The sequence below is a fragment of the Mastacembelus armatus genome, chromosome 16, assembly GCF_900324485.2.
Source record: "Mastacembelus armatus chromosome 16, fMasArm1.2, whole genome shotgun sequence".
In the NCBI taxonomy this organism is placed as follows: Eukaryota; Metazoa; Chordata; class Actinopteri; order Synbranchiformes; family Mastacembelidae; genus Mastacembelus; species Mastacembelus armatus.
The window spans coordinates 6,473,826-6,545,914 of NC_046648.1; the positions used below are offsets into that span (position 1 = coordinate 6,473,826).

At 38.1% G+C, this 72,089-nt stretch overlaps 3 protein-coding genes across 5 annotated transcripts in view; 1 reads left to right on the forward strand and 2 right to left on the reverse strand.

The window, feature by feature from the left end:
• The window catches only part of LOC113122185 (myelin basic protein), a 51,380-nt gene extending 47,101 nt beyond the window's left edge, over window positions 1-4,279 (reverse strand). For both annotated transcript variants that reach the window (XR_003294836.1, XM_026293304.1), the window contains exon 1: window positions 4,041-4,279. The gene's annotated coding sequence lies outside the window, so the exon portion shown is untranslated. The remainder of the gene's footprint in view (window positions 1-4,040) is intronic.
• A 10,079-nt stretch (window positions 4,280-14,358) lies between these two features.
• On the forward strand, window positions 14,359-25,624 carry LOC113122184 (galanin receptor type 1). 2 transcript variants are annotated; one of them, XR_003294835.2, is made up of 4 exons: window positions 14,359-15,343; window positions 15,431-15,496; window positions 23,397-23,835; window positions 25,039-25,624. XR_003294835.2 is itself a non-coding variant. In XM_026293302.2 (3 exons), exons 1-3 carry the CDS (start codon window positions 14,678-14,680, stop codon window positions 23,715-23,717), a joined length of 1,053 nt encoding a protein of 350 aa, XP_026149087.1. In that variant the 5' UTR covers window positions 14,359-14,677; the 3' UTR covers window positions 23,718-25,624. The 2 variants fall into 2 exon arrangements, 1 of the variants encoding a protein (XP_026149087.1); XM_026293302.2 differs by having other exon boundaries at window positions 23,397-25,624.
• Window positions 25,625-35,391: 9,767 nt separating this feature from the next.
• LOC113122183 (DEP domain-containing protein 1B) lies at window positions 35,392-46,751 on the reverse strand. Its single transcript, XM_026293301.1, has 11 exons — window positions 46,566-46,751; window positions 42,607-42,872; window positions 42,376-42,520; window positions 42,014-42,141; window positions 41,786-41,916; window positions 41,642-41,689; window positions 40,350-40,490; window positions 40,050-40,216; window positions 38,968-39,144; window positions 37,396-37,578; window positions 35,392-36,965 (listed from the first exon to the last, which is right to left on the reverse strand). The coding sequence occupies exons 1-11, from the start codon at window positions 46,611-46,613 to the stop codon at window positions 36,801-36,803; spliced, it is 1,599 nt and encodes a 532-aa protein (XP_026149086.1). The 5' UTR covers window positions 46,614-46,751; the 3' UTR covers window positions 35,392-36,800.
• Between the last annotated feature and the right edge of the window lie 25,338 nt (window positions 46,752-72,089).

The window sequence follows — 72,089 nt, forward strand, 5'->3', positions numbered from 1 at the left end:
ACTCTCTTCCAGCCACAGGATTGTCACTATTTTCATTACCATTGGCTGTTCATGCTTTCTGTCAAAACAATGGCAGAATGAATTGTTAGAGCAAATTTATATCACATTAAATTAGACTGGAATCTGTCCCAGTATGCACCACTGGCTACTGCAACTCAAACCTGAGCCCCCAAAAACAGCACTGTGCTGGAAAGCAATTTCTATGTAGCATCCAAACTGTATTACTATAACTTCCAAGTTTTGTGGTTGATAATAATTACAGCTGTAACAGTGTGAACACATTTTTCTGAGGTCTAATAATCCAGTAAAATGACTTTTATTATTATCATAAATTAATCCAGTCTAGTATTATGTGCAAAGTCTACAAGAACTATTTTATTTCATCCTTCTCTTGTTTGCTGTGCACCAACAGGAAGTCAGCCAGCTCACAGCTTACTGCACATGTTCAGTGGGGTCTTACTGCACATGTTCAATGGGGTCTAAAATGTGTAAGCACATGCCAGACATGCAGGTAATTATGTCCAGAATCTGGAAGCATTAAGATTTTTTTCATGTATGGCTCTGAGCAACATCACAGCAGTAACAGTGATATTTGGAGTTTTTAAGATGATTTGATGTTTTGCTTCCGTTTCCAAACTTAAAACTGAAACAACAAATTGTGAACATATCTGTTCTAATATAACTTGCAAGTATTAGCTCATCTAGCCAACTGTAGTGCATTAGTCCCTACAGGTGTAACCAAGCATTAGTTCCAAGAACGTAGAGCAATCAATAATTCTTTTGATTCATTTCTGGGGTTAGAATTTACATTTAAAAAGCCCTGTTCATGGCCAGCATTTACAAAATGTATTATTTGACGTGCTCTGTGAACACCTTGTCCTGAAAAACTCCAAAGGACTGTTTACATTTTTAGAATGACTGGCAATTGATAGACTGGAATCATATCTGTGTTATTTGACATGTTAAGGCTGTTATACTGGTTAACACAGCTGGAAAACACTTTAAACTCTCAAAAACACATAACAACTTGATGCAGCCCTGCATTCAAGTTAATCATGTCATTATCCCCCATCCTAACTGTCAACACTCCTCTGCAGTAACAACGCCAGTCTGATAAGTCGATAAGAGACAACAGCTGTATGTGGAGCCAGGCCAGAGGAGAATTCAGAGTTTGTCAGCTCAGTAACCAGTCAGCCGTGACTGGCTGGCTGGACTAGAGCAGCTCTACCACAGAGATGTTTGCCTGTGGGCTCCGGCTGTCCGTCTGAAACATCAGGGTCATTGCTTTATTACCTCCTGCTCTTTCAACATCAGCTAACTGGTCTCAGAGTTGGATTATTTAATCAGTTTAGTGTCCCTTTCTATCACTGTCATATACTTTCAATCTTTTCTTGCACACACACACACACACACACACACACACACACACACACACACACACACAGATGTTCATTTGTAGGGGGAAGGTAGTTGTATAAATAAATATACAGCTGTTATTATGCACAACCTTTCTTAAGTTTCTGAGAAGTTTGCTGTGGGACTTCTCTCTTGAAAGAGCATATAAGGCTCTAAGGGAATATTAGGCGGTTAACAGAAAAACAATACTCCAGGGGTCCAGTGCTGTGTGTTCAGCTATTGCTTTGTTAATTCAAGCATATATTTGTTGTGCTCTGTTATGCATGGGCACCTCCTGTTACTCCCTGGAGTGGCTTAGCGATATAGCCTCAAGCCTGAAGTGTATGTTTAACACTCCTCAATGAAGATACGCTACTGCAGCCCCCTGGGGCTTGGGATCTAATAATCCAAGCTACACCCTCTCAACTTGGATCTAGATGCAAAATAATCAACTCTACCATCTGCTGTAATTGCTATGAGAAGCTGATACATTGCAGGCTGTGACGCCACTGCGATGACAGGACATGCTGTCAGTGTGGTAGCAAGAGCTGACTGGCAGCACCACACCTCTGGAAGAACCAACTACACTACTGCACTGCACTGCACTGGAGGTGTTCATGCAACAGGTAATGTGACTCAACCTGTCGCCCAAGGAGCAGGCACAGACGGGAAGTGAGAAAAGAGAAAATGTTTGTGAGTGTGACAACGGAAGTTGACTAACCACACTGCATCACCTGCAAAGCACAGACATGCATGTGGATGTGGTGCATGTGCAGCCATGGAAAACATAACGCCTAACTTTTACTTATGAACACAACTACACTGAAGGCTTACCGCTTTAAGCTTGTCTTATTCATAAAGACAAAGGAATGCCAGGTGGGACACGTGACAGCTGAGCAAACCTCCTGGCATTTTCTCTCCTCGCTGAGTTGAGGCACATCCTGTGCAATGCAAAGGAATGCAGGTAGTAGCCGGGAAACAGCACTTTTTCATGAAATTGTGCAAAGGTTAAGCTACACCTGGCGGCTCAGCTGGCATGCGTACATCAATGCATGCTTTTCATGAGATTCCAAACAATCCATTAGATCAGTCTACAGAGCTTTCTATCTCTGTGGCTCCCATCTGTGTATCTGTGTCAAAAACTTAGCAATATTGCAAACATGTTATCTCTGACAATTCGGTGACTGACCTAGCTTGATATTGAAGTTTCATGGTGTAATTGTGTTCTGTCAGATAGAAAAAGTTGAGGATTAATCCCACATGTAATTTGTAGCCAGAGTGTTCCCTGGCTGGACGACATTCAGGGCAGAAGGCTTTAATAAAATCTGTGCAGTTCAGACAAAAGCAGGCACTCCTGAGTGAGTACTTTATTTATAGGCTGCATATATCACCAAGAGTCAGTGAACGTGTCACCACAGGCTGGAGGCCCAAGCCCTCCTTTCAAATCAAAGTAAGAGGCAATGAGATCTTCCTTCTGCTGCTGGTAAATGATGCTGCTCCTTCCGTAAACAGTGCAGTGGTGTGAAAACAGCTGATCTGTTCATTTGAATAGAGCCTAGTTGGTTTCTGTCACAGGCTTTCACTGTTTTTATGTAAAGCCGAGTAACAAGTGGAGCCTCATGCTGACCACTGCTAGCTTAAAATGCAGAGTGATGTAATCTTTAATTTCCTCCACACTCTGGCGTGTATGATTCAGTCTCATGGAAGCTGCTGGGCCAGTTGATCCACCTGCCATCATAGTGTCTTTAAACCACAAACAATAAACATCTATAGCTGTGTTTGTTTGTTTTTTTAGGGCCTGCAACTTACCTGACTTGCTCAACATTTAAACAAGCACTGGCATGTTCTCTTGTCATAAAGGCTATACAACATTTGAGTATAGGTACAAAACTTCACCCAACATCTTTCAATTTAAAGGTAACACGTTTTGGTTCATGTTGCCATGCCTCATGTAACACGATTTATGACGTCAGAGCAATCAATCTGACTTATTGAGAAATTCGGTATATACATGACCCACCAATCAATACGTATATTCGATATGATTGACCCACCAGTGTTTTTCTACCACAACACACGAGGGTTTCCGGTAGTTAAAAAGCCTGAAGCGATTACAAAACTTTTGAATGTTCTGGTGTTACAGCCCTATAAGATAGTCTGTATGGATGCCGAACTGAAGAGAAACGTCTAATCGTTGACACGAGGCCTTGACTGCCTTTCAACCCGGTGTATTATGTTGGAAATCGTGAAAGAAACTTTAACTTGCCGGATATCTTAACGGTGATTGGTTCAACGAGACTGAACTTCAGCAGGGCGGGCAGGGGCCGTAGTAGTAGCGTCGGCTGGGGGGGCGACTGTCCCAGCACATGACAAAACAGTGACACTGTGGCTCCAGTGTTTATTCAACACTTACTACGTCTGTTTGACTGAGTTAGGACGAGCACCTAAAGGACGTTACTGCCATATTCTCTGTGCAGGTTTCGATACGGCTCTTACGCAGTGTAAACAAGTCGGAGAGGAAACCTGTTTACTGTCGTCACGCATCCTGCGACACAAACAACAAACACACACTACATCCAGCACATGTGCTGACTGTATGGACTGACTGGTTTCTGTGTATTTAACCAGCTGGACTGTGCACATACCCTTCTCCGGTTGGTCTGTGTCAAATGCATCCACAGCAGAGCCTCGGACTGGATGTATCCAGCTGTCAGTCTTCTTCGATGCTCGACGGTGGTCGTCAACAATAACGCCTTTTCCCCTTTATGGTTCGTCGCTGCCGTGATCACCAGTGTTTCCGCTGATTTTTCTTTTTTTCTCTAAGAAAAAGCGAGAGGCGTGTGTCGGAGCTTCCTGATTTAGGTACAACGGTGATGATGGTGTTTGTAAGGGGTGGGGCGGAATGCGGCTTTAGTCCGCCAAGAAATGTGGGCTGAATAGACACGTTGCACGTTTGTGCACGAATAGGTGTTTCACGATTAAAAAATAAATAAATAAATAAAGTGGTTGAAGCAGTGACGGGATTTAATCCATATCTTACTGCCCCCTGCCAACATTTATTAAAGCACGCAGAGCTGGATCCTCCCAGCAATAAAGTCTTCACTTCTCCTCACAATAAGCAAAGACTAAATATTGACAAGCCGAACAACCTGCAGCTTTGGCCTCAAATAATCTACTCACAAATAGTCTACTCATACAGAGGCTTTAATCATTTGACATTCCTCTCTAATTCTTTTCCAGTATTTGTGTGGCAAATATATTTCAAATTTCAGGTTTTTACTGTTCTGTCTCATTAGCCCATAATATCACCTATCGTTTATTCTCATTCAGCCTTGAAGTTTTCATGGATATCAGTGATTTTTTTTTTGCCAGGGAGCCTGCAGGTATATTCACTGTGACTCAGCTCTATTATCCCACACAGCAAGACTACTTTGTTTATTTGATATTTACACATTGATTGCCATCAAGATTAGAAATCACAGCTGTGTGGCCACAAGAAAAGTGCTCATACATGATGTTAACCTGAAGAAAAGACTGCAGGTGCTAGGAAGAGTACAGATTGGACATTGGAGCAATGGGGAAAGGTCGTGTGGTCTGTTGAGTCCATTTTTACCCTTTTCCACAGCGCCTGGGTAAGAAGGGAAGCACATGAAGCGGCACACCCTTCGTGTCTGGTGCTCACTGTACAAACCTCTGGAGGGGGGTTATGATCTGAGTTTGTTTCACTTGGGGAGGTCTAGGCTGACCAATATGATGTGGCAATTAAATGAGGTCAGCTGAACATATCTAATGACCAGGTTATGTTTTGACTCAATACAAGATCTTAGCCAAAAATGAATGCAACTAGTGCAATAATATGTTGCTGATGGCTTTAATAAATCTACTAATAAATGATATAAATGATAAAAGACATACTATATATACATTTATATTGTGTATATGTGATTATGTGCCATTTAAACACGTTTATGTCTTTTATTTTAAACTGTATGTAGTGTTGACATGGCTTTTCAAGCAGTACTGACCAGTGTATTAAGAGTTGGATATGATGTACACTGTACTGTCACTTCACATTTATAATGGGGTGTATTAGGACTGACCAGTTTTAAGGCTGTATGATGGTGACAAGATATGCTTTGTGTTGTATTGGCCTAAGAGTCTAGTCAGGTACGATGTGCAGCACAACTCAGACTGCTATGAGGGTTTTTGTGGGGAACGAACACTCTCTGCAAGTTACACATGAGAGGTCTGTGCTCAGAGCAGCACGTAAAACAATGACTGATTCATCTCAGATCCACTCTGAGATCTTCGAGTGTTCAGACTTCTAAAATGCAGACTGAACTGTTATAGGGAGTCATCCATTGAGATTTGAAGTTAGGAATTTTATGGATGATTTTAAGGATGTTTGGAGATGTAACAAGCTACAGCAGCAAACTAGGTTATGTTTATATTTTTGTGTGCTATAATTACCGCCAAGAAACACATATGGACTGTTCCCAACCTTCTGTTATTAAAAGTGTTAAGCCTTCGGTCAGTTTATGAGATATGATGCACTAGTTCACATACCTAGGAGGATATAAAACAATTAAAATTCAAATCATCTAGCTCAGACAAAACAAACAACACTAATTGCTGCTAAGAGTTCTTTAAACTTGATGCTGCCACAGTAATTATCATTATGTATCGCTTACAGGAACAACAGCATCATAACTTTCAATACACTTTGCTGACGTCAGGTCTGTACTTTTATTTATGTAGTAATTTCAATGACTTGCTTTTGTCGTAAATAATAAAGGTAATGATGACTGGATTTCATTCAGCTGCTTCAGTTTCAGAGTCCTGTGTGCGCAGTGGCTCAGTGTCACACTGTTTCACTGGGGATCGAATGCAGTTACTATTCATGTCACTATTATGAAACATTAAAATGTGATTGTTGAAAGGCCTTTTTCTACTTTATTTAAGGATACACACTCTTCCCCTTGGTATTTCCTGTAACCTTTAGTAGTGTTTAATGGTCCACAGCTTTAAGCATTTTTGTTTGTTTTACCACAACTTAGAGTTTTTTAAGTTTTCAAAGCATGGCTACTAATTTTGTCTTTAATATTACATCTACTGGAATTGATATTATCTTATTATCAGGCATATGAAACTTATGTTTGTGAGAAACGTAAAGAAAAAATGGTTTCTTAATCATTTAAAATTAATTTAAAATAATTTACATTAACCCTCAAGCCATGAGCTAGCCTTGCTTTATTTAAGTGGTACAAAATTAAATACACATTGACTACTGGTAACACAAAATATAGGTAAGAAGAGCTATAATTTGGACTGCAGGTGTAATCGCTGTGAATTTGTTGTTTGTCCTTATAGAGTACACAAGAAGAAGAATACCTCTTGGGCTTTTAGATGATTTGTTCATTTTTGTTTTCTGCATTATCCCTGATATAATATAAATATAAATTACAGCATAAATCATTTTCACACCTTCCTCCCCTCATGAAGTCCATAAGAAGCTATTCAGAGGTTTCTATGAGCCATTCGATCAAATTTGCACCTGCTGCTTACGGATGAAAGGGTATTAGTCTTAGTTGTATCCCACCAAGCTCTGAAGTGGTTACTTCCAAAAGTACAAACAAAAGAACAAACGCTTCCAAGACTTTGAAAGTAAATTTTGACCAGAACTTGGAACTAAGCTGCCCTCTATTTCCCTGCAAGATAAAATATTTTTTGCACCAGCTCAGTAGAGATCTGTGTCATCCAGAAATTTAACCCAACTTAAGAAGCAGCAAGCACGACAAGATAAATATCTGTCCATTTATTTCTGTGAAGTACATCTGGATCAAAATATAGAGCTTTTATCCATAAATGTATCCTCCTTGTTTACCAGTGTATGAAAGGTACAGCCTTTGAATACACATTGCATTAGACTATTGCATTTGTTTTGTTGTAATTAAATAATATAGATCTAAAACAAATATTACAAATATATTTACCCATTATTAAATGCTATTGCTTATTTTTTGTAAGGTTGCTGGAGATGATATATCTTAAATGCTACTCATAGGTTTTATAGATCATAGTCATGAATCATTTTTCTTTTAATCAAATTTACTTTTACTTTATTGATTCCTTATCAAGGAGCTTTGTTTAGTCTTGTTCGCTCTGCAAAATCAATACTGTTCCATTTTTTTCTGCTCAAACAGAAAACAATGTAACAAATGTCATCTACTGCGCAATATACTAATGTACTACCTTGGCTGATCACATGCTTTTGAGGAAAATAAAATAGTCAACAAAGAAACAGAACATGAGGATAAAATTCAATCATTCAAACACTTAGAATGAACTAAAAATTATTAAAAGCGATCTAAGACTGAAATCACCAATAAAGCAACTAACTTAACTGAGTTAAGATAAACAAGGCAACTTAGCGTTGTTGCACACACAGTGTCACTTAAGCACAATGCAGTTTCTAACTCTCAACCTGTCATAGCATGTTGGCTGAAATAGTATTTCAATTTAATTTCAACAATGCAGAAGCAGTGGAAATGCGTTTATCATGGCTAATTTATGTTAATTTATGTCTCAAAAAATATTGAAATGTAGTCGTAGTTTTGACGTTATTGATCCATCAGGGGGTGGGTAGGTTTGGGAAAATGTGGGGGTAAAGAAGGGTGCTGACAGAATGATCAATCTGATTTCTTACCAGGGAGAAAATGACTCGACACTGTCGGCCATATAATAATAAGCCATTAGCTTATAGCCTGGACTGATTTTGACAGAGATACTGTAACTTGTTGTCATGGAAATAGCCAGGCCTTAGTCAAGGTAATGGGCCTAAAACAGCCTAGATTACCCATCACAGTAACTCAGGGGGACGGACAGTTGTTTGGTATCCATGTATCTGCATTAAGGAAAATTTGTGCCTATTACTTAGCAAGATGTGTGTGGACTTATTTTCCTTTCCTCAAAATTAGGAATCATAATATCTCCATTTATTGATTAAAAACATAAATTGACAAGAATGACATCATGTTTATTTTCTCTCCAGTTGCAGACGAGGACAGATGGTCTAAAACGGACACATCTTCTTGATTTCATGTTTTTATGTATCACTGGATGTTTTCATTGATCACTTGCTGGAAATAATTCCAGGTGTCTTGCTCTCTTCAATGTTTGTCTAGAATGTAATTAGTATGATTGAAAGAAATGCATAAGGCAAGATGGATTTCCTTTCACTTAATTAAAATGTTCATTTAGATGTAGTTTGTAGATCTTCCAGCCTTTTGTATATACAGTACTGTTTCAAGCCCTTTTCCAGTTTATTTATATGAACCAAACCTCAAATGGGTCAGGATAAAGGTCTTACTGGGTGATGTTAACTAACATTCTCCTGAACTCACTTCTATTAACTCTGCTGAGCAAAGAAAGGCACCTAATATATGTCTAATATACAAAACTGTATAATTTAAATGAAAAGTGCTTCAAATGTTTCACCTTGAGAAATATGTCAGTGTGGTTTAGCAATAAGTGTCAGTTAACGAAAAGAAGAAAAGTTTAAGAAAAGCTATTAAATTACTCTCAAACACACACACAGCCCACGAACTTTCTAATTAATACATTGTTCTAATCTTGTTATATCTGCACATGCTAACTTCACATCTGTGCCGGGCTAACCCGAGATAAACTGGCCTTTTGACGCCTCAAACTCTCAATGCATCATAGTGATGGACTGAAAACAGATTTAGTTACAAACAAGCTTAAAGTCCTTCATGAGAACTTAGTAGTGTTGGCCAGCTGGTTGTAATTTATCTAGCAATTTATTTAATCAGGTCTTTTAACATTAGAAAGGATTTTAGTGAAAATGAAAATTAGAAAATATCTGTGCTGTCCAATCAAAAACATTGACCCCTGTAAAAGGATGACCACTGTTGCATTACATGCCGCAATGCTGCAAACTAACAAAAAACTGTGAGTCCTTCATAAATATTCTGTTTTATTGCATACATGCAGAAATATGCATTATTACTAGTAATACTTACTAGTTTAGCACAACTCTAATGGTATTATGGCAGTTACTGGGTGTAAATATTTAATCTCCAGTTTGCATTTTAATTTAATGATGCATAAATCTCAACTGGAGCATCATCCCTGGGTCCCTGCTACTGTACCTGTACGTGTTTCTGCTGCAGATGAACTGATGAAAATGATTAAATGCAAAAGTTACATAAGAATTAATATTTAAGTAATTTCTCAAATGTTTCTGCCCATAACAGATTTGATGAAACACACCCACAGGCAGGAGCAACATTGGCTGAGCATGAAACAGTGACAGGATGCATAAAATTGGCAAAGTAATTGAGGCAGTGACCTCATCATTCAAGCTATTTTTACACCTTTGACTTAAAGATTTGATGCCTCTCTTTTTTGCTAACGCTGACGTTAATCAACTCTGATTGTTCAGAGTTACTGAAAATGTGGTTTCGAAATAAGCACTGTAGGAGCGGTTGCACTTTATCTCTAAACATCTGGCTAATGACCTCCACCAAACCTGAGGGATTAAATATCGCTTGATTTCACCTTTTTAGGTTTAATGACATAGAAGGTGGAAGAAGTGCAGATAACATATCTCACAGGAAAGCAAAGCCGCGTCTTCTGGCAGACAAATCATTCACACAAACATTTCTCACAAGGTCTGACTCGTAAGGCTGATAGTTATGGTTGTATAGTTTGGATGTAAAAGATGTATGGTAATATTGCCCTGAATAATCACAAAGGTTCACTCCAAAATGTAAAGCTTTAGCTTTTCTTAAGAAAACTGAAGGCAAAGATTTAGTTTCCTCCGAACTGGTTTCCTTACGTGATGGAAAATACGATTCAATCTGTTAAAACACAGTATGTCCAATTTAACTATCATCTTCTGAAACAAATGTGTTCACTCCACTGATGTGCAAGTAAAAAAGAAACAATATTTACAGCATGAGTTGGTGTGGAACTGATGGTGATGTGACTATGCATCCCTAAATGTTGGAGCTGTATATGCAATTGCTGTTTAAGACTGCTGAGATTAATCTGAGTGATGTTCCTAAATCAAATTGGCTGGGACAGTGTTCTCACTATTTCCACTGATGACTACCCAAGAAACACACAGGGAGGGATTTAGTGCCAGTGAAAGCAACAGTTAATGGACAGGGCTTAAACAATCAAACAGACATTAAGCTATCAACAATTGCTTTCCATCACACATGGATTATTAAAAAAAAAGTTTAAAATGCATTTTTTCAATATAAACAGCCCCATCTAGTGGAAGATATTCATAAAATATCGGTTCAATGATGAAAAAATAGCCTGCTGGTGTGGAAGTCGAATGCTGTTGGCGCCGTCATATCTCCTTGGTTTTATTCCTACTGAGACAAATTAGCATTATTGTTATACCCTTATTGGACACATTAGAAATTGTAATACAATATTCATAGAAATGCATACTCACATTCTTTTATACATGGAGTTCATTTTCATTGTGATGAGGAGCCCTACTCTGCCTGTGAGTCTTCTGAAGTTTGACAAAACAACCCTAAAGTGTCATTGGGGTTTGGATTCAGGTTTTTGGAAACATCCATTTAATTAGAAATAAAAGTCTGGACATCTCAGCAAAAACTGTCTCTTTCAAGCATCTGAACTTTATGAAAGTAGTCTGATACTGCATAGAGTTTTCTTAGAGTAAGAATACATTTTTATTTTCTTTTTTTTTTTGGTAAACAAACTTTCACTTTATATGTAATGCTACTTTGCAAAATGTGTTTTGTATGTGCTTGTGGTACAACAAATATATTTCCTTCCTCATAAATAATTTATAATTTTATAATCATTTATAAAATTTTAAAACATTTTTTGATTACATTAATATTTATTTCTTGTCCTCTGCCTTCGCCTTAGCTCTTTCCTACATTTCTTGGCACTACCTCTCAAATACTGGAATAGTGTGTAAGAGGTAACAGAAATACAACAAACTGTGTGCACAAAGACGTGTGAGTTGTCTGAGTGTGCCACAGAATAAACTAAATAGATGATACATCAAAGTAAAACTGGGCTGTTGTAATCAATAATATTAGGTGCATAACATCCATCCATCCATCCATTTCTATACCCGCTTTTTCCTGAATCAGGGTCACAGGGATCTGCTGGAGCCTATCCCAGCTCTCTTTGGGTGAAAGGCAGGGGTCCACCCTGGACAGGTCACCAGTCCATCACAGGGCCACATAGAGACAAACAACCTCACACACTCACACTCACTCCTATGGGCAATTTAGAGTCACCAATCAACCTGACATACATGTTTTTGGACTGTGGGAGGAAACCAGAGTACCTGGAGAAAACCCACACAAGCACAGGGAGAACAGGTGCATAACACATTCACATAATGTAGAATATAAGTAGAAAAGCAGCAAGGACATAAATGTATGGCTGCCTGAGAACAGGAAAAATATGGAATATAATAATTGCAGTGACACTGCAAATATGTGTATTTTATGAAGAATAGGATGTAAAAATGTCAATGATGTTAAACAAATCTATTCTATTCCACTGAAGAACCTTTTATCTATCTGTTTTGTATTGGCTTTTGTTGTTTGTCTGACCTTTGAATAACAATCATCCTGACCATTTAGAGAGTACATACAGTCTAGTCATGTACAAATGGATGGATGGCTGGTATGAGACGTGTGCTCGCTGCCTTGCCTCCTGTTTCTCTTTGCTGGTTGAGACGTTGAGCATATAGAGCTGCAGTTGTGTCCTCTGAAAGTCCAGCAGGAGCAGAAACTGCTGAGTTAGTCCATCCTGACCTATCTTCACCTGCACTTTGCAGCTGCTGTTATAGCACAGTGAACCTGTGCCTGTTTCATTTTCTAACACAGCTGAGTGTAATGGGACACAAACAATACAAAGGATGTCAGTGAAGGAGCAGAAAGGCAAACAGTGGAAAACAAGTCAGAGGAAGCATATTGACATGAATAGGAAATGCACCCAGCACTTCTACCTACTACAAGATACATTTTTGACAATCTGTCGGTGCTTTGATATGTTACATGATATAAAATGAGTATCTGACATCCACTGGTTGCAGTTTGTTGCAGAGGCAGATGGATCTGCAGTGCAGTAGCTAAGCAGCTATTTGTGACACTGAACATTAATTAATGAGGCTTTTTCTATTGGTCTCTGATGCAACACAGTTTCTCAGTTCACAGAAGTTTTTTTTTTTTTTTAACCCATTGTGTTGAGTAGCAATCTTAGAGGAAAACATACATGCTGCATATAGGGGGTGTTGTGTTATGTGGCAGGTTACAAGTAGAGTGTGCAGTGACAGCCACCAAACAGCAAAGATAACCTGCAGAAACAAACTTTCACCAAAAGACACTTAAAGCAGCTACAATGCATTTTTTATGTATCGAATGACAATCTGAAAGGGGTTGCTTTCAGCAGTGATGAACCTACAGAGAAGGATCAGCTGAATCTGCAGCTCTCCTTCTCTGTACAGAGCTTTTTTTAAGCATGTTTCCACTCATTTCACAACTTGGCTGTTTTCTCTCCACCCTCATGACATTTCCAGCCACGGTAGGCAACTGTTTAAACATTCTCTGTACACTACCTGCTCAGCAGCAAATGGAAGACAGCAACTATTGGACAACATAGTACATTTTTCAGCCAAAAGTGCCAGATATTTTCCACTAGAGCAAAAAGGAGAATAAATATTGATTTAATTTTAAGATAGGATTTTCCAGGTAGTCAGAAACTTCATATGAAAGCTAATATGCATCCTAGACATCCAGTAACTGGATGTATAAAAAAAAATAGGAAACTGTTTGCTAATAAAGTTATCATCTATCTATCCATCCATTATCTCCATTATCTGGAGCCAATCCCACTGAGACTGGGTGAGGCACAGTTCACCCTGGACAGATCACCAGGCCATGAGAGGGCTGACACAGAGACAAACAAACCCTCACACTTACATTCACACCGACGGGCACTTTAGAGTCACCAATTAGCCTAAGCCCAACCTGCATGTGTTTGGACTGTGGGAGGAAGCCAGAGCAGCTGGTGGAAACCCACAGACACAGGTAGAACATGCAAACTCCAAACAGAAAGGCCCCAGGTCTAAACGGGATTCGAACGTAGAGCACGGTCACTAACCACTGCTCCACTGTGCCGTCCCAAGTTATTCAAGAGAAAAGAATAAAGTGGTCACATTGATTACTTAGCCAACTCCAAATCCATGTTGCTGATCTTGTTGGATTGCAGTAAATCTTATGATTTCTGATCAATGTTGTTTAGAAATGCAATGAATTTCTTTATCAGCTTTATAAGAAAGGTGTAGGATTTTATTTGTGGATTTTCTCACAAATGTGAAATTATTCTGTGGGATATTGTAGATTTCTTATTTATTTACAGAGCAATCAGAAGTCTGTTAGAATGAAATGTTACACAATGAGTCCCAGTTTTATTGACATTTTTATTTCATGCATGAGCTGCTGAGAAAACATGAACAGGTAGCAGACAATTTACAACATTTAACTTTTTTAAAACCTTTTTTTCGCCTTTGTCACAAAAGCAAATGAAATTCCAATAAGACAATCACAACCAGAATGCCAAGGGAGATTGTTTGAAGCATATAGCAGTTTTGACAATCCATGCGGATAATGACAATAACATTTGCACTTGCTGCACTGTGTCAAAACTCTGATAGTCTAAGAAATTGGCTTTGGTCTCTGGAATCCAAATTATACAGAGATGGTTTGAGAACTGTAGGGAACAAAACGCATCCAGCTGAATATTTCTGTAGTTTTCCCTCAACATGTCTGGGGAGGTGGTATATTGGGTGCTGACGTGATTGGCACAGCCCAGCCCCTGCTATAATGTGAGAGAAAGAGTCCAGACCCAGAGAAATAAGCTATAGTGTGGATCTGCGCGGTCGGTGCGCAGACGCATGAAGTGAGCACACTCCAAAACGCACAGCGGCGTCATTGATGACTGCTGTACAGAGAACTACACATCTCTGAGATCTGTTTGTCCGTATTGCTGGTCTGAGAAATAAAGAATAAAGCGGAGTAGTAGATGAAGCTTTGAAATGAAGGCACAGGAGGACAAAAACAGCCTTTGAAGGCGCGCTAATGGAGACGCACCAGACCATAAACCCCTACTCTGAAAACTCCGCGTCGTGAACACAGATATTCCACAGGTGAAGTTTGCGACGTTTCAAGTTCATCCGAAGGTGAAAAGAGAAATCATGAACTTGTCAGAGTCTGCATGGCTCTTGGAAGAGCCGTGGAACATCAGCAGAGTGGAGGAAGAGGAGCAGAAACTTTTATTCGGCATCGGCGCGGATAATTTCGTCACGCTGCTGGTTTTCGGGCTCATCTTTACGCTCGGCGTGCTGGGTAACTCTATGGTGATCACCGTGCTGGCCCGGAGCAAACCGGGGAAACCGAGGAGCACCACCAACATTTTCATCCTCAACCTGAGCATAGCGGACCTCTCCTACCTGCTCTTCTGCATCCCCTTCCAGTCCACCATCTACATGATGCCGACCTGGGTCTTGGGCGCGTTCATTTGCAAGTTCATCCACTATTTCTTCACCGTGTCCATGCTGGTGAGCATCTTCACCCTCTCTGCCATGTCCGTGGACCGCTACGTTGCCATTGTGCACTCCAGAAAGTCCTCCTCTATCCGGGTGGCCAAGCACGCTCTGATCGGGGTGGTGGTGATTTGGATACTCTCTCTGGCCATGGCAGCGCCTGTCATGTATTACCAGAACATTTTTCTCAGAGGAGAGAATCACACCTTTTGCTGGGAAGTGTGGCCCGATCAAAACCAGAAGAAAATCTATGTAGTTTGCACGTTTGTGTTTGGTTATGTGTTGCCTCTGCTGCTGATTTCTTTCTGTTACGCAAAGGTGAGAAAAGCTAATCACATGGCTCATTTAATGATTATGGATATTGCTCAACTATCAAACAGCTGACTCCTCTTTCTTTGCTTGCAGGTTTTAAATCACTTACACAAAAAACTGCGAAATATGTCCAAAAAGTCAGAGGCATCAAAGAAAAAGGTATGTTATTAAGCTCGTGTAGTGGGGGTGTATATGTCCATGCAGTACATACATGATCATGGATTGCAGGCATATGTTTGTGAACCTTTCCAACTGTAATCAGTTACAGACACAGAGTAAATACTGGGAAATAGACTTGTTACCTGTGAAGTTACAGCAGAACTCCATCAGTTTTCAGGGTTTAAATAATAAAACTTGACTTTGAAAAATGTCAGTTCCTAGTCTGAAAAATAAATAAGAATGTTTAAATAACCGAAAATACTCATTGTGTTATAGGCTTTTCACAGTGACTGTATTATGCTATTATCATCCTCGAGTACTTGGCTAACAGGGATTATTATGATGGTAAATCATGTTGAATTTGCACATTTTTTTAAGAAATTGCACATATGAATATGAATTAAGCCTTCACTGTAATAGCCTCCATTTATCTGGATTAGTGCATTTCATGATTAACTACACCGCAGCTCATTTCCCCTGTTGACATATGGTTTGATTCATCACAGAGGTGAGTATTCTTGGCCTTCAGGAAAGACCCCGACTCCTGTGCACATTAGTCTTTGAGGGATTAGTCCATCTGTGTCATATGATGTGACATTTCCTCCAATTCAACAGGCAGCCAGAAACAATTTCCACCCTCTCTGTTTTCTCTTAGCATCAGAATAATGAATATTAATGCTATAGTACTTAAAGTTACACTCGAGCGAAGTGGCCAAAAGGCAATGTGTGATCAAACTGCGTCTAGCTTTCATTATTCTTGGTGGAGGCCGTTATCTGCAGCTGCCCGCCAGGTTGGCGATCTGTCTTGGCCATTGTTCTTCACGGCTGGACAGTTTAGCAGCTCAATCTGAAATATGTGCTGTGCTATGAGCTGGGAGAGGAGGGCTCATGAGAATGTAAATGCACTTTGATGCACACCTCCTGCCGCAAAGTGCATGTCTTGTTACATAAGGTTAAAACAACAGTGGAAAGCAGAAGAGGAATCTGAGATAGGCTGATGATTTACTGCACTCACTGTGCTGAGTGCTGATGGAGAACACACACACAGAGGGGATCCTGCACTCACAGTTTTGTGATAAACACCTGCAAACTGCAAAAAAAAAAACAAAAAAAAACTACAATACATAAATGATGCTGGTAAGGAAGCTACTCTTTAACAGTAAGTACCTAAGTTATCAGCTACATGTAATAATGCCAAAAATGAGTCACTGTACACTGAAAGCTGCAACATTCACATATTATTATATTTTTATGAATACACAAGAGTCTAGTGTTTCCTTGGCAGTGTCTCTGTTTTGATCAGTGTGTCAAGGACAGTGTTTAATGATAAAAGCAGAGTGTAGAAACTAGCAGAATCAATGGAAAATAAATAGCAATAAGAAGCAAATAGATCAGCTACTGTCGTACTTTTATTTTATTTTATTTTATTTACTGTAGCACAGAATAAAAAATGGGTACAATTACTTATAAAGTGCTTTAAAGAAGAAAAGGGTTTTCTTCACATTATTCTATTGTGTGAAATCAATGTAATGGTCCTGTCAGGTGTAACACATTTTTAGGAAATACAACGCCTCCTCTGACACAGGTCTCATGATGACTCAACTCTCTGGCTTTATACTCCTCAAACTGAGATGGTGTAAAATCATGACCTGGCTGTTCTTTTCCCATTTGTGTTTCCTGTGGTAAACTGAGCACAACTCAGCATAACTCTATAAGTCTCTGGGAATTGTGTTACCAGTGTCACCTCGCTGGTCACAATGGTATGGGAGCATAAGAGAACAACTACAGTAGCATGGCTCTAAAAAATACTGGGAATCCATCCATTACTCCAACCTGCTTTAGCCCACTGCTGGCCTTGCAGTCACACAACTTAACAAGCCTGGATTAGATACCATATTGGCCTGAATACAGAATGGCTGTAACTACAAGATGACCCCTCTGTTTCTAACAAACCTTTCACACACGCACACAAATAGCACGTTTGTACTTGTCCCAGCTGGGGAAAGTTTCCCTGAGATAATGTTCTCATCATGGGAGTCTCTCCTCTCAAAAAGGTAAAACATGAATAAAGTAATATGTGTGGACATGTATCCACACCATCTCCTGTCAGGCTCTTGGAAGTTGTTAAAGTCATTTCTCTGACAGTACTTTTTAGAACTCATCATCAATGACAGATGTAATTTCCTGGCTGTTTGACAGATTCTCTCCCAGGTTCAATTCTATAGTAAAGACGTTGGGAGCTATGAAGTCATTTTCAGTTGCCACTGATTTATTTCCTTCGTAGCTGCAAACACATTAGATCAGTTTTTAGACACTTATGTTAGATAAATTGGGCAAAAAAAAAGCTTTTTGTGCTGACTAAAAGACACCTAGACCTGAGAACACTTCCTAGCCCAGCAGCAACATTAAAGCTGCCAACAATCCATAATTTAACAGTAAAAGGCTATTTCACTGGTACTCTGTCCATTCAAACAACCCCCACATTTATAATCATAAGGTCCATTTTGCAGTCATTTTGCCACAGTGTTTTATACTTCTTTGCTCAAAGGTGGAGACAAATCAAAATGTAGGATTACTTCTTGTCTTGTGTCTCCCATTGGGTACCCAGCATGAAAAAGCCACAAACAAGCTCCCATAAAACCAAAGCACTCCTTTAAGCCTAGAATTGATTATTTTAAAGGAAGATTATGATTGCACTAAGAGTATTGTTATCAATTCATTAGCAGGTTGGTGTCATCTTTGCAAGTTCCTTGTATCCATAGTCTCTAAGACAAACATAGATTGTTTGCTGCACAGTGACTTAGTGTTGTTAATTTGGGTTCCTACAACTCACCACCAGGCATATAAAGTCAGGGGACAGCTGGGCAGAGCAAGGTTATTCCCATTTCAGCTGTGAAATACATTTAGACAAAGCTCCACTCATCCACAGAAGCAACCAGAAAGCCTCCAACAGTCAAGGTGCACAAAAGACAAACCCTAAAAAAAATAAAGTAGCAAATCTTTAATCTCTCTGGAAGGTCTTTGTGCAAAGATGTGCCAACCCTGTTTTAAATAAATCTTGTTAGCCCTCTAGGTTTATGTTGTGTTCAGACAGAAAATCTGGAACACAGACAATTTGGGGTTTTAAATATCTAAGCCTTATTTACTAAAACTCCTGGTTAGTGCTCTTAGGAACGCCAGTGTTGCAGTTCATTTTCTTTGGCAAACATTAATGTTTTACTGGAGCCCTTGTGTTGAACCATAGGTTAAAAAGACAGTGATTAGAACCGTAGATTGCAGAGTTTTCCCTCAGTGCTACAAGTCAGTCAGAAATCCAGAAGGACACACAGATGGTTACAGATAATTACAAAAATGAATATTTAGCCAAGTCGTCTTGAAATTGTTGAAACTGAGGGAAAGCTAATGTTTCAAAGACCAAGCTGCTTATCTTTCACGGACCTGCTCATTTGGGTCTAAGTATCGTAAGCTAAGTGTTGCTATGCTAAAAGCATAAATTGCCAGCATCACTCAACAACACAATTTTTTCAATGGCTTAAAGATAAAGTTAATGCACCTGACTGGAGAACTGGTGACTGACTGTTGATCTCAATGTAGGAGTGGAAGGAAATGCACCTGAACTGCAGATTTGATTTATGTGGAAGCCTGACTAATGTCAGCATTTATTTATTTGTTTTTGACTAACATGCCTAAACTTATTTTGCTTCCAAACTCAGATGTGAGGTCTGCTGTAGGACCCTCCTCCAAACCCAATCTGATTTATGGCTGCAATGTGTTCAGGCCTATTGACCGCAGCCTCAACAGCAACCTCACACAGCTTCGATATTTGCACCTCAGTGTATTGATATGCTTATCTCATGTTGGTGCAAATCCCTCTTTGATTTTGTCATACTGATGCCAAAACCTGATGCTTATCACTGATGTTCCACATTTTCATGGACCAAGATAAAGGCATATATGCAAAAAACAAGACAATGAGCCCAACTGGAGAGTGTCTTACATCACATAATAACTATGACACTATCAAAAAGTTACATAAGAAGAAGAGTCATTGCAAGAATAATATCAAAAATGAATCTTGATAGCTTATAATTAGTTAATTAAAATATTTTACTGACCAGCTAACAGCTTTCGACGAAACAGGGTTACAAGAAGAGGCAGTATGGCTGAAAGGCATGCATTATTTTCTTCTTCTTCCTGTGGTGCTGCTGCTGTTTATATGTGCCTAACTGATGGCTCTCATGAGAGCAAGGTGAAGATATGAATGTGTTATTGAGGCTGTCCAAACAAAACACTGCTATCAACATACTGCTCCACTACAACTGTGGGAACCTCTCCCTCTGGCTGCTCTGTGTGTGTTCTGTGCATCATTACTTAACAGAGTTGGGCTGACACCAAAGATCAATATTGACCTTTAATTTAAAATTGGATATGGTCCAGTTTGTCATGTTTATCTTGGATATAACTGATAAGATGATATTTGTTGTAAAAAAAAAAAAAAAAAAAGATCAATACCTCACTCAACTGTGGGAAGATCTTAAAGTGATGAAGCATCTCAGCAGACTGCATCAACATTTGCACCAGTGTCATTAATGTATACTACTTATGAGCTACAACTGTACGTACTGTTAATTTATTTTGGTCTGAGCTGAAAAGTTAACTCTGTATCATTCACTCAGTTTTTAATATTTCTAATATTCTGTCCACCTAAACAGTCAATTCTGCAGTCAAACTAATTAGAGCATGAACCAAAAGTCTTGGTGTGACTGGCAACAGTATCATGTAGCATGAAGTAAAAGTATAAAACACAAAGCAGCTAAAGAGGCAAACTGTGCACATTTTGGAGTGTTCTGTGCTATATTTTCCAATTATAATTTTCATTGACCTCAGTTGAGATCGAAGTCTTATTGGTCAGCGTCTAACATAATCTATTTTATAATATTAATCTGGCTTGGAGTAACTAATTATAGTAAGCAAATAACCTAATTTTTATAATGACAAAAATATGACATTTGTCTCTAAAATGTAGCAGACATTTATAAAGTAGAAGAAAATGGAAAGAAATACTTCAATATTGTACCTGAATTTATTAATATGAAAGTAAATGGGTGGAAATGACTGGAGGCTGGAGACAGCTGGGCAAGATGAGGCTCCACTGAAAAAAATGCTTTCTCATTTAAAAAATATAACCTGAAGAAATAGACTTGAACCAATTAATTATGGGGGCTTTTAAAAATTCAAATCTCTGAATTGTTTATTTTCATAAAATTTTGTATGCCTAAAATTTGAGCTACTGCTTGTGAAGTATGAACTTGTACTGCCTATTTAGGCATTCAGTGGAGCAACATAAGCATGCGTTTGTACTGGTGAACCTTTTAGCCCTGTTTTGTTCTCAACCAAGCCCTCTAGGAGTACTGCATTTTCTGGGCCATAAGTTGCTTTTAGCAAAAACAGCCTTGTTGAACAGAAAAAACATATAACTCACTTTGCTGTATAAGTCACATTTCTAATTATACTAATTATAGTGTAAATTAGCCTATGAAGAGCGTACACTAGGCATAACAACAAGCAGAAGTGCACATTAGTGTATCTATTTATGTATTATTTATGCGATATGCTGTGTTTATTATTCTTTTTGTCATGATCTTCCTGTCTCCTCTGTGAGTTCTGATAAATGCATGCTCTGATGACTAGACTGGATATGTTTTGGCCTGTTTTATCTAGCATTTATGACATTCTTTGAGCAAAATGACAGAAAAAGCAGCGTTTCCAATACATTTCAGGCTTGTCAGTATTTTTGTATTCACTGTTGGGAACTAATTAGTTGTGGAATAAATCCACTTGATACCTAGAAATGCAGTGGAAGGGCTCAGCAGATCAGGAAGCATGTAATTAGATTTTTTTCCCACAATGACACATTCCAGCTGTAGCCTAAGGATAGCCTAGCCTCAAGTAGTAATATACACCTTCATCTCAGACACTGCATATATTTGATTTGCTGAAATTGTCACATTCCTTTCACATTTTTCTTAAAAGTGCTATACACATATAAGACCAAAACATATGCTGATAAAGACTATGATCTTACTTTTGACAAGTGCAGTCATTGTTAAATGTTAATGCCCAACAAGCCTTAAAGTGAGAAGCTTCATTACAGAACCGCAGGCTCATTAATACAGTGGTGTGAAACAGTGTTGGCCCCCTTCCTGATTTCTTATTTTTTTGCATGTTTGTCACACTTTGTTTAAGATCATCAAACTAATTTAAATATTAGTCAAAGATAACACAAGTAAACACATCATGCAGTTTATAATGAAGGTTTTTATTATTAAAGGAAAACAAAATCCAAAACTACATGGCCCTGTGTGAAAAAGTATTTGCCCCCTACACCTAATAACTGGTTGGGCCACCCTTAGCAGCAACAACTGCAATCAAGTGTTTGCGATAACTTGCAATGAGTCTGTTCCAGCGCTGTGGAGGAATTTTGGCCCACTCATCTTTTCAGAATTGTTGTAATTCAGCCACATTGGAGGGTTTTCGAGCATGAACCACCTTTTAACCGCCTCAATCGGATTCAGGTCAGGACTTTGACTAGGCCTCTCCAAAGTCTTAATTTTGTTTTTCTTCAGCCATTCAGAGGTGGACTTGCTGGTGTGTTTTGGATCATTGTCCTGCTGCAAAACCCAAGTTCGCTTCAGCTTGAGGTCATGAACAGATGGCCGGACATTCTCCTTCAGGATTTTTGGTAGACAGCAGAATTCATGGTTCCACTTATCACAGCAAGACCATCACACTACCACCACCATATTTTACTGTTGGTATGATGTTCTTTTTCTGAAATGTAGTGTTGCTTTTACACCAGACGTAATGGGACCTTCCAAAAAGTCAGTCCACAGAGTATTTTCCCAAAAGTCTTGGGGATCATCAAGATGTTTTCTGGCAAAACTGAGACTAGCCTTTATGTTCTTTTTGCTCTGCAGCTGTTTTCGTCTTGGAACTCTGCCATGCAGACTATTTTAGCCCAGTCTCTTTCTTATGGTGGGGTCTTTTGTGACCTCTTGGATGAGTCATCGCTGTACTCATGGGGTCATTTGTAGATAATGGCTCTCACTGTGGTTCGCTACAGTCCCAAAGCTTTAGAAATGGCTTTATAACCTTTTCCAGACTGATAGATCTCAATTACTTTCTTTCTCATTTGTTTTTGAATTTCTTTGGATCTCGGCATGAGGATCTTTTGGTCTACTTCATTTTGTCAGGCAGGTCCTGTTTAAGTGATTTCTTGATTGCGAACAGGTGTGGCAGTAATCAGTCCTGGGTGTGGCTAGAGGAATTGAACTCAGGTGTGATAAACCACAGTTAAGTTATGTTTTAACAGCGGGGGGAAAAAAACTTTTTCACACAGGGCCATGTAGTTTTGGATTTTGTTTTCCCTTAATAATAAAAACCTTCATTTAAAAACTGCATGATGTGTTTACTTGTGTTATATTTGACTAATATTTAAATTTGTTTGATGATCTGAAACAAATTGTGACAAACATGAAAAAAAATAAGCAATCAGGAAGGGGGCCAACACTTTTTCACACCACTGTATGTAGCTCTGTAGACTTGTACACAATTGAAGGAGATGAACAGATTAAGACGGATTAAGGTTTTTCGCATTATTTTCTTTCCACCGACTATTGTGTCACATCATTGATGTACTGTACAGGTGAATAATATGCATGAGCAATGGAATGAAAAAGTTCTGCCAAGCACTAACGCCTGAAAACCTTACTTTATTCTTCTATCCTGACTAGCTCCTAAACATGAGAACAGCATGTAAATGCTGTCACTGTTGTACCTGAGGGCGCTGACTAAACTTCTCTCTCCTCTTTGTTCTCTCTTCATCATTCTTGGATCCCAGACGGCTCAGACAGTGTTGGTGGTGGTGGTGGTGTTCTGCCTCTCTTGGCTCCCTCATCACGTTGTTCACCTTTGGGTGGAGTTTGGGACCTTCCCCCTCACCCAGGCCTCCTTCGTGTTACGGGTGGCAGCCCACTGCCTGGCGTACAGCAACTCATCAGTGAACCCGGTCATCTACGCCTTCCTGTCGGAGAACTTCAGGAAGGCTTACAAGCAGGTCTTCAAATGCCAGATCGGTACAAGTGACTCACCACTCAATGACATTAAGGAGATCCGCAGCAAAGCTGACACACCACCCTCCACTAACTGCACCAACGTTTGACTGGCAAGGTGTGGATGGTGTAAACAAATTTAATTATGGGAACTGTCATATTGAAACTCTATAGTAACAGTAACAGAGCCATTAGACATGAGTGGGCCTGTGGATTTTTCAACTGTTGGTAAGTATGGTTTCTTGGATATTGCTATAGCTGTACTGTTCCACGTAAGTGCTGTTTATTATATCTGGGTTAGAGCAGATTAGGGTTGTGTAGCTGCAGGACTGTATCTTTTCTGCATAATGAGAATCTTTGGAACGAGAAACACAAGAGAATGATTTCCTCTCTAACATAAAAAGCTGACTCCAGACATTATTTACATGACACTTATTGTATATTTACAAGTCAATGTACATCTCTCTTTTTAATCTGAAGAGAGCATTACTTAGTAGTATTTTATACATTTATGAAAAAGTAAGGTTTTCAGTGACTTAACCACAGAGTTGGAGGGTGTGTGAATGGGACTACAGAGACAGTCACAAAGATGTAAAGTCTTTGAGCATGACTTAAATGTAACTCACATTCGAACATTCAACATCAGACATCTAAATTCATTTGTGAAATAAAGCTAATTATGGAATGATTTTGCTAGAAAAAAACTGAAATATAACAAAACCTGAAAAAGTAACTTTCCAGTAGCATAAAATCTTACTGTACTTCAGATCTGTAGCAAAGCTGGGTTATTGGTTTAACAAAAACAAACTAGGTTACTGATTATTTGTATAAGTAACCTGCCCAACACTAGTCATTGCACACACTGTTCAAAGCTTCTATTTTAATCAGACAACTGTAAATACTATGGCATACACCAAAGTTGATATTCACATATGCCTGTGAAAGCCTCACTCTGTGGCTGTTATGCTACTTTGACAGTTCCTGAATTGTATTGTGCTGTATGGCTGAGCCTGGCTCTTGGATATAGAGTATAAAGCTTGTTGCCTGTTATGCACCTTTCCTAGTAGATATGTATCCATCCATGAAAAAACCTAAAAGGAGTTCCTATTTAATGTGGTGTGCCAAGCCTACACTCAGCAGCTTTGGATGAATGGATGAATGCTTTCTAAAATCATTACATGAGCTCTGACCTACAGGTACAGCATCACACTGTATATGTGTGACTTTGGAAGTTTTGCAGTAATGTCTTGCATTTATACTTCATTTTCCACCCAAAAGTTATTTCAAACACAGATTTTAAACCTGAGATTAGGCAACTGTGTTAAGGAAGGGATTAAGTCTGCTGCAGGGTTTTGCTGCACCAGCTGATTTAACTGATTAACACAAACTTCATTCAGAGAATCACTAATCAGTGGACACTCATCCTCCCAGACAACAAAGATCTCAGATGTGATTCAAGGATTATTCCGGAGAGCAGGGGATGACTTTGCTCACTATAGACTCTACAGATGGTGACTTTCCTTCGTGGCCACAGGACACACTATTTATTTGGACTATTTGTTGGTGAAACTATGGTGGACACAAATCTCAATGTGAATGAATGGAATTTCTCTGCCAAACAATACAGATATGAAACTCAAATACCAATATACAGAGCACATGAACAAAAGAACAGCCTTCAGCAGAATATGTAGTTTCTTTTTTTTTTTTAAACACTATAGATTAAAACCCATAAACTACAGTGTAATTGTATTGCAGGCAATTATAGTAAATAAAATACTACATACCTATTGCAAGACAAATATATTAGTACAGGGAAGGAGACAAGAAGACAAGGTAAAAAATTATGTGCTTGAGACAATAAATTACACTGTATGTCTTTAATTACAGAGTGCCTATTTAATAGGGTACAGTAATTTTAATATTAGATAACAGCTAACAGTATACTTGCAAAATCTTGAGATGTAAAAAGTGTATAACTATGGAGTTCTTGTTGCTGGCAAACAAACTTAGTAAATCTTGAAAAAAAAATGTTGTACTGTCAGTATTTATATTTTTTGTTTTTAAAATAATAGAATGTACTAGGAAAATATTATACAATTTGTATTTATTAAAACTGTATATCAAAATGTAAAAAAGATGCCATGTACATAGTAATTTCATAAAAACTGATTAAAGTTTATTGTACAACACGACATATAAACATAGTATGGTGAGCCATTCATTAAGTTCAAAATGCTTTTTAAATTGTCTTCACCAACTTTATAAATATACGACATGCAGAAGAAATCAATCACTGTTACTTTATATTGACAGCACTCACTTAGTAATTAGTAGAGTTTTAAAAAAGAAAAGCTGCAGTAGTTGTTTCTAGAAATACTAACATGTTAGCCAGGTTGTGAGTTGTCCAGTGTTCGCCTGCTTTTGAAAACATATCTATTCTGACACTGATAATAGCTTGTTGGCCCCCTTATCATTTTCTAATGTTTACTGAGTAAATAAGGACAGTGTCATTTTTTTAATAGGTCCCTCCTCATTCATTCCTAATTTGTCCATTGAACCTACCAGTAAACAGTAAGTATTTTATTAGTATCATGTGCACAAAACACTATTTTATGGTATGTAATTAAGAGTTAACTTATAACTATACTGAGACAACTTTGGAAATATTTCAACTTTTAATAGTGATAAGGCCAGTTGTGATCTTCTTCGCTCATCTTATTTTTAATAGGTACTAGTGAGATTTCACTTTTAACATGACATTAAAAAAGAGCATGTGAAAGCACACTGAGCATGTTGACATGCAACAAAGGTGCTGTTTCTTCATGAAGGGTTTAGAGGAATCCATTTTTTTCAGTTTTCAGTTCTCAATTCACTTAGATGGAACGGTTTACGGTATTTGTAATTTATGTGTTTAACTGACATTGGGCTGATGTCTTTTTTTAAACCTTGTTTCCTATATTATTAATCATCAATTAAGCAGCATGGCTCATATTTCTGTGCTTGTAGTGCAGCATGTTGGAAACAGCTATGGCTCTCTGAAGTAATCAGTATCTGGATAGTATTCTTATATACATATTCAGGATTTTGAATGTGTCTTATGCAGTGCTAATTACATAATATTACATGCTATGGGATTTCTTTGAAGAGATGTTTTATTTCTGTAGAATAACTGCTTTGCATTTTTTTTTATTAATTGTGTTTCCTCTTAAATAAAACTCAAAAAAGATTTTCTCATGTCTCACTGAGGCCTTCTCTTCCATAACAGGAGCTTTTCTTCCCCTTGTCTGATACAGAACAACAACCCTCCTCTTCCTCACTGTCACAATGGGTTGTGGCCAAAAGACACAAAATAGCCAAAATAGCAGTGTGGGTTCCCTCCAGTTGGGTTCCCATCAGAGATTGGTTTTGGTGATTACACACTAGAGGAGCACATTTCCTGGCATCAAATCAACTCAATGATCCCTAATAAGTATGAGGAAACAGTCTGTCTTTCCATGATGCATTGTTCTGTAAATACCAAGCCTTTCCATTACAACTCAATAAAGTGTTAAAAGGTTATGAATAAAAACACAAAAGGAAAAGTAGTCCTTCATCAACACTTGAGTTTTATATACAGTAAAAAATTATGATAGTTTACACCTATGGCTAAAATTTAAGACTTTTGATTGCTGTGGTGAAAATTGGGCCTAGAAGACACACGGGACATGGGTGGTTTCACCACTAACATAAAATTATAGAGGATAAAACAAAACAAAAAAAAAGACAAATCCCAATAACTTGGATATCCAAATCCTACAATGACACATTTCAACTAAAAGTGTCAACCTCATTGAGGTTGAAATCTTGACAGCCATTTGATGGTTACTAATTTCAGAGATAAAGGCAGTTGTGATCTTCTATGCTTATCCAATTTTTTATATATCCTACAAAGAGACAAAAACAGCAATGAATTGTTTGTTCTGATCTTAAGGTCTGTGAAACCAGAACCTGATTTAGCTTATTTGTCTGTTCCCCAGGGCTCAATTGTTTTCCAAAACTGCTGCACTGGGTGACATGTTTCCTCCTAACAATAAATGTGTTTTTCTTCCAGAGCAAGCTCCAAAGGCTTTTTACACTGATGTAAGGAGTCAACAGCATATGCCTTATGGTCTCTCCTCTATTTACACTATGAACAACATGCAAAGGTAGCAGACTTTGTTAAAGAGTCACAGTACGATACAAATAACAATTTGAGAGAATATTTTTAGAATATGATAATATGTTTGGTTTCAATAAAAAAAATACATACTATTGTTTGTAAGTTAGTGTGATCCCTAATTTTTCTTAAAAGGAATTGAATTTAAATAACCTAGGCACTAGACAGGCCTTCTGGTACACCATCTGTTCTAGTTTTTTTTTTTTTTTTGTGTCCTACTCTCAAAGCTGAAATCTTTGAAACCGAGACAGCTTGTCACACGTCAGTTCATCGACGGTGTCACTGCCTCGCTCCATCTCCTCCAACAGTGGTTCCAAATAGTATTCCCATTCATGACAGAAAATATGTTCTGTTGTGGACTTCATAGTTTGCCATGTGTTACAACAACACTACCAGCTGCTGTTTGTTCATTCCAGAGTCTAATGATCTACCAACATGGTGCCCTCTTCTTTTACATTTGCTGACTCTTTGCTTGCCACAGCACTTCTTCCTTCTCAGTATGATACACATGAACTGCATAGAAATTGTGTTTCTTGCCAGAGCTCTTCAGCATCATATTCATTACCTAACATTTTCTGTGGAGTCAATACTTCGCAGATTTACTTCTGTTTTTTTAACCTGTCCTGTCCAGCTGCTTGGCATACAGTATTGAGAATCTGGATGCCTTGTTGAGCCAAGGTTGCTTTTCCAAGAGGTGTTCAACCAACTCTTCTTGTTGAATAGATCTTGTTTATTTTGATGATGCCAGCTACAAGACAAGTCAGCAGGTAGGGGGACAGATGATAGAGGAAGAGAGTAGATACAGTGTCAGCAATGATACACAGAGATGACAACCACCATAAAATATTTGTATGTGAATAGGCAAGGCAAGTTTATTTATATACCGCAATTCATACACAGAGTAATTCAAAGTGCTTTACAGAAATAAAACACAAGTTCAAAGTACATATCCAAAAATCAAAACAGGAAACAGCAACTAGTAAATAATGAACTTGAAATAAAATTAACCCTTTACAGGGCAGTCACTGAAATACTTAGAAATTCAAATTTTCAATCCTAAAATAGTATTGAAGGATTTTACAGGATGAATAAATTGTTGTGACTTTATCAAAATTTTTCATTGTTAGGCTGAAAATCAAGGTCAATGAAGTTACTATATTTGGTTCCTTGCCCAAGTAAGGCAATCATTTTTCCAAAAACTGTATACATAAAAGACATATAACAAAAATATAAATAATGTATAAACAAATAACAAGTTCAAAGTACATATCCAAAAACAGGAAACAGAAACTAGTAAATAATGAACTAGAAATAAAATTAAAGGAGAATATGTGAATGTGTGCATGAGTAACTTGCCCATGACCATGGCTTGATTTTTAGGTGTGTGTGGATATGTGTGACTTTACCGAATGGTATACACAGCTACACAGCAAGAGGCCACCATGCCTGCAGACAGGTGCGTACTCTGACACTGCAAACCTCCAGCGAGGGGCCAATCCCCACCAAAGAATCCTGCGCCCCCCCCAGGCCCCACATCCAATGAGCAGCCGGCACCAATCGCGATGGAACCCGCCAGGGAGCCCCAGGAACCAGCGTGCACCTGCAGTGCAGGAAACAGGCAGGTGGCAGAGAAGGAAGACCCTGACCCTCCCAGATGCAGAATTACTTCTTTAACATAGATACCACAGTCACAGCTTCAGCCACCAAAATCAGACCAAGCAGCTGCAGTTGTGCTGATAGAGGATGAATACTGCTGCAGCTCTTCCTTTTGAAAGGTGCAAAGTAGCATTAAACAGATCATGTAAAATGCCACATCATCTCTCCTTTATGTTGTATCTACAGTGTTTCCCTAATCTGTATTAAACCTGGACTGCACCAACAGACCAGCCATTTCCAATGACCAGGGGAAATTAAAAAATAACTGCAAGGGAATGCAAAATTGATTGTAAGATAATGCTCAAAAGTATAATTAAAAAATACCCAGCATGACTGATCTGCGACTCCATAAAAAGTTGTGCTCACACATAAAGCGCATCATTATTTACTGTGGTTGTTTCATAGAGATTGGCTGACAGTCACTTGAGAAAATATCTTGTTTAGCTAGACCAATGATGTATGTAATCCTTTATGGATACATATATTTTCTTAAGTACTTGGACTCGTTGACTTTTTAAATTTTTTTGTTTAATTTTTGCCCATGACCATGGCTTGAGTTTTGATTCTGCCTCTAGATTAGATAAACAAATCAGCACAGCTGTCAAGACTAGTTTTTGCCAACTGAGACCCCTAGACAGGTTTGAGAGGGTCATCCATGCCTTTATTACATCTCACCTAGACTTCCACAATCCTATGCATATTGGTTTGTATCAATCATTATGTCATTGTTTGCAAATGGTACAAAATGCAGCAGATCTTCTGCTGATAAGTAACAAGGTACATGAACGCATTATTCTGGTTCTCGTGTCATTCCTTTTATTTCAGAATCCGGTTTGAAGTTTTAATTATTTGTTTTAAAAGTCGAAAGCATAGAGGTATATACTTTATATATACTTTATGATACTTTTTAGAGCAAGACTAGTAACTAAACTCTGGAACAGCTTACCTTTCCAGAATGGAGCTGCCCAGACCCTGGACCATTTAAAATGGTGCTACAGACCAGGTCTTTTCTCCTTGGTCTTCCAGCTCGAGCTAGACATTTTGACTTTTAATCACTGTTTAATATTTTATAGTATTCTTATTTGGGCTTGGTTGTAGGATTGTGTATGCTATTAATTATTCATTTTATTTATCTAGCGTTACTTGGTGTCTGTTGTACCACATTTTCAGCGCATTAAAGCATATATAGGATTACAACGTTATTTCTAATTTCAGACAACCTTTATATGTTAACACAATATAAAGAGTTAACTAATTAAAGCCGGAATAAAATCATTGCATAATGGCTTACAAATACGTGAACCGTGTCACCTTCACATTACAAAAGGAGGAACACTTCATTTTGCTCCTTTAGATTAAATTACATAGAAAAATGCAACAAGCCAACCAACGTTATAGCAAGAAACATTAGAGTGCAGGTTAAAATGTCATTGCTACTCCTACACAGCACATGTCTCTACATCACTGCATTTAGCAGAAACGGCCATGTCTCTGACACGTTAGCACAAACAGCTAACTAGCTTACTCTGCTACACCTCCATTTCACAGAAACACACGGAATTAACGACGTTCTGCCAAAAAAAGTGAACCAGCACAAACACAAATAAAAGTGAGTTTTAGCGGCTATGGTAAATTAGCGTTAGTTAACTTACCTGTACGTACCTGCTCAGCCTCGGTATGACGTTTTTTGAAAGCTGCTAGCTCCAAGTTTTTGGGCAAACAAATCTTGCGTCATGAAGCTGCTGAAGCTGAATTCGTGTCTTATTTGTGGCCAGACGTTTTTTTTTACGTTTACTTTCAGACTCAGCTGAAGATGACTGAGTGTCACATTCATTTGCGTGTGCATTTAGGATTCATCAGTCTTTATTTGTATTTTTTTTTACTCCCGCTCACTTCTGCGGCGTTTCACCTTTAGCGTTACCTCCTCAAACGAAACGAGCCGACGCGCTGACGTGGGAGGTCATGTGACCCCCTGTCACGTATTTCAGCGTTTTCATTATTCTGTACCAGAGACGACCTAAGATTACCTCAAATAAACGTACCAATAAAAAAGTTTAAAAGTATACGTACAAAAAATTCTACTTTGCTACAGTAATAATATTAATTGTATTTCATTACTTTAGTCCCTAGTTATAGATTTATGTTATATGTTATTGACTGGGTGCCTTTATCTGTTTATTATATTTTATAGTGAAATTTCTATGTAAAAGTAAATAAGAGCTGCTGGGCAATCTAGAAAGTAAAGTATCTATCTACCTAGACTTGCCCTGAAACCTGTCCAGTGTTGTGTTTGGTGATACTGTTGTGCTGAGAGGTGAACTCTTGTCCCAGCCTCAGGTCACTCTGAGCAGGTCTTCTTCAAGGACCTCTCTGTACTTGGCTGAGTTCATCTTTCACTAATAAAGGCCTGACTAATAGTTAGCTCCCTGACCAACGCCATTCTAGTCTGATGACTGTTTGGCTGGACAGCCGACTCTAGGAAGTGTCCCAGTTTTTCCAAACTTCTTTAAGAAATACTGAGGTCACTGTGATCCTGGAACACTGAAAGCTTTAGAAATGGTTTTATTCCCTTCTACACCTGAACTACGCCTCATAATTTGGTTTTTGTCCCAACATACAGTGTGGGAACTGTGGGGAGTAATAAACACAGGTGTGTGCCTTTCCAAATTTTGGCCAGTCACTTTAAGTATATGCACCGGGATGCACCAGATCACAATCTGGACTACCACAGCAAAGGCTCTGAATGCTTTTGTAAGTGAGCGATTTCAGATTTTAATTTCTGAAGTCACTTTATGCCTACTTTCAGAAGTCTGCAGTATCTGAGTGCTGACGGCAGGCTGTCATAAGGTAGGTCTGAGTCACAGGGTGCGAAAGTGGATTTCTCCTTTAAATGCTCTTTCTGTCACTGCTACCAGCTATTCTCTGATGGTTGATTAGATAACTACGAGCTGCTATTTAAAATTACATAAAGTAATAGTCAGTAGGCTTAGTGTCTAAAAATCATTACTCCATAAGCATTAATGAAAGCCACCAGTGCCATTTATAGCACTCTTTTCTACAAGTTCGTCTTTGCCATTCACATTTACTTCGTAAATTTTACAGGCAGAAGAGAACCATTTCATTTTTTTTAGCCATCTATTATTAAACAATACCTCTATTTCTTTTTTTTCTGAAGAACACACATATAAGTACTGATCTTGCAGTCACACCTTAAGACAGCACAAAAGCCTTCTGCCACTCATATGGTGTATTTTTACACTTCAAGGGCATAAGAGACAAAAAGCATCCACTGCATGCAGAAGAAAAACACTTGACAAACAAAGCAGTGATCAAGATCTCAACTTAAGGAGCACTCACTGAGTCTCTCACTCACTCATAAACAAGCATGTTGCTTACTCTACCCACGTACAGACAGTGCTGCCTCATTTCCCCTGAATTGGCTGTTATTTAATTGACATTGATGGAGCAAGAATGGCTTCAAGTTCAGCTTCATTGAGGAGAGGTGCACACTGGTCATACAATATCAGATAGCAAAATGGAAAACGTCACTCATTACCGTGTGTGAATTGCTGCATTTAAAATTATTCAGTTTTCCATATATGGTAAGTTACCATTGATACTCTGAAACATACATATTATTAATTTACTGCCTTTTTCAAAGTTGTTATTCTCTGCCCCTGATTTAACAGGTCCGTATGGTGCATTCAGTGGTCTGAAGTCTGTTATACTGCCCCTGTGCAGAACAGGTGAAGGTTGTGCTGTGAATGTTTCTGCTCTTACAATTATGACTGTTGCATGATTAGTGGAGACATTGTAAGTGAACAGCATGTTGAAATCACAATTAGTGAAGGTCTTATTTTTAATTAATTTAGGTTATTAAGTGAATTCAACTTAAAAATATCAGGTATCTGCTGCTGGCAAAAACAAACTATAATTTAGAAGAAATTAAAGTTAATTCAACAAATTAGGACACGTAGGAAAACTGGTAACCAATATTTGAGTTGTTTTTACATACCTGGGCACTTGATACTGGAGAAATAACATTCATACAACAGGATGTTCTTTCTCCCTGTGCTGCATTTGCTTTTAGGTCGCTGTGATCGTGTCGTACAGGGGCACAGCAAAACCCCTTCCAGAGCAAAAAAACCACAGCTGTACTTATCTTCCCAGAAAAACATTAGGGAAACAGCATGGTCTTCTGGAGTGCATTGGCTGACCTACTAACTCAATACCCCCACCCCAAAAAAGTAGCATATACACATATAAAAAGCAAAAAAAAAGCAAAAACAAACAAAAAAAAAAAAACAGAGAGAGAGCATGAAAATTACACAATGAGTACATACCTGCAAATTCAAGACTAAAACTACTATTTTTCCAAGGTTGTCTCTCAAATGTGTTTTAGTCAATTTGCAAAAAAGACCAAATCAGTAACACTTACATATCAAGAGAGCATCCAATTTCAGCTATATAAATTTGATACATAATTGCTATATAAATTTGATACATAATTGCTATATAAATTTGATACATAATTGCTAAATGGCTGCTTTATATTCTGGACATGTTTTGGGCCTGTGACTTCAAAGGCTGAAAAGGTCCCCTATGACAAAGTTAATTCCCTTTCCACTGCTAAGACATCAGTGATTCCCAATTAGCCTGAATGGAACATTTACTGTACTATCTTCAGGCACACAGGCTGAATATTAATGCACTGATAATACCTAAAGCACAATGACCACAGGCCTCTCCTCACCACCCTTCATTAGAGTTTCACAATAATTTCACTGATTTTTCATACTACATTACCACATCATTAATAACAGATGACTTCCAGAGAGTCATTGGCCTCTGTCACTTTAACTGGAATCTGCAATCATTAGATAATAGCTCAATTATAGGTACAGTGACTCAATATCTTTTTAAAATGGGCGATTTTATAACTGGGGTCTCTGTTAAATTTGCATCTCCATTATTTGTCTGTAATGTTTATATTGTATGATATTATTGTTTATATGATATACTGTATTAGTATTATTAGCAATAACGAGGAATGGAATAGGGATGAATTTCTTAAGAACCGTAATGTACTGATCAGTCTTGTAAACTCTGGGTCTCATCTGGTGCATTGTTATCAAAAGTCTGTTTCAAATTAATGACATAAATTTCACATTCAGCACTCAGAAGTTTAAAAAGCCATTATGCATATGCAATTTTCTCATTAGCATGTAGATTAAAGCACTGTTGTACCTACAGCCTCACATAGCCGCAGGGCTGGCTGTAGATGCTTAAGCAGAAAGTACTGTATGGTTCTCCAGACTGTACCACGAGGAATATGAACCACAGAGGTTAGTCAGATACGAACACATGGCAGTATCTTTTATAAATTTTCAATACATACAGTCTCTATTTCAGACCTACAGTATCTGTTGTCCCCAAGAGCCTTTATCAAAAAGGCACTGTAGCAAATAGCAATGTATGCCTGAGCACTATAAGGGGAATGACATTTTCAATTTTTTTCAAAATGTACTAATGGCTTTCAGCTCACAAATCATCATATTGGTGGTGCTGAAGTGTGGGATAGTGAATGAGTTTCCATTCCACCCAGGCATGGGTGGGATGTTTCCTTGTGAAATCATGCAGGTGTCAGCTGCTGATTTGCAACTCTAGCTGTGTCACACAAAAGCATTTCTCCTCCTTGTGGCAACTAAACATTTCACTAAACCTCCACCCTGTAGCTTCATGTAATCTCTGTTATACAGAACTTTTGCCATGAGTTAAAAGCTTGTCATGTGTGCATACAGCAAGGAAAAAGAAAGGACAGGGTACATTAAAGGAAAAGTATTACAAGTACCAATCCCATAATGGGCTAAAAGTTGATTAAACTTATTAATTTAAACTGTTATGTAAATACAATCTATTTTCAAATTAACTTAGGACAACATTAGTACATTTCCAGTTACAGATTTTATAGGAAAATGAGCATCAACATGAATTCTCTTTATCCTGTCAATATTTTCAGCACAGAGCAGCAGTTCAAGTGTAACAGTTATTCCAGCATTACATTTGTACAAAACCATTCATGATAATTTATACAGAAATATGGGAAATTCATTATTTAAAAATTACAGCAATTTTAAATCTCATATTAAGTGAAAAACAATGACGAAACAGCAGCTAACAGAAAGACATACAAAAACATTGAAAGTGTGGTAGAGTATTAGCCATTGGGCACTAAAATATGTACCATTCAAGAAAATAGTTCTTATATTCAGAATAAAACCAACATGAAGTACAAACCTGAAATGAGTTGTTTAAAGAGTGCATATACAGTAAGACCCGTCAAGTATGAGGAGGGTTTAGAGAGAAATGGGTGTGACAATTTATAGCAGATTAAAAAAAGGGAAATGTTCATTTGGAGCCTTGGTCTTAGATTGGGGTATTATAAAAACCATGTTCATAATTTTACAGGATTTTTCACCAATATCTTTTAGATTTTCTCCTCATTCGTCATAGTTTGTTTGTTCTTACTAAAGCAATTACCAGTTGAAGCATGCCTAATTTACCTAACATGATATAGTCTTCCTTCTCTAGACAAACCCATATGTTCACTGCCATTAAGTAACTGAGAAACAACATGTATTTACATATACAGCAATAAAACAACTATTCCAGAATAAAAAGTGATCATGAAAAGGAAATGCAGCTTAGCAATGACAAGATTCGAGCTCGTGAAATTACATCACTTTGAAGGCCAATTAGTACCAGTGCTGTGGCTTTTGAAATCATGAAGAAATACAATTTAATATACATCAATATGTTTTAGAGCATGGTGCACTTCGATCCTTAACATTTCAAAACCTAAAATGCTAAAGTCTACTGACCCATTAATACTTTTAAAATTTTTTGTGCTACAGGAAATACTGGTTATAAGACCATCTTATAAGACCAACATACAGTATTTTAGTGGAAAAATGTACCAAATACACAATTTTAGAACAACTATCAGAGTTCACTTAAAGAAAGAGTGGATCCTAATGTTAGTAGATCATTGTTTCCTATATAAGTTTTCTAGGAACACAATAAGTAGAAATGTAATTTTTAAAGGATCAGCCCCCACCCATAAATATATAATTGGGCAAACTGATCCTTTACATTATTGTCTTAATTTAACAGTGCTAAGTCCAATTTATTATTTCTAAATAGTTGTAGTGATTAATTACAGTGCCAAAATTGCAGCCAAAGCACCATTATAGCCACATTGCTCCCTGTCTCATGACACTGAGATTTAGATGTGTATGCAGCCTGTGTTTGCATCAGCAGATGTGACAACAGTGGTAGATCATGCTCTAAAACTCCAGCTTCTCTGAAAAGGCTGGAAAGGTTTCTTGAGGTTAAAGGACATAAGATGTGGTTTGAGTCTAGGTGTTTTATCAGGTATTACTGCAGATTTGCTTTCCTCGGTGGGAAATCGATTGTGGTACACATCTGGGTATGACTTCTGGAACTGAAAGGAGAAAAATATTAATATCTACAGTATGTATTATACATAATTATTGTTAGATCTTCACTACTTCTATTTTTTTCATATTTTTCTTTAAATTCTGAATATTCTTGTGCGATACTGCATATTTTCACCTCTTTAAGAGGTACTGTTAAGGTGTGTTGGTACATTTAGGTGTGTTGGTTAGGGTGTTAGGCTACATACATATACCATATTTTCCGGGCTATAAGTTGCACCGGAGTGTAAGTCGCTTTTAGCAAAAACAGCCATGTTGAACATAAAAAAAAAAAAAAAAAAAACATATATAAATCAATTCGACAGTAGTCTAAATCTCATGTATTCCCAAGGCCTATCAAGACTTTAAACAGACATTTCTTATATTTGATGAAGTTTCTATTTTAACATGTATCCTTTTCAGATAGTGCAGACATACCTGTTTAAGTCTTTTCCTTTTGTCCTTGGCAGGGAGTTCTCTGTCTGCAATCAGCCCCTCCAGCAACTCTTGCAGCGGGGTCTGGGTACCAATCACCTTCTGCTCTTCAGATACTACCCTGCTGATCTGTTTACAAAAAGCTGGAGATGCACTGAAGTCTGTATCTGAACCAGCATATTTGATCTGATGGGAGACACAAGAATTTCCATTTGGATTAGTGGATTAAAATATACCTGCCGTTTTCAGTATAACATTGAGTATCCAACAATACCAAAGCCAATCTGACAGTTACATTTACCTAAACAACCTTCAAACTGCTGGACACACACTAACACAAAGATCTAGGCAGAAGAGGCAGAGCGTCAACATCTATAAGAATCCAGCTTCATATACATAGTTAATCAGACCCAACCGCTGAACAGTGGTCAACTCCAGTAAACCAGCTCTTCACTCCATTTAATTTGCTTTACTTTAGCCCATACTGATACTTTAAATTTGACTGGATGTGCCTCAAGAACGAATCCAAATCACGACATCTCTACCTCATTTACTACATTATTTCATCTCTGTGAGCTGTCATAACAAGTGAATCTCCCCGCTGCTCGGATTAATAAAGCTCATCTTATCTTGTGACCAATTGAGGAAATATTATGATCCCACAATTCATATTTGGATCCATCTATCTACATCTAGATTTTGTTGGTTTGTGAGATGCAATCTAAGAGGGAGGCTAGTTATGCTTACATGTTCCCCACAGCAGTTTCATGAATATAATTAATATGGCTAGTAAATATAAGTAATGAGTCCTGTTTGCAGGGGTGTTTATAAAAAAAATAAATCTTACCTGTCGCATTTATTTATATAAAAAACATGTTTTAACTCCCATTCACAGCATGGGTTGTGTAAGCTTACACATCCACTGTTGAACTCAAAAATCAATCAGGTCTTTATTTGTAGGCCAAACAGTGTAAAACACAGACGATCAATTCAGTCTATGTTCCACATTTTCTGTTGTGCTGGCACACATCTGTACAAAACAACTGTGAACAGAGGAATAGGAAATGCCCTCAGATCTGTTTCTACTCCATGAATGCAAAAAAAAAAAACTGTTACACTAGGTCACTGATGTTGCATTGTCACAATGGGCCATCCTTGTTCACAGCTAATTACAATTGTCCCCTCCCATGAATAAATAATCCCACTGCTTCTATAAAGATTCTGTTAACTGCAGTCTACAGTGTTTTCTGTTAAAAGTCTGTACATTCTATGCTGGAGGGGAAAAAAAGTCATGTCCCTTTTTTAACAATGGCGATGTTCCTACATTTAGGGTTACGGTGGAAAAAAACATTTATCTTGAAGTACTGGGAACTAAAAGTAAATCAAAATCCTATTGACTGTCTAAAACTGTTATGGTGTCTCCCAGTGCAAAACAGCATTTGATGCTGCAATGACAATGTTGTTGGTAATATAAGTAATAGTAGTAGTAACAGCAGAAAATGGATGCAAGTGAGAGAGATGTAAGAGGGGCGGGATCTTAATTGTTTCTAGATTGTAATGTTAAAGTGTACTGACTTGAACTCTTTTGAGGTGGGACAGGTGCTCCTCAACCTGTCTATGCAACTTGGAGGGCATTTGGAAGATGGTGTTGTAGTGCTCAATCATGAAGGTCACAAGTTTGGTGGATAGAAGCTCGTCCAAATCCATGTCATCTGCTGAGCCCAGAACGCAGTGAGAGAACGTCTGTACCATCTGGGCGTGAAGAACATGAGATGGATTAGAAACTAATTTCCAGAAACACTCATCATTAACTATATTCATGAAATTACACTAATACTGGGGGTGTAGACCACATGATGATTTATTCATTTTTATTGAACAATGTTATCCACAGTATACCAAACTAGGTTAAAAAAAGCAGAGATGAGAAAAACAGACAGCTCAACAAAAATAAGACAAGGACAAAATTATCACTGACAAATATGAAACTTACATCAAATTTGAGGGTAGGTCACACTTTCTCAATATAGCAGCTACTAAGTATCTTTGTTTGCATTCGACTCATACAAACAAACCAAATAATCTCTCAATCAGTCAATCTGCACCTCAGTTCTTCAAATATAATGAAACTGACAATGGTTAACTGTAATGTGTTAATTAGTACGACATAGGAGTAAGTAGCAAGCATTATGTAGTTGGTGTACAGTATGCATACTGAAGGGCTCATTTCTAAATAAATCCAAATCTGCCAGATGTGCAGATTCAGAGCACCCCATATGCTAAACAAAGCTTTTTTTTAAGGAAGAGAGTTCTCTCCAAATCCCAGGAAATTTCATTTACTTTTAACAGGTAATAAGGATTCTAGACAAACAACCTTTCCCATAGCTTCACTCACGATGATGTTTTTCCATACCCTTGGAGCCTCTGTTCACCTCAGAAAATGCAATACAACTATGGTAAACAGTATGCCTTTAACATAACAAAGATATTTTATCTTAGAAGCTTTCAAAATGTTAGATTCATTGCAGGAATATCATATATATGAACTATGTGGCAATCGTTTGCTGGACTTCCCAACAAACCTGGTCACCTATGACCCCAGAAAACCAGATAAATAGTACAATATTTATTATTGGTACGCAATAATGAATGCATACCAGTGTGCGTGTAGCAATAGTGTCATTGAGTGGAGGCAGGTGGGGATTCTGGCAAACCCTGGCTATGAGACGGAGCAGTAGCTGCAGGCGTCTTCGGTTGGGTGGCGGCAGTAAGAGGCAGCTGACTTGAAGAGCCTCAGTGGCTGCCTCCTGCTCCTGCAGCAGACCTGCAAAGATATGAAGAGAAGTGAACTGGCTCTTCAGGGCAAGATTATGGTCTAGGCAAGATTAACACAACAAAATCTTCATCTGTAGTGGTGTACAAATATTTGTAATAGATGCAGATTGTGAAACACTCACTAAGAATGTTGACAAAAACTTCATAGAGATGGAAGGTCAGCAGGGGTTCTCTAAGTCTCTGAAAATAATCTGCTATTGTTCTCAGAACATCCCTCTCAAAACCTGGGTACACTGGCTGCTTGGTTCCATTGCCATTAGGCCCTAAGAAAGAAGACCAGATCAGTATTTAGTGCTTCTCAAAGGGAATGCTAGACAATAAAATAAAATAAGTTAACCCCAGTTAGTGTCAAATACATAGACTTAAGCAAAATGGTATTCAAGATTTGCAACAATGGTTAATCTGCTGATAATTTTTTATTTCAATTAAAAAGACATTACAATACAGTGAAATATCAGGTTGATAAGGTACAAGGCCATACCATCAAGAATAAGTAAAACAGAAAATCCTAAAAAAATGACAGTTTTTGCTTTTTGACCACTACTTGCATCGATTTACTGATCATGGACACACAGGAATACAGTTGTTTAAAACTCCTAAACATTCATATGTTAATAATGAAATGAAATAATAAAAACACCACATTATCTGAAAACTACTGTTTTCTACCACAGGAGCTTACTGAACTATGACCTGGAGCTTTCCATAATGTGAACCTGTAGTGCAAAAGGTGCTTGGTTCTGCTGTGCTCCTCAACTGTATTTCACAAAACAAAGATGTAGTGTTCATTTAAATAAATGATGTGCTTTACATGTACATTAATAAAAATGTAACAGTGGGAAATGTTGTGTTTCCTCCATTTTTTGATCTTCAATGATCTTTTTTAAAAAGCCCTTCCAGGTGTACAGAAGTGAAATCTAAATGTAAAAATTAACAGCTGTTTTGACAGTTGTTTGACCCATCATGACAGAGCGCTCCTTGAGCCCTTCACCATCAACAGGCCTGTGAGCATTCAAACTCCCACTGCATGTACCTAAAACTTGATTTAGGTTCAAAAATTTAGCTCCTTAAACTTGTATCCATGAGGTCCTGAACCCTGTTCAGCAGAACTCAGGACAACATGTACAAGTTCAATTACAGGTCAGTAAGTTCCCACAGTGGGATAGGCCTATATGGTACCTTATCATCCAGTTATCGCTTAGGTTTTAGCATAAGTCTACAGATAAAATTATTGTCATTTTAGAAGCTTTATGTATGTCGTTCATGTACATGCATCTACTGAAATCCCAAAGCACATGTTGAACCAAATCCTTGGTGGGTGCCGTTTTTTTACTTTTAATATTGACATACATGACGTCAGTACAAAAAAAGAGAAGAAACAACAGAAGAAAAAACAAAAAAAAAGTATACTCACAGTTGGCGAGGCATTTCATTGCCGATACAACCCAATAGGGCATATCCTCTGGAGGCGTAAAAGGAAACAGATTTATCTTAATATTCTTGTAAGATGAAACAAAGAAACAAAGCAGAGGTTCTTCTGTGAATGAATGCATCATACCGGCTTTGTTCTCCAATATGACTATGCCTGTCTTATTAACACTGAACACATTGTGCACAATGTGTGTCCCATTCACAAGAGTTGTGTTTAACACTCCATCCAGTGACTTTAGGCCCAGCACTCTCTGTAAACTAAAACAACAGAGATAGAACCAAAGAGCTACAGAAAAACTACAAGCAACAGTAACACAGGACATGTTGTTAAAAAGTAATGTAAATGGTTACATACTGTGCTACTGTCATTGATTTCCAGATGTGGTCCACCTGTTTTGGAGTAATCTCCTTCCTGCGTATGAGCTTGCATTCATGCAAATCTCCGATAGCTACACTGTGCCTTTTATTCCATAAGTCCGAAGTCTAATCAGGAATGGACATACAGAAAAAGAAAATCCTTTTAACTTACATGGAAACATAGAAAACCCTGTGTAAAAACCATCCAGAAAGTTCAACTTGTAATGTAATCCAATACACACACACACACACACACAGTAGCAATTTGAACAAAAACACCACGCCAGTTAAGCAAGTGCAGAATGAGCTCACATTAGTAAAATAGGGGCTGATTCAGGGGCTAAATCATCACTTTCTCACCATGACAGCAGACCTCAGGGGTGCAGTGTTTTCCTGCTGATCCAGTTCCTCATAATCATCCCAGCGGATGAGTCTGGGGAGGTCACTGCTGTCTCTCAACAGAGGCCTTGTTGGAAAAGACTTAAGGGGAGACAGTGTGGGGAACCTGGAGAGAGACAACAACACTGGGCTCAGCCAAAGTGTTGAGGGTCAAGTGACAAGAATAACATTAAACAATGACAAGAAAAATACCTGTAGAGATGGCTGTTGTCTTCAAAATCCTCTGTCCCATGGCGTCCTTTAATGTCTTCAATGACATGAGCCTTGAGGAACTTCCTGAGCAGCTGCAGAGTCTGGTAGCGAGTCACCTCAGGTCCAAAGTTGTAGTTGCCCCTCAGTAGATCGTGAAGGTAGTCCACAGCCTCAGATCCTGTGAAACTATTATCATAGTAGCGGAAGTGCGCCCAGTGCCTTCTCAATGACATACCTCCCCGGAAGAGTTTAATGGTTTCATTCCACTGCATAACAGAGAGAAATAAAAGAGAAGTCTGATAAAGGTTGTAGAATGAAAAGATATTACCAAAGAGGTAAACCAAATAAACTCATATGTCACTGCTAGAAAATTTTGTGAGGGTTTATTTGCAATCAGTGTAGTGCACTGTAAACATTTTCACTTTGAAAGGCAAGTAAACAATATTTGATGCATTCACCAAGTTTCTGTCTCCATGAAAGCTGTTTAAGGCATTATTGTAATTATAGAGAAAAGGAACACACACAACATATTGTGAGTGACAGGCTAATTTCCACAGCCCTCTTTAATACAAAATTCTGTGCATGCTGTTCATTTCATAGAATAAAATCACACAGTGTTTAAACCATATTAATTTTGTATATGTACATTATTGTATTCCAGTGGCATAACCCAAAACAAACACTATTATGGAGAATGGTATTATTAAAAACATACCAAAACATGCCCTCTCTTATCATCTTGTCATAAAACATAGGCATGTATAACAACAAATAGAACATTATCTCCTAATAGTGTTTTGGATGGGACAGAGGTTGTGGATTATAAGACTTCAAAAAGTATACAGATGGGTACGAAAAAAATGAATGGAAGAGATAAAAGCAGAGAGAGAGAGACAGGCAGACAGAATTAGGCTACAGAAGGTCATTGCAACACAGAAGATTCCCTGGGAAAAAGAGAGGGTAGAGCCTAAAAAAGAAACAATGCACAACATGGTGCACAATGTGCTTCTCAGTCTAAATGCTTTCTGAGCAGATTTTATTAGGGTATGTTTTTGGAGGGTGATGACTTTGGGGATTTTGATATGACAAATTCTGTCTTTACTACTGCATTCATGTAAACTTTAAGCTATTTTTTGTCATCTTATGTTCAAAACCACATGGATCGAATGTGATATACAAGTTAGACAGAAACCAAAAAACAGGACATGGCCTATAAGGCAATAAAAAAAAGCCATGCATCTTAACTATCTGATTTGACATCGATAATTTAGGCAAACATCAAAATGATTGTTTGGCTGCTTTTGCTTCTCAAGAGCACTGACAAATTTCACCGAGCACACTTCTTGTCAGTAGAGATTGTGTTGACACTGATTAAGCCTTTTTCACAGCAGACATTTTATACTGGCAAAAGCATGAGTAAATAATTGATTAAGTAAAAGTTAACAATTATTGAATTACATTTAGCTGCTACAGTTTCAGGGCACTCCAAAGTACATACTGGCAACACACTATACCATTAAAGACTATTTGTCTTTAGGTGCTGCATGTATCCAAGATTCACATTACAATGTGGTGCCCAGTCAAATGAAACTTGCTTTGTCTGCTGGTTGTTAGCTGGGGCTTAGAATCCTAATAACAAAATCACTGTAACTGCACATGATCATGGTGCTTATGCTGTGGTTGCAGCAAGCATCCTTAAAAAAAATACACTAATGGTCTGTCGCTGTGCTGGACACAAGTTACGCCTAGTAGTCAATCACAGCTGCAGGATGTCTCAGAAAACTAAGAAATGTGAGTTAGGCTGTAGCATTCTCAAAGAAAAACATGAAGCAGACACACCAAAGCACAAGATATATAATGGACATGATCACCTGTGGCCTGTTACTGGCAGACTGTTATCAAACCATCACCCAGAGGGTCCAGTGGTATCTTAATTTAAAACCTGAACAGTGGAAACTGCTTAATGGATTCAGGATTCAAAATGTAGAAAACTGCACTTTCTGAGACTTGAGTTTTTTTTTGTTGTTGTTGTTTTTTTGTTTTGTTTTTAAACATGCAACCCAAAGCATGTAGCAGAATAATGATGAAGGTGACCAATCCAGCACTCTCCACAGACTACAACACATGTCCTTGACTGAAAAACGTCCAGTAAGGAAGAAAATAAAAAATTGGAAGCTGAAGACCGAAACAATGTGTGTATGTGTTTGCATGTGTTTCAGTATCACAGCAAGTCCTGCATGTGTATGATACATGTGTAAAAATAAAATTAGGCACTCTAATAGCTCATCTGGTTGCATTACACTGGCTGCACAAGCAGCAGCATAAGCTCTCAAAATCAACAGATTTTAGCTTCATCAAAAGGTTTTTTCTTGCTATGCTGCTGTTTAGTTAAGGCTGGGCTGCCAGGTTTCACCAAAGGTTCAGAGTGAGATCATGTGTTTTGGGGTCAGAGTTAGGGCGCCAGCAGCCTTACCCACACGCAACTATAAAACACATTTTACACAGTCCTGACCACCACAAGTATATATGAAAACAATGAGCAAATCGAAAGAAACAGACAAATATTTATTTCTCTAGATTTTTTAACATCAGACCCAAAACCCGCTTACACTCTCACATTGTGGGGACAGTGGCTTCCTCGCGGGGACCAGTGCCAGGTCTCCCATCATGTAAATGAGTGGTTCCCAACTCCAATCCTCAAAGGCCACTGTCCTGCTTGTTATCTACCACCCCTAAGGCAGCTTGGGTCCTTAGACGTCTGATGGAAGATGCTGCCAATGTTTTACCAAACTGTGATAGGCAGTGTGCTGTTTTATGCTGCAGTCTGCTGGGGAGGTAGCGTAAAGCAGAAGCATTGACCTGACTTTGCGGAACATTGTGTGCTTAAAAGGTCAGCGTGTGGTAAGCTACATACAAAATGCATATTTATGTTGGGATTCTTAGTGTGAGAAGTCGGACTTATGACCTGGCTGAACAGCGACTCACGGCGAATGAGTTAAATGAGTTGGCAGCCCTGAGTTAAAGTTAAAACCTGCTGTGCAATTTATAAAAACTTCTATTTTTGCATAAATTAATTTTATCTGCCTTTTTGTTCAACAATACACGCTAAATATCAAATACAAAAGCATGTGCTAGGATGTTTTTTACTTTAATAAAACACTGAAAACTGGTTTGTGTGTCTCTTGAGAGAAGCATGATGATGGTTTTACTGGACTCATCATTATTGATATTTGTGGCACGTGTGGCTGTTCTTAAGAAAAACTAGTCACAATGTCTAATAATAAAAGTTAAAACCATGAATGTCCCTGCAGCATGGGATTGTAATATAACGATAGTAGCTACTTTAGTCGAGCTGAAAGGAAAGTCAAGTATGAATACCTACTATGTGTAGTTATATAGCATGATGCATTAAGGCAGTGAATACATTATCATTATGTAGACGCTGTTAAACATTTACTTTGAATGCAAACATGCAAGCACGTTTTTATAAACAGGGTGATTAGAAACACTGCTAAAGGTACATAACTCACTCAGCAACAACAAAATAGCCAGCATTAAAGTCCACCCACTGCAGGGCCACATGTAAGTTGCTTTTGTTGGCAAGGCAACGCAACAGTAACGTAACTTTCTGTGGTTTTATTTAGCCGATCTCCCTTCTTCCTGGGCTGAGGACAAAATGTAGTGTTTCATCCTGCTCTCTGAGTAATACAGCACATACTTGCCTTGTTAAAGTATTTTACTTTAAACTTACTATTCGGCTAAATTTGAAAGTACTTTACCGCTGTCGCCTGCTTCGTGTGTCAATACAGAATATCAACATAAGCATAAACTACGACGGAACCTAGACACATGACAGAAACACACGCTTACACTGTATCGTTAAAACTAAACCTAAGTTGGGGTAAAGTTTTTTTTAGAACACAATGGCTGTGCTTTGTTAACGTTACCAACAGACTCACCAGCTTGGTCGCCCTGTATGGACCCGGCCCGATGACTTTTCCGTCCATTCCGATAATGAAAACTTTCTTTACACGTATGGAAACATGGATATTTGTAACTTTTACAAGCTTTACAGAAGCTTAAGCAGCAAATGAAAACAGTGCCACAGTCTCTATGGACAGATACGTTGCTGCCAACTTTGAATCTCCTACGTCACGGCAGCTCTACGACGTGATTAGACAGCGAGCCGGTCACGTGACCACAACGAATGCAGCGTTGGTGAATGGGTGTGACGTAGCGTTACACTGCGCACGTCGGCGTTTAACTTATAGTAGTGGCGATAGTAGTAACTACAACAGCAATAGAAAAATATAATAATTATAATAATACTTTTATTTATAAGGCGCTTTAAGAACAGCAAGAGCTGACACAAAGTGCCGTACACGAAAACAAAGAATTTACATATATATATATATACATATATATATACAATTAAATTACCCGAGTTACTTTTAAAATACACTTTTTCAGGCTAAGAGTTCTTTGTTACAAGCAGTAAAAATGACAGTATTTCAAATGAAATGTTTACTAATTCAAGTCACACAAGCCTTTATTAAACTAATGACAAAAACATGTTTTGTTGCTGTGCATGTCTGTTGATCAAAGTGTCTTTTTAGATCACCACTCATTCATTCATTTTTGTTTTGTCTTTTTATTGTAATGTAGAAATGAATAATCTCGGACATCCAGCTTTAATAATGATAATGAGTGAGGGAGCTGGAAAATCTATCTATCTGCAGTCTGCAACAGTTACAACTAAGCTGAATTTTTGCAATGCTGCTCAAAATGGAAAGACACCCAAAGGTTTTTCCATTTAGCCTGATAATGCCTGTAGTGACAAAGAGGCATGCTGTTTTATCCAACAGGCAATAATAGAGGTTCTCTTTTCTTCCACTGTGTGAGCTGCAGAAATCGGGCAAAAACAGAGATCTGATCAGTCCAGTCTAGTCAGAACTCCTTGAACACCCACACATCAGACTGTCTGAGGGGGAGGTGAATGGCAAAAGCATGGAATGAACTCTGACAGAAAGTGCACTTTTGAAATTTATTGGATGAACCTTTCTGTGATGATCTCTGATTCCTGGTAAATCTAACTAATAAAGTATAACTACATAAGCTTGGATAATATCGTGGCAATGAATAAAATTGTTGTTCAGGTTATATAATTTAAAACATGTTGTACCCAAAGTAGAATGTAATTTACACTCTTTATACTAATATTACATATTGATGGCAGGCATAGGTGTTGTTGATTGATTGCAGCCCTAAATCAGGCAAGGCTGTTAATCGATGAGTAAAACAAACCCAGAGGTGTGTGTACATTTAGGAGCTAAAAGGTCAAAAAACACTAATAGCTTGGATATTAAAAGCTGTGTTAATAGCTTCCCTCACAGGCTAAGCGATCAGTAATAATTTTGGAACTACAGGAAGGTGCTGGTATATTGACCAGAGTGACTCACCACTGGTTCCATTGATAAATATTTCTCCTCCTCTTCCATCACATTCATCCTTAACTTCTCAGTGAAAGGTCAAAGCAGTAACAAGGAGCCAGCAAAATGTAAAAATACTGAGGGCTTTGCTAATATTGTGGACCAATAATTCATTGGCACCTCCTGGGAATTTTAAGTTTTATTTTATTACAAAACTAAAACAAAAACTAGATTATATTTATATTTTGACACTGATCAATAGAAAACTAACCTTTATTGTCAAAGTGAAACCATCTCATGTCTAAATTAATTACAAATACTTGTTTGCACTATTTACTTGCTCTTCATCAGTAAATGCAACTTCGAGCCTATGTGGATGGGTCTCTATGAGTGATGTACATCAGGACAATGAAAATTTTCCCTAAACTACTAGAGTGCTGTTAGGCATGGGGATCGTGAGTGAACATCATTTTGCAAATCATCCACAAAATGCTGCTTTAAGCTATTCCCTAATAGCTTTGGCTTTTATGTTTGGGGTCACTGTCTTGCTGGAAAATTAGTTTGCTGCAATGTTTTTACCCCCTACTGTTACAGAAGTTCCAGTTCCACTGCAAAGAAACATCCCCAGAGCGTAATGTTGTCATCACCATGCTTGTCAATAGTAATGTTGTTTATAGTTAATGGTGATTGCAAGAAGCTCTATTTTGGTCTCATCAGACTGAACATTCTTTCAGCTGACACCAGTCTCAAACATGCCCTCTAGAAAACTGTAGTCTTTTTCATTTTGCTGCTGGTGAAGGATTGACCCAACTGTTGTGCACACAGTTTTTCTAACCTCAGCCTCGGTGGCTCCAAAATTTGTCAAAACTGTAGGTCTCTTGATGCCTTTGCTCACATTTTTGCATGCTCACTTTGTTTCAAGGATAACCTGCTCTATTCACAGCTCATATTCTATTTGTTAATGACTATCTTAATTACACTCCATGAAAACTGGTACTGGTACCTAACCAAAGTTGGGCTTTTAAATCTTCTTTGTGGACTTGCAATTGGAGTGCTCCTTTGTCTTTATGGCAGATGTTTTGCCACAACACCGACTCATCAAAAATTTGATAACCCAGATACAGGTGTATTTATATTACAGTCAAGTAAAGTCCCTAAACACCTCACCCAGTTTCTACTTTACTGCAGACTTCTACAACCTGTTGAACAATCATTAATTTAGATGAATCCCATTAATGGGCTGAATACTTTAAATAGATTTAAATTTCTTAGAAATCAGTTTCCACTTTACATTAAAGGTGTCATGTAATATTTAGAGGGATCTATAGAAGGTTGAGAGTTATTTTAAAAACACTAAAGTAGCACTGAGAACCTGTCAAGGTTTGTAGAAAAAAAAAGAAATAGCTCTGTCAAAAATACATCAGGGGTATTTTTGTAGAAATTATTCATATAATTTTATTTTTCAGAAAATGCTCTGTTCTGTGTGGTGCTCTCTATTCAATCCAAGTAGAAATAAGAGATTAAGTTGGGAGTGCTATAAATCCCCCAAGGTCACATATTGTAGGTGTATGGATAATGCACAAAGCACAAGAAATAGCTTCACTGGGCATTGTAATATGAGCTAGGCTAAGAGCAGGTTTGCGTGGTAGACAAAAATCAACTCAATATATGCTGCGACAGTGATGTGTAGCAGAGAGCAGAGAGTCTAAATAGAAAACAATGGCCATCACCCTCACACAAAGTGTGGGAGAGAGTAAAGATATTTTTACTGTATTGAACCAGTGAATACTGATTATTTTCACTACTGAGTGGACATGAATATGCTGTTGTCATGCCTCACTAAAGAATGTTGGTTACATTTTGTAACCCAAGAATCTGGGAGAGTTGGGTGAGCACAAAACTACAGGAGACAGAAGGCACAAAGTTAATGGTGGCATAAAATTGGCATAAAATTGAGAAGCTCAGTGCATGATTGGAAGTCTCTCCTGCCAGTCCAGGAAAGTTTTTAGGCTAACCTTAAAAGTAGCGAAGGTGTCTGCCTCTGGATCCCAGACTGGGAGCTGAAGGAGATGAAGGAGCTTGATCATTAAGGGCCCTGTATGTAAGGGGAAGGATAGTCTGGCTAACTGGTTTGTTTCATCAGGTTTCATAGATAGATATAGTTGAGTGTCACCTCATAGCAATAGTAATTAAAACTGTGCTTCTTAATAATGTTGCCTAAGGGAAGCATGTGTACGGTAAAAATAATTGGTCCAAGTACAGAACCTCATGGAACTCCACGACTAACTTTGTATGAATGGAAGGATAATTATGAACATGAACAAACTGATAGATAAGATTTAAAACAATACAGTGTTGTTCCTTTAATCCCAATCACACACATAATAAAATGCTGTGGTCAATGATGTAAAATGCAGCACTACCATCTAGCAGGACAAGTACAGACAAGTCCATTGTCTGAGGCTGTCCAAAAGTAAAATCTGTCCTAACAGGTTATGTGTTGAATTGTCTTTCTTTAGGCCACAGTAATTTCCTGCAGTCTTATCACCATGATGTTGCCAGCCAAGACACAGTCTGGCAGCTAACCCCTCGTAAAACTCTTCATATTTACACCTACTTCTTTGTATGCATTAAACAAACACGATATAACTAGTTTACATAAAAAGTAAAGTAGCTCCCTGGTTTGAGAATGAAACGTTTAAGTCACCCTGTAAACACTGACACAATTGACCCTTCTTAATGAGTGAAAGCCATGAACACTAAGTTACCTTGCTTACATGTCTGTCAATTCCCAATGTGCTGATCAGCTTGACAAGCCAATGGATGCCATACTGCAAAGAGATCAGGGAACACCGAGGTGTGCCTTTGTAGCACACCATATGCTTGTTTTGTGTGCTCCACGGAGAAGACTTGACATGCACTGAACAGGGTGAGGCATTAGAGCAAATAGGTAACAATTTGACATCAACACATAGTGAAAAACGGTGATCTCCTGCTCCTAGTCAACTGTCACTCTGAGCAACTCCATGTAATGTTAATTTGTGAGGTAAGGTCATTGCTTTCAGTCTTTACAAAATTCTAAGGACTGAACAGAAACATAACTCTAAAGCCCATATGCTAGGACTTGACAAAAAATGCACTCCATAACCTTCACTGGACTCTTTCTGGGTCATGTTGGTATACATGTCTCAGAGCAACAGTGAACACAATAGATATGCGGGTAAGCTTTTTAGTTGTTCTGTAGGCACTGGGCCCAACATACAATGTTGCTGTGAACTGTCCAGATTGCTTTTCAAAAGGCATGCATGCTTGCTATTGATAATTCTGAAACTTGTATACTCAACAGGTTGTACATTTTCTCCGGTGCTTGGCCACTTAAAGTCAGGCATTCTGGGAGAGTGATCATAGTGAGTTTCCAGGTCATTCCACTTTTCATATGTCCTTGGTCTCTTTGAGTAAAGGAAGAGAAACATTAAGTTTAATAGTCAATTTAACACAACCTCACAAATAAGTTTGTTAAAATATCTGTGCAAAGATGACTGTGATGTGTCTGGTAATTCTCCTATTGTGATGCCAGGTTCAATACATTATCTTGTCTTTGTATATTATTGTAGAGTATAAACAGGTTATTTTGTTAGATAGATAGATAGATAGATAGATAGATAGATAGATAGATAGATAGATAGATAGATAGATAGATAGATATAGATAGATAGATAGATAGATAGATAGATAGATGAATCTTGCCCTTTAATAAAACATCAATGTCTACTTTTTAACTAATCAACCAGTATGTTCTACAAGAACATATACTAAATAAGATGAATATGACAGTCTTTTTAGTGTTTAAAATATAAAACGCAGCAGATCATACATGTGAGCATACATGCCAGTAAATGGAGCAACCATACGTAAATGAGCAGGGTGTAGGTCACTTTGGGCTAGTCACATTCCCAACCTGGCAAAGAGGCAAGGAGGTGTCAACTATTGGGCATGGATTACACAATATTTGACCTAAGACGTTTCAAGCTTCTTTAGAAGACTCTTTTACCCAAAATGTGCCTATTTAATGTGGCGTCCTTCAAAAACACTCTACAAAGTGTCTACAGAATAGATAAAGTGAAGAAATGCAATGCATAAGATACATTATAAAAACATAAAATTAAAGGATTTGGAAATATTTAAGAGCTCATAAAACACCACTCTTAATACTCATTAACTGAGTAGTCCTTATTCATGCCCCTAGAAAATACATTTTTGAGATAGAAAATCTTTTTTCTAAGAATATTGGCATTACTTGCTCTTGACTGGGCTTAATCACTTGTGTCCATATGCATAATAATAAAATTTAATTTCATTGAAATTCTTTCTACAGCAGATTTAATCATCATTTCATTAACATCATTCACCTTAATGCAGCTATTAGCTCCAAAAGCTTTCAACTTGCTTCTTACAACTTGGATACTGAGATGAGAACAGTTTCAAGTATAATCACACAGAAACTCCTTACAGAGTGACTTCAAAAAAGCTGTTTCCACCAGAGTATCCAAGTATTTTACATATCTATTGTGTATGTGTATGTAAATATTATTTATCTCATGGTAGACATGGTTAAATTAAAAACTGAAGAATGCTTAAAGACTGTCCAACTGTGATTTCTTTTTCAGTGCTACAATATGTTTACATAAATTAAACTGTTTAGAGATTTATAGTTAGCATTCATAACCCTGACTGCAAACTTGTCATAAAGTTTCATAAAAATTACAAAAACACAATCTCAGAAACTCACTTTTATAATCTACAGTGACAGGGGTTTTCCCACCAATTTAACAATGCCAAAAGGCTATCAGATGTGAGACATGGTTTAAAGGGCATTCAAATCCAGAGTTCATTTCCTGCAGAGATATTCCACTTGTTCAAAAATGTAATAAAATGGACTTTGGGTAGCAAGAGTACAGGCAGCTTTCACCCCGCACTCACTGTGATAGAAGAAGTGATAGCCTATAGACTTTTCCTAATTCAACACATATTAACTTAAAACATATGGCTGGAAAAAAAGAGAGTTGATTTTTGCAGAAACGGAAGGGAACTTATAGTAACATCTCATTTCAGCTTCTCACCTTATGTGTCAGTCAGAATGTTATATCACTGTAATTGTGAACAGAATGTGAAAGCCGACTTTTACAAGATTCAAATATTGATTTGCCATATGTTGACTGTGAACAATCGGTTAAACTTTTCATTATTATTAATGTTAGCAACTTGGCTGCACACTTGCCAGGTAATGAGCTAATGTAACTCAGAATCAGAATCACAGTTATGCACGTTATTATTTTCATTTAAGTGGAGATGAAACAACAATAAGGTGCAGTATTATAGAGCATTGCAATTGTACTTCTTCGTTAACAAATGAGTCGGTGTTTGGTTTAAATTAACTTTGCTCCACATGGCTAATTTGCATATGATGCATGCATTAACATGAGCACTTGGCTAATTAGCAAACCACAGTTAAGTCCCATGCTGGTTTTTATGATCAAGTTACACATATTCCCTATGCAATTACACAAGAAAGTATATTTACCGCACATAATAGATGGATATATCATTCAAGTTAGAAAGTAAGGTCAAAACATTGCCCATAGCAACCCAATCGATTCAATTAGAAAGTTATAAATCTATATGGATCAATTTATACGTTTTATTAGATTACAGATTAGGTGATTGGATGTTTGCTATTTGATTGACAGCAGAAAGAGAGTGGGAGGAGGATACAGAGAGGGAGAGAAAGGGAGAGAGCAGGATGGAGTCCACAGAAAAAGCACCTGGCATAAGGCTCTGTACAAATGTCCAGCCAATTTGATAGAACTGATGTACGCTGATAACGCCTATTCAATAGTAAGGCAGCAGTCAAACCGAGTGAAATGTCAATCTGCGTGGGAGCTGAGCACCCCTAAGGTCTGATCCTAGAATTGCCCCTGAAAATGTGAATACCCAGTAAAAGAAGACTAGCCCAACATATCAGCCTAAAAAATTGGCATCATAAATAAGTAATTGGATGCCCTGACTTCTAAAAGTCAGCATTGGCATTGGCAATGGAAAAACACATACAAGTCAACCTCTACTCGGAAGCAGGTCTAATCTTTTTCTGGTAAGCCAATAGAATCAGGGATGTCAATCAAGAAAAAGGTTACCATAAGTGATAAGATTACACAGAATGATGAAGTTAGCAACAGTTTCAGCTGCATTCAAATTGAATTTAAAATTTTGTTATAGAAAATAAACTGATGCAATGAATGACACATTAGTTTCAACATCACATTTATATTACAATACAATACATGTCACCCTTTTTAGAAGTCATAAGCAGTAAACAGACATTTAATAAATATGACATTGTAAGCGGATATAAATACATTATTAAATATGCAATATTCCCCAATTATTACAATAGTAAAATATTGCTCAACTATTGTACATTGTCACTGTTCATTACATGCTTATTCTGCTTATTCTTAACAGGCCTCCTATAGACCAATTACAGGTTCCCAGTAGGAGTTGGGCATGCATTGGTATTGATTACCAATACATATATATATATATATATATATATATATATATATTTATATATGCTTTCAACTGTCATATTTGAGTTATAAACCATTTTAAAGGTTTAAATGGTGCTTATGAATGGTTGATGACGCCCTTGATATAAAATACTACTATATAAAAATACCCAAAACTTGTTACTCTTGTAAATGCAGATGAAAAATACAAAGTTTCAGTTGTAATAGCAAAAAAAAAAAAAAAAAACTATGCTAGTGAAAGAAAAAAAACAGATCATCAAATCAGCCATTTCTAATAATGGTGAGGCTGTGAATCAATCCACTCAACCAGGGTTTTCTAATGAGCTATTACAAGGGGGAAAATATTCAATTGGAGCAGGAGGGAAATGTCATCAGCTTTAATTCTTCCTGTCCACATGGAACATCATAGAGCCTAATTCCTTTTCACATTCAGGACTGGCTAACAGAAAGCACTATCCGGCACTGGCATAGTAAAGACTAAAGTGATCGGCAATATATGATGCATAAATAGGCCTAATCTAAAAGTTGATTTGATAATGTATATATGAGCAGCTGTCTTTTTCATGGTTTGTTGTCTAAAACAGGCAATCTTAAAAATGGCTCTGTCAAGGTCAGAAGGTGCCTGATTGAGATTTTATGGGGGAAAGACAACGTGATCATAACAATCAAACCCATACTGCAGAATGTAAACTTTTTATTGGTACATTCGCTTCCTCTACTATGCACAGAATCCTTTCATTGCTCTCTAAATTCCCATAGTAAAGTTCCTTCCCTATCTTTCACCCAGCAAAATGTTTTTGCCATCCAGAGGATAGGAGCCACATGCACATATCGCAGAGTGCCAAAGCATTTTCCTTTGCAGATTTTTGGGCAGTAAAAACCTAGTACTTTAGATAACGTTATGACACTTCTGGCAGCTGCATTAAAGTAACAAGTTCCACACAATCAGTCCCAAGGTGACATCACAACCAATTAGGCCTCATTCCACAGTGACTGACCCAGTCTTGGTGATCCCAGAGAGACGTGAACTCTTAATACAATTTAAATGCAAACATATTTCCATTTTAGTGTAAAACACAGCATATGTGTAGTTTGATGGCTTCAGCTACAGCTCAGCAGCACATGACTAAGAAAAAATGACTGTGACAGGAGTGATGTATTGGTAAAATGTATTGTGCCATTTCATGGTATGAAAACTTGCCATATATCCCAAAGCAGCATGCCTCTTCTTTTTTCAGGTTTTTAGTTTTTAACTTTGGGACTGGAGACTGATCACTTAAGGAGCCCAGGAGCTGGCTGCCAGCACATTGATAGGAGTCCAAAGGAGCTTTCTACTGGTCCTTTTGCCAATGAATATCAGTAATTTAAGGGTAATCTGTTGATTATCACAATGACTCACACTATATAGGTTAGACAGAAAGGGCAAAGATGCCAGATCCAAGGCCCTCTGTTGGGCCCCACTGGGAACCATTTTTCATCAAATACGCTGACACAAAGAAGAATGAGTTCTGCCTAGTAATTACACTGTGCTGATTTGTGGTGGCAGTACATGTTGGGCAAGAACAAGAAGTTGGAGCATCTGCACTCATGAAAAATCCCTACATACTGAAATACAAATAACCTCTATTAACTTCTTCCACTACTCTTCACAATGAAAGGTTCTCTGCAGATGCATCCTTGCCATAGTGAGTATTCTGCTGGCCTCACCCTGAGGAAGCGATTAGGAAAGGGTGATAATCATTATGCTGCAGCTGCGTCTGGTAAGACAACAGGGCAAACTCTACCTCTGCATGTCCAGAAACACTCACACACTGTCTGCAGAGCAGCTCAAAGTTTCTCACAATGAGTAATCCCAAAGTTAACTTTTTTTCTGGTGATACCATTCCCTAGTATTGTGACAGGCTGATGTGTGCACAGCTTTCTCATGACTAGAGACCTCCGGCAAATGGCCCCCATGAGCAAGTAAGTCTGTCTCTGTCCTGTTGTGTTCTTTCCACATAAAGTTGAGATGGCTTGAAATTAGTTTAAAAACTAACTGTGCTACTTTAATGACATGTTACTGGCTTGGCAGAGGTCCACTGGAGCAAGTACTGAAGTTATATCATATATCTTAACACTAGGCATACAGTAGTTAAACTGAAGGGCAAGGTATGACCTGTGTTCTTTGTTCCTTAATATGTTAATAATATGCAAAACATGTAGTAACCATGTCCCTTAGCCCCACCCCACGAAGTCCTCCCCTCCACTCCAAAACAGTGATAGAAATCCAAAAGTGAAAAAAAAACCCACAAAAAACTTTGGAATTGAAAAACAGACACTGACTGAAAATCAGAAGATTGTCACTGAAAAAAAATCCTTGGCACTGAAAAAAAGCACTATCATAAAAACTTTCAGTGTTAACTCCTTTTTTTCCAATGCCTCCGTTTTTCTTTTTAGCACAAATGTTTCAATGCCAGTGTCTGCATAAAAAAATATGGTCTTAATGAATCCTGTCATTATTCCACAATGTTTAACATAGAGCTCTGTGAGTTTCACCAGGACGAATGGAAACTCCAATGAAATCATTTAGACCTATAGGAATATGACCTTTCAGTATCACTGCCTTGGCAATGCATATCCATGCATTTGAGGGAGTGGGTTTTCTGAAAGAGTTCAAATATCAGCAGTCTTTCTCCAGTACTGCTGATTACTCTCTTTAATGCAACTATTTGACACCTTCTCCGGGGCTGTGTCCACGTGTCATCTTCCCACACAATATCAGCTCTATTAAAACCATTAGGTAGAATTAGGCCAGACTTAATTCCACTCCTCTCTTCTTTTATGCTTGTTGTCATGGAGACAGAGCAGCTTTACCTGATCAACATCTGGTTCACAGTCAAATTAGGTCTAATCAGGTTGACTGTCTCTTTGTCAGTCTGAAGTCCATTTTCTTCTGCATAAAAGCTTCTATTCAACACTCTAATCTGCAGAGCTACAAAACAGGCATAATGGAGACCATGGAAATTGATTCTATAGGTGCTTTTATTTTTTTTATTGGAGTTAAAATTTAGTTCTAGGTTCATTACAGATCATTAAACAGTGTAATTCATACTTATTTCCTGTCCATTTGATTTATGTGACCTGTCATTGGGCTTTAAATATTTCATCTAAACTGCTTCAAAGCTGTAAAATATATGGACGGAGGAAATAATAATTCTCGTAGCCCACTCATAAAGCTTTGCCATCAACCCTGTAGAAAGTCTTTTTTTTTTAAATGAAGGGCTTATTGTAGAAATGCATTTGATTCTGTAGTCTCAGTTACACCACATTTAACACTGAAGTGATATCTATTGACACCAGTGATAATGTACTGCAGATAGTATCCCATTCAGTAGAGCAAAATTCTTATGGATATTGAGTATGCACTGACTACACTGTGCATTCAGAAAGTATTCAGTATTCATTTGTTATCTTACAGCCTGATACTACAATTGTTTGACTTTTTTTTTTTCCTAATAGACACTCAGTGCCACATAATGACAAAGTGAAAACAGAATTTTAGAAATGTTTGTAAATTTATTAAAAAGAGAAAAGAACCTGAAATATCACACAGATCCTTTACTCAGTACCTAGTTGAAACACCTTTAGCAGCAGTTGAGTCTTTTTGGGTATGACACAAACTTTGCACACCTGAACTGGGGGATTTTCTGTCATTTTTCTTTGTAAACCCTCTCAAGCTCAGTCATGTTGGATGGGGACAGTTTGTGGACAGCCATGTTCAGGTCTCTCCAAAGATTTGTTGGATAGGGTTTAAGTCAGGGGTCTGGCTGGGCCACTCTAGGACATCCACAGAGTTGTCTCTAAGGCCACTCCTGTGTTGAATTGGCTGTGTGCTTAGGCTCATTGTCACGTTGGAACGTGAACCGTCAGCCCAGCCTCAGGTCCTGAGCGCTGGGGAACAGGTTTTCATTGAGGATATCTCTGTACTTTGCTCCATTCAGCTTTTCCTCAGCCCCGACCAGTCTCCCAGTCCCTGTTGCTGAAAAACACCCCCACAGCTTGATGCTGACACCACCATGCTTCACTGTTGGGATGGTACTGGACAGTTGATGAGAGGTGCCTGGTTCCCTCCAGATATAACTGAGACCAAACTATTTAATCTTTGTTTCATCAGACTAGAGAATCTTGTTACTCACAGTCTACTCACAGTCTTAGAGTCCTTCATGTGGTTTTTTTGCAAACTCCTAGCAGCTTTCATGTGTTTTGCACTGAGGAGAGGCTTCCATCTAGCCACTCTGCCATAAAGCTCAGATTGGTGGAGGGCTGCCGTCATCTCCACACAGGATCTCTGGAGCTCAGTCAGAGTGACCATTGGGTTCTTGGTCACTACTCTTATTAAGGCCCTTCTCCCACGATTGCTCAGTTTGGCTGGGTGACCAGCTCTTGGAAGACTCCTGATTGTGCCAAACCTCTTCCATTTAAGTATTATAGAGGCCACTGTGCTTCTGGGAACCTTCAGTGCAGCAGAAACCTTTTTGTAACCTTCTCCAGCTCTGTGCCTATCAACAGTCCTGTCTCTGAGCTCTGCAGACAGTTCCATTAATCTCATGGCTTGGTGTTTGCTCTGATATGCATTGCCAGCTGCGAGGCCTTCTACAGAGAGGCATAGGCCTTTCCAAATCATGTCCAATCAATTTCATTTACCACGGGTGGAGTCCAATCAAGGTGTAGGAACGTCTCAGCAAAGATCAAGAAAAATGGGAGGCACTTAAGCCAAAGTTCTTTTAAGGTGTTGTTGCAAAGGGTCTGAGTATTTATGTAAATGTGATATTTATTTTTCCTTTTTAATAAATTTACAAAGATTCCTAAAATTCTATTTTCACTTTGTCTTCATGTGGCACTGATTATAGTTTGTTCGTTAATTCTTTTTATCCCACTGAGTGTAGATTAATGAGAAAAAAAATGGAATTTAAGACATTCTAGCGTCAGGATAGCCTGACCCACCAGACCCACTCCTGTCTTAGCGAAAGAATGTGGGTCTGAAACCCCTGCCATAGAAGAATTTTTTCCTCTGTAATACTCAAATGGAAGTTTGGCACAACCAGGAGTCTTCCAAGAGCTAGAGTTTTTTCCTTGCACATACGCACTGACGAGTTTGTAACATTTCTCAATGTCAGTCCAAAGTCTGCAAATCTATCTGCCACTGGCTTTTTCTATTTACTCCGTACACAGAGCTGGTGATAACACAGTATATTTTCATGTTTTTACAACAAAAATGACAACTAGCTTAGGTAGTGTCTACGCTACCTCATGCCATTTACTGGTCTCACTCTCGCTTTGCCTGCGTCATATCATTTGTTTCTCTGATTGGTTCATTCTGTGTCCATTATCCCGCCCCCTGGAAATCAATCTTAACTGAAGAGATTTCAGCCTAATTCTCTGTGTAGAATAGGAAAAGAGTTAGTCTGGCTAGCCAGGCTAGTGTCAGGCTGCAGCATGACAAAATTGAATAAAAATAAAGGGGGTCTAAATACTTTCTGAAGGCAGTGTATGCACTAGGAATCCAGAAGGATGATGCTCTAGAGATTTTATACACAGTGTTCTAGTGACCTCTGCAGGTTAAACTTGTTTTCCCTATTCTTGGTTAAATGAGGCCTTTTGGGACATTCGCGTTTAGAAAGATGTGGCAGAAATTTCGAAATACATCACTGCTGACCTCTTTGACAAAGCATATAGTTAGGGCTGGCTTCAGGCAACCCTGAACCATCCCTTAGTTAGTTATGCTGCTATAGGCCTAGACTGCCCGAGGACCATTGGTGCACTGAGCTCCCCTACCCTACCCCCCCCCCCCTCCCCCTTCTCTCCCACCTCATGTATATTCCACCATTGAATGTTACTAACCTTGTGCTCTCTCTCTCCCCTAGTTTGTGCTCTCTCCCTCCCTCTCTCTCTCTCTCTCTCTCTCTCTGTACCTTCTGCAGGTGTCCCTGGTCCTGGAGCTGTTTATCGCTGATGTGCAGTTACTGGCCCCACCAACTTGCAGTGTCTATTTGTTGTTTATTGTTGCTGTTCTTTTCTCTCTGCTCTATCCACTCACCCCAACCGGTCGAGGCAGATGGCCGCCCAAACTGAGCCCGGTTCTGCTGGAGGTTTTTTTCTTCCGTTAAAGGGAGTTTTTTCCTCTCCACTGTCGCCAAGTGCTTGCTCATAAGGGAATTGTTGGGTTTTTAGTTTTAGTTTTTGTAAAGTGCCTTGAGATGATTTGTATTGTGATTTGGCGCTATACAAATAAAATTGAATTGAATTGAATTGAACTGAGTTGAGGGGGTAAATTAGGACATGCAATTTTCCTTTTGAATAGGCCCCTCAAGCCCAAAGCTCTTGGCCACAAATCTATTTTTTACTAGACAGACACAGAAGATATTCTCATCTGCTATAACCTTTGTTTAAACTGCCAAAGGGAGTCACTGAGATTTATTTGACAAAAAAGAAAGCTTTATGTTTTGAAAGATTTCTGTATTATACTTAAAAAAAAAAAGGAAAAAAAAGTCTATAGCTGGATCCCCCTCATCCAATATATATAGCTGGAATATTGTGTATCAGCTCCAGCTCTACAGGTTAAGCAGTATAGATAATAGATGGATGGATTATATTTTCCTCATTGAACAATTATCTTTTCTTCATCAACTTTAGGGATGATTGTTCGGTGTTCTTTAGTGTCTTGATTTGATAACGGTGATATGACTGGCAATTCCTAAGAAAGCCTGATGACTCATTTTAAGCCTACAATAATACAAACAATGAAGTTCTTATATATTTATACATTATAATATAATATAAAAACTAATTTCAATGAATTAATCATTTTAAAACAATTCTTTTTTTATTAATAATTTCTGCGTAGCACCAGACCATTTCATATATTTTTGCTTATAACATGAACATATGTGTTTCCCCCCAAAGGGTCCGGACACTCAGCTGTCACAAGATGGACTGCTGATCCGTCCATGTTAAAACAGACTGTATTTAAAATTATAGGCTAATATACTAATAATTCCTATGCAACATTGTTTTTGAAATGAATGCAAATGTTTAATTACTCTGTTAGCAATTAAAAATTTAGTCTATGAATAACGTTATTCAATTTCCATTTCAAAAGTTTAAATAACGCAAGGCTAGTGGGTGTTCTCATCACTAAAAGTGTTGTTCTTTTGTGAATATAGAGTAGTTTATCATCTTCCAGGACATCAATGCAACAGGACATGTTGTAACAGGATATTCATCAACTGATTCAGCTCAACAATTTGGTCCTTGAAAACAGACGGGCAGTGAAAGCGCTCCTAGTGGTAAGCTTAGTATATCCAGTGTTTCACAGTTAATGATTCATCAGTACCCACATAAACTGCTCATGTTTTTCTTCCATGGCAGAAAAATGAAAAGGTGGAGACAGAAACACTTAATGCTTTGCCCTTTGTGTGACATTTATGATTGAACATGCAAGTTATTTAGTTATTTATTTTTTCTTCTACCCACCACCCTCTTATTCATTCACCCTAATTAGCCCCATAACTGCTACTGTCATGAATGCGGAGCTGAATGAATTTGATCATGAAAGGGAGGAGGAAGAGATGAGGAAACTGGAGAAGCTCTTTTTTATTCTTGAGGTGGAGTGGGAGCAGATCCTGGAGAGGTGTCGGCTGGCAGAGGAGAAGAGGCAGGAGGAGATAAGGAAACTGGAGTTGAAGAACAAAGCTGCTATTTAAACCCAAGCCTGGTGGAGAGGCTACAGTGTTCGCAAAGCCTTGAAAAATAAAAGCCAAAAAAGGCAAAGAAAGGAAGAAATAAAGCACTGACTACTTCAGTCAGTGTGATGTTACACAGACATCTACCTGGAGCACATGAATAAACATGTCATTTTTCATTTTTTGTATGTTTTAAACTAGTGTCTTGTTGTCCACTATAGAATATAAATGGCAGCCTTCTATCTCTCTGTGAACATTTCATTTGTGGAAAAGAGTTGGTACAAACAGAATCAAACTAATGATGAAACAGCAGCAAATAATTACACATATGTATAGTTAAGAACATTATATTAACAGCCATAGAGATGTATCTCTGAGCTTTGTTCCACTGTTATGGTTGTAGGTCTTTATAACAACAATAATTTTTGATATTAAATGGAGTTTTTATTACCTAAGAAAATTTCGAGCACTCAACTTTAAACCACTACTACTACTACTACGCCTATACTTCTTTTTTATTATTACACCATAGATGAAAACCAATCTGTGGTCTGCTGGGATGGTGGTATGACAGCAGCAGACATAAACAAACTAGACAAACTGATAAAGAAGGCTTGCTTGTTATGCTCTCTGCACTCAATGGAGAATGTTGGGAATAAGAGAATGAGGATCAAAATGTGAATAACACCTCCCAAAGCATATCCATGTAAATGTTTTTGGCAAAATAATGGACCAGTTGTAGATTGCACTTAGGTGGTTATTGACATTCATTGTCTTCATAACTCACAGGAATTCATACTAGAACTGATAATCAAACTTTGAGTTAAGAATTTTTGGTCAGTATTTTAGGTCAGTATTTTCTATTTTAATATCTTTTCATTTGATATCTTCAGTGATCTTGTCATCACTACTTGTCTAGCAAAACTTAGTAAGGCATAGATGGATGTTTAGTCTGTGTGAACACTGCAAAATAAAATGTGCAGCTTCATTTTGAAAAATGAAGCACTGGACAAAATTACTAGACAGTAATCCAACATTGACCGAAATAAAGCATATAGAAGTTGTCTAGTGACATCTGGTGGCATAGCTCTAGAATTTCTTCTCCCCATTAACAACACTCTCCCCACTCTGCCTACAATAGTGTCTATTTGCTTGGACTATGATGCTTGGACTATGATAAATTATTATCCAGAGTTACTCCAAGAAGCTCTGTCTCTTTTGGAGGAAGGAAACCTTCATAAGTCCCTTTTTGTTTTTCTAATAACGCTCTACAGATCATGCTAAATATTCTGATTATTATTCTGTACATTGTAGGATGTATTTTATTTTAATTTAGCCTTGTTCTTCTTTTTGACTTTAGTTTTTTTTTTAATTCCTAAAATACAAATTAAGAAAGCATGCTAATGTAAATATAGCCTTCTTCTTCTTCTTGTAAAACACTCATACGTTTAACTTTCACTCTTTATGGGGATTTTACATTGGTCTGGAGACTCACCATAACCTTGGCTATAATCACTACTTGCCCGTCTTTAACTATAACCCTGACCTTAAACCAAGTTGTCACGCTAAAATTTGTTGAGTTACATGGTGGAGACCAGCATTTGGGTCGTATGAGGAAGGTGAGTCCCAATGATTTGAATCTGTAAACAGGTTTTAGTCTCCCTACAGTGTGTGCAATACCACACACACACACACACTTTAGACAGGTGAAGTTTAGACATCCGTAATTACAGGTCAATGATGTGGTGCAAAAAGATACTGAAAGGAAGTCTCTGTTTATGCTAATGCCTTGTCAACAGGGAGGCCAGCGACTCTCTGACACCATCTATTAATAATGAGACAAGATCACAGAAATGCACTGCAGATGAACCAAACAAGGCTGTTTCTGGCAAACAATGGGCTCTGACAGCAGGCTGAGTGAGTGCTATGAAATCAGACTGCATGTGTATGCAGTGTTTAAGATAGGGGTGTATCAATTTATTTGTTTGTTTCATGATGTTTGTCTCACAGCAGTGGTGTTGCCTGGCCTGTTTGCAAACATATTTGTACATGAGTGGTGAGAAGCTTGCAGGAATGTGCATGCAACCAAAATGCAGGGGTACAGAGAAGCCTGCCACAAAATGCTAAGGCACATGGTACCTCTACAAAATGGCAGATTAAAATATACTGTGTATGATCTTCGAATAGTGTGTCACTGAAATAACTTTTATTGTATTACATTTTATTTTAAAGCTAAAACATGAAATCAAATTTCCAAATTTAGTCAAACAGGGTTCAAACCCTGACCCAAAGTCAATTCTGTGGTGACAGGGCTAACCACTTCACCACCAAGCACTTTAAGACCATTGAAACAAAATAAATGAAGAATAAGGATTCAGTACTTTTCCACCAAATATAAAAACAATGGATTTGTGGTGTCTGATCCAAACCTTTTAGAGGGGTTGTATTGCAGTAAGTAATTTTTAACATCTTGACCATGTTCCTGTCTTGGGCACATGCACAATAATGACCTGACAATTTAATAAGGGTAAAGTGAAATTTTGAAACACCTAACAGCAACTTATAATAATAGAATGAAACAACACAGGAAGTCCAGCTTCCACGGTGACTACACAGTTGTGTGTTCACAGTGCTGGTGACCTCTGAGTATTTTAGCTGCACCCTCCAGTTGTTTCTCCCACCGCAGTGTTAGCTCTCTGCGTTAGCCGGGACCTCCACTCACAATATTGAGTCGGAACGGGGTCGGGCTGAAAGCTGAAGTGCGCCACATGTCGTCGCTGTGTTTTATTGCGGGAGTTGCAGCTCGGCCACAGTTTCAGCAGAGCTGCTCCAAAACCGCTGTGACCCCCGGTGCCAAAACCGGTGAAGGAAAGTTTTGAGTTTGCACTTCAGATAAAGAACCGAGCAGCAGCCGCCATCACTGTTGTTATGACAAACCAGCCCGGAAGGACAAAATGAACAGAGTGAAGATCGTCTATTAAAGGGGTGGCCGTCAAGTGGGAAGATATTCCGGTGTCAAGCCCAGACCCAAACCCACCCACGACTCTTTCTTGTCCGGACCTTGTCAGTTTGGACTGATCCAATGTTTAGTTCACTGCTGTACTGACCAGCGCTGTGTTCGCACCTGCGAAATAAAATACGTTTTTATGTAAAATAATATCCCTTTGAGGCTTCGAAGAATATGTGATGTAATACATCTTTGCGTTAACATTTTGAGAACCACTTGTTGATGCCAATTTTATTTTAAGATGCTGATTAAATCATTTTTATCTTGCAGAAACGCGTCGAAAAAATTAAACAGTCTCTTTTGGTCAAAGGAGAATATTGTCGACTCTCTGTGGTACCCGAAAACAGCTACAGAGTGAGAACTCTGTGCAGCGTCCATGAACAGTAAAAGGTTGTGATTGGTCAAAAAGGGGGCGGTGTGCGTTGTAGCGGTTTTGGACGCGGTCATGGACGTGCATTAAAAAGCCGCAACAGTAATATCAACAGCGCCCACATGGGGGCGATACATCTAGTGTTGTGTCTGTGTGGACAGGTGGATCTTCTTCACATATAGCAACAATGTGATTTTCCCCAAAGTCTTCTTTGCAGAACAGCTGGGACAGGCTGTACATGACAAACTGAAGGACTAGTCAGACCAAAACATGCCTGGCAACAACTTAGAAAGTGGACAAGAACAGATGACAGCAGCACAGGACAGGGCAGTGACAAAAGGCTGCAGTCAACACAGACAGTTTGACACCTGTCCACCAGCCTTCACTGTTTGCACATGAAGTCCTACCACCGCTAGCTACCTATTTGATTTGACAAAATGTAATGAAACCAAACAAGTGTCTAGTTCCACTAGCCGCTGTTTGAATGGTGTTCTGCATGGCTGGGAGACTTACCCATTTTGTACTTTCTTTAGACAGGATGTTGCAGTTCTCAGTAAGGCATTAAATTGGTTTGCTGCAGTATATTAGCTGACCAGACTTGATTTGATATGAAACTACATAATTCTAAATATTCATAAATAAATAGTTACTCTGCTTACAGGTGTTGCTTACACATGGACAGGTGTTATTTCAAGTAATTTAAATTTTTTTAATCTTCACATCCCACGTACCAAATGTTTTTGTGTCTCTTAATACTTAATTACATAAGTACCAATAATATATCATCAGTAATGTTCATATTGTAGTGTAGAACTAGCACAGACTGTCTGTAGTCTATGAGAACAGTCTGTAATATAAACTGACTATATTCAGCCTCTCTGACTGGAAAAACACCATAGACCCATATTCCTCGAGGGTCACTGTCCTGCTTGTTTTCCAATTATCCCTGTCCTAGTCCCTGCTGATGAAATCAGACAAAACAGGTTATATTTAAGTAATACCCAATATACAACAAATATGCTATAATTCTATAAGGGCCTGAAGATAAATCCAGAATGATTGTAATGTTTGGAGTCCCACACTTGATGGCAGCATTGTGACTTCACATACACAGTCAATGCTTCAACGTGAGTAAATCACAACTTTAATACTGTATCAATAAGACCATATATGTTATGTGTGCAATATCCTGCATTATTGGTCGATAATTGCTTTCTGTTGAAGACTTGTTACAGTTTGTGACTTGGCTGTAATTTGTTTATGTATCTGTCATTTGTGCAAGTGTCTACCTATGAATCTTTTGAATTTTTTTTTATCCTTGGTGAATATAACTCCTTACTGAAGGGTAACTCTGTATGACTCTTTGACTTATCACACAAACTTATATGACTTTTGTATTTCTGCTACCATGCAGAAAAAACACCTTGATGAATTGTGTAATTTCCATTCACTTTTACCTTGGGAATGAAAATGCAATGACCACAAAGAAATATATTTTCTTACAGCCCCTGTAAAAACACTGTCACAACTCCTATTCAAACAATCAGACAATAATACAAAACCATAAAGAAAGTTACCAGACTGTTTTTAATCCTCAAGGAGGGCTCATTTAGTTACTTCCTGTTGACTTGTTTTTGAAGAGTGGTCTTTGTTTCACTGAGATTGAAATTCAATGAGGAAAAAAACCCAATGGAGTGTAATAAGAAAAACAAAAATGCCCTTGCGTAGCCAGCCAGAAGGTATACAATGCCATTTGTGTTTCATTATTTATGGTAAAGCCATACACTTCTTTTTCTTTTTTTCAAGAATTCTTTCCCTGCATCTCTGGGAATTATACAATGCCTGTAGTGGAGCTGCTATGCTTCAGTGCTTACTAAATCGACAATTCCCCCCTAGCTGGGCATCGTTCTCAAGCACATCATGCCAGGGCCCATTTTGATGACATCATCATTGCTGTCACTCTCACTGTGGACAGAGCCCTGTGGGTAAAAGGGTGTCACAGACCACTGCACACCCATATCTGCTCGTCCATTGCCCAACACAGCAGTATCCCCTATCAGACGTCCCTGCAGTGTTGCTTTGCAGCAGCAGATTATACTTGATGACTTCATCTTAATCACATTCAGTTTCATTTTCTTTTATCTCCACAGCGCCATGCCGCTGTGAAACATTCCACAAGTGGATGCACACAAGCCTCTTGAGCATATGCATGTACACACAGGGACACAGAAATGCATACAAGCAAATGCACATACGTCTGCTCTCGTTCAGTTATGAAAAACAACTCCCTACGTTAATGCCAGGTAGACATCTAATCTATTATCCGTGAAATACAAAGAATGAATAAACCTATTGTAAAACACCATTGATTTATTTTAGACATATGGAAATTTGAGGGGTGAAAAATTAGGCCTCGTAGTCACTTAAATGTTTGTTATATGGTCATGATGAAATATCTTTCAGATCGTCTTTTCCGCGATATCGGATAATAGCGCCGCTGAAAACCAGCGGTTTTTGGTGTCAATATGCATAAACTACTGCGGCCACGCCCCTTCGAGGAAGTGCCTGATATGTAGGTGAACTCCCCTTCTGACGACATTCTTGTTTCCATCGCAACGGCGGGAGTCTGAAGACAACGTTCGACGAAGCGAATGAAGTACAGGAACCATCACTCTTTACTCAGGTTTGTAATGCTTTTAAATAAACAGGCCAACCAACAAACCCACAAAAAATCGTTACCTAAACGTTTCCCTTTTTCAAACTACCATGCAAACAGCCAACATGTACTATTTCAGAGTAAAAACGAGGCTATGAGTAGACAGTGTCAGCCAGGCAGCATTAGCGCTAGCTAACGTGGCTAACGTCAACACGTTAATGCTATAAAAAAATACATATTTAAAAATATAGACTCACCACTGAAAGATTGTAGGACTGCTGTGAAGCAAATCCAGCATTGAACTGGCCCATGTTTTTAGAGCAGTCTGAGGTGAAGTGGTTTCGACACACGAACTTTGGAGAGATTTGCTTCTTGTCTTGTGAGTTTGGCAATGAGAACAAATTCCTCAGCTTCTGTGCTCATCTTGTGACCGTGGTCTGCTCATCCTCTCGATGTCAGAGCGAGTGTCCAATAATGGCGGACAACCGAGTTCTGCCGAACTTTTCTCTGGGCGGTGTTTGGGCAGAGCCAGAGGAGGGACTTGCCTCTTGTATATGTAAACAAGAGAAGGAAGTGGAAAACCTATCATTTCTGGACTTCTCTTCAAAAACAGGAAAAAGTGGGCAAAAAATAAGAGGTGGCACATCTCTACCTCACTTTGTGTGTCTCTACAGACACCAGACCGCTATATAATTGTACCAAAATGGCCAAAGTTGATTTTACATAATAGAGGACATTTCAGATAAAGCTCTGGTTTGATAAAGTACAATCACCTGCAAAAAATAAAATTAGAAATTTTAGGGACAGTGTAACTTGTGAAAGATTGCCCTCTGTGGTCATCAAAGGTGTGTCCAAATAGAAGAAAATATTTAATTTCCTCATGTTTAAAGTCTGCAGTGGTTTGTAGGAAACCCAGTTTCCCACAAAAACTCAAATTTTTTGCACCACCTCACAGATGAGCAAGTCTCATCTACTTCAACTAAGACTTCAGTGCTCCTTTTCATAAAGAGATATGTGTGAATTAAATGCTTTACAATATATTTTATATAACAAAGAAATATCTATACAGGTTGTTAAACGTGTACTTTTTTTGTAAATGAGCATTTCCATCATTTGAAGAGGCAAACAAAAATGTTTATCTACAAGATAAGCAGTATACTCTAGATAATGGAAGCATGCAAACATTTGTACTTTATCATGAATTTTGATGAATGAGTAACCAGATGAGTAACGTCCAGCATACCATATAAGACACAACAGATTCATTCAAATAATTTATAATTGTATGGTGAATAATAGCAGTTAATGCACAGCGGTCTGTGAACTCTGGGTCTCTTCAGTGGTCTTTGTACACTTTTGACCTTGCTCTGTGACTTCAGACACACACTCAGAGAAACATGGTTTTCTCAGACATGGCAGTGGGCCAAAATAAATAACCTGTCCTCAGAGTGTCGGCAGAACCACAAGAAATCTAAAACCTGGACCTGGCCCAGTGGCACTCACTCACAGAGCTATCAGCAAATGACTTGCTGAAATTTTAATTGTCCGAATGCATCATGTGGTTTGGAAACAAAATCAAATCAGGACGGATCATCCTTCCTCTTTGACACCCATCCAAAGGAGAGTAGCATTTTTGATTAGGGTTTCATTTATTTATTTTAGGTGGCTCTGATTTCAAGGTCGGGTTACACCAACTTGGGGGACAAACAGATGACATTGTATGGATAGGTAATTCAAGAGTCTGCATGCTTCGATCCTCACAGATAAGGGGGAGATAAGAGACAGGTGTCTTGTAGAATAGAGGACATCCATCTAGAAATTCAATCGCCAAAGCTCAGTCAAAAATGGTTTCCATGAAATAAAGGGATTGATATCAATAACATACCTTCCTTTAAGTAAGGAAAGAAGAATTTCATACATGCTGATTCATGTTCAACAAAAGCTGTTCTTTCAAGTTGTTATTTCAGCTTGATCCTAGAATGGACACAATTAGCAAAACAAAATATATTACATATTTTTGATATGATATACCAACAGGTATATGTATATTTTTTGGAAGTCAACATGGGTTAATGAGTGTTTTACTGTCTTCACTACATGGCAGCAGAAGTTTCCACTCCTGTCGAGCGTCACAGTCGTATCACTTGTTTGATGTCGCCACAGCAGTCAGGTATTACAGCTGTAAATGTGATTAAAGAAATGCTAGAAGTAGATAGTAGAGAGTGTCTCTTGTAAGATGTCACTCTGTGTGTGTGATTGTGTATCAGTTATCCTCACTGAGGTAGTATCTGGCAATGAAATCCTAGATTAGACATTAGGTTAGTCAACAGAAACTTAATTTTTGTTTTAAAATTAAGGGATATTTGCTCCATACTATGGCATAAAAAGAATTAACAATTACTGTAGCATGCAGTTGTGTCTTTGCAAATTAAAGAAAGTCTCTTAAAATTAGCCTCCCATTTTCCTTTCCTGCTATCTTTTTTCAAAGTAGAGCTTACAGTCATTCAGCCTGTATTAGAGTAAAATACACTGGAAGTCTGCGTGAGAGAGAAGACATTACGATAGTGAGCAGATATTGGCAAAAGGTGATGAACTGTGACATTAGTGGTAAGGACATACAATCACAATAAAAAAATCAGCAATATTCTACTCAATAACCAATGAAGGATAAATGTGAGATACCTACTGCAGGATCACTTCTTCTTTTTAGAGCACACACAGACCAAACCGATGTCAGTTTAAATGAGGACAGATACAAATATTTCATGACTTTACTGAAGGTCAAGGTATAAAGAATAAGGTCACTGATTAAATTGGTACTCAACATTATGATAATTAAATGTATCAATTTATTATACAAGCCCTCTGAGTGTGGTGGAATTTAATGTGGCATGCATTCAGGTTATTATTAATCGTCCAGGCCATTAATAATTGGACAGTAAATATTCATTACAAGCCTCCATAACGTGACATAAAGGCTATGTCTGGCCAATTAAAAATGCATAAGGAGTAATGGGGCTTTATGAATAACTTAGCAGAAGCCTCTCAAATGCATGGGAAAAGCAACAAAGACTTTTACAACAATATGACAGCTTTCAACATTCAACACTGTTAAAAACCCAGGGTTAATGTGGAGGCTTCAGCAAAACAGGGACATTATGTTGATATTAAAGACCTTTGCAAACAAAAGACATTACAAACTAGCATTAGTGCAAATATTTTACTATGGTGAGTTGCATTCTCAATATAGGAAATACCTAATTTTGTTCTGGATATGTGACAAGGTTTTATAAAAAGTTTCATTACAGTGCATTTGTTGTACACGTAGAAGTTTAACTGTTTTCACGCTTTCTGATTGTAAAACTATGTAACCATGTAGTTGCCCAGTAGATGTCAGGTTTGTATAGGAAAAGGTGTTAGTGACACCTACCTTACTGGTACTTTCACAGTGACTCTCATCCATTTTGCACTTATCAATTCACCAGAGTATCCAGCATGTTGCTCAAATGATATGAATTTTCACAGTACATATAAAACCAGTCCTAATTCCAAAAAATAAATGATCATATAGATATTAGGTATTTTTTAATCTCTCTGAGCAAGTAAATTATTTTTCCACTGTCATAAGACAGATGTTTGAAAGTAAGCAGAGAGAAGAATAGTATTTCTGAATTCACTCATGATGCTAAATGATGATTCATCAGCATTGACATGAA

What these genes read in the sequence shown, in the direction of transcription:
- LOC113122183 (XM_026293301.1), bottom strand. Translation starts at nt 46,613, where the DNA reads ATGGACGGAAAAGTCATCGGGCCGGGTCCATACAGGGCGACCAAGCTG. An exon ending in CCCTGAGGTCTGCTGTCATG is followed by an intron (nt 42,142 to 42,375) that starts GTGAGAAAGTGA and finishes ATTCCTGATTAG; the next exon opens with ACTTCGGACTTATGGAATAA. An exon ending in AAAGGAAAAGACTTAAACAG is followed by an intron (nt 36,966 to 37,395) that starts GTATGTCTGCAC and finishes TTCTCCTTTCAG; the next exon opens with TTCCAGAAGTCATACCCAGA.
- LOC113122184 (XM_026293302.2), top strand. Translation starts at nt 14,678, where the DNA reads ATGAACTTGTCAGAGTCTGCATGGCTCTTGGAAGAGCCGTGGAACATC. An exon ending in TTTCTTTCTGTTACGCAAAG is followed by an intron (nt 15,344 to 15,430) that starts GTGAGAAAAGCT and finishes CTTTGCTTGCAG; the next exon opens with GTTTTAAATCACTTACACAA. An exon ending in CAGAGGCATCAAAGAAAAAG is followed by an intron (nt 15,497 to 23,396) that starts GTATGTTATTAA and finishes CTTGGATCCCAG; the next exon opens with ACGGCTCAGACAGTGTTGGT.